Source organism: Microcaecilia unicolor, chromosome 4 (genome assembly GCF_901765095.1).
Source record: "Microcaecilia unicolor chromosome 4, aMicUni1.1, whole genome shotgun sequence".
NCBI classification, from domain to species: Eukaryota; Metazoa; Chordata; class Amphibia; order Gymnophiona; family Siphonopidae; genus Microcaecilia; species Microcaecilia unicolor.
The window spans coordinates 140294145-140366233 of record NC_044034.1 but is presented as its reverse complement, the minus strand read 5'-3'; the positions used below and the strand labels follow the sequence as shown (position 1 = coordinate 140366233).

Genomic DNA, 72089 nt, shown 5'->3' with positions numbered 1-72089 from the left:
ACTTCAATACCAGCTAGACAAAGAAAATGGAAATTCAAACAAAACTACCATTTTTTTAACTGGGCAAAAATTGAAACTGCGCCTTTCAAAGTGGCACATACAGAGCCATAACAACACAATATTGGGCCCTCGTCACACAAATATTTGTGGGCTTCTGCCATGGACCCACACTCCCTCTTTTTTCTCTTCTCCTTCAGAACCACTTTCTCTTTCCCTGTCCCTCTTGATAGGATCTCCATTTATGCATTTTCTTCTGAGGCTGTGTTCCCTCCCACTTCCCTTCTCTCCTGCCCCCACATGCCTAGTTTGTCTCTGTATTAATCCTGCCCTGGACACGTTTGAGGAATGTATTATAAGGAATGTCTCTAATGTCTGACTAAATTGCTGTTTTCTATTGATGATTGATTTTACTGTTTTAGCTTTCTGATTATATTATGTCTACATTTTTTTATTTTATGCTTTTGTTTCTCTGTTGTAATTATTTGAGTTACTCTTGTTATGCATAATTGCTTATTCCTATTTTTAATTATTGTACTCATATTGAGCAGTTAACCACCTTGAAAGATAGATAATAATGAAATTATATACATTAAAATCAGTTGAGTTTACAAGGAGAAAAGGAACACTGTAATAGCGAAGCACAATGAAGGAAGGAAAAAGAGCTAGATCATCTACATAGCTCATGTCACTGTCCAATACCAGCCCGTGCAAAAATAGCTAAAAAGATGTAACAGTCCAAAGGCTTCTCTTCAGCACCAGGCCTCTTATTATCAGAGGGTTGCCTTGAGGTTACACTTCCGAATGCAGTTTGGAAGGTTCCATATTACTCATTCCACTATCCAGGGTTATAATCTCTGCCTTCAAAAGTAATAGCTGCTGTGCCAAACATTAAGGAAGTCTGATTCTCATCTACATTCTTTTTATAGATTCTCTAACACGTTATCACTAGAATCTTCCTTCACTGAAACATAAGTGAAAGTTTTATCTTACTTAGGAATATCACAAAAATAATTTATTACAGGAGAAACAAAACCTTTCCTCTCCAAAGTATATTTCTTTAGGACAGCTGTGGCTTTTCACAGAAAACAGGAAAGTTGTGATAGTCTGGATGGCAATCAACCATTTAATAGGAATTTTTACAGACTTTTAATAAGATCTCCAAACATAATTTATTAGGCAGTTTTTGAAGTAAAAAGACATTGTTTGGTAAAGTGGCCTTCCTCTAATCCCAGGACATTTAGATTAAAAAGTATTTTATTCCTATAAACTTTTATTTCTCCTCAAAAGGGTTAAGAACACCTGCTAAAGCAGCTCAATAACATTTTTGTGTTATAAAAATTTAGAAAAAGAAAAAAAACTGGCTTAGGGCCCTGTTTACAAAGACGCACTAGCATTCTTTAGAGTACGCTGTGTAGGTGCCCACAATATTCCTATGGGCACCTACACAGCTAGTGTTTGCTAATTTTTAGTGCACACTAAAGAACGCTAGTGCACCTTTGTAAACAGGGCCCTTAGTTTTAAAACATTATTAATTTTATGATTAAATGAAATAGTGTTGCAGGCTTGTATGTCAAAAACAATGAGATTTTCACTTACAGCATGATTTACTAAAGGCTAATTTCCACTTTGCATCCAATGCATAGGCTCCTTTGCATGCACGTAATTAATTAAAATTATTTAGGGGTCCTTTTACTAAGATGCACTAACAGATAAGATGCCCATAGGAATGTAATGGGCGCCTTATCCTTTAGCACAAGCAAATCTGTAGCATGCGCTAAATCCACTAACGCACCTTAGTAAAAGGACCCCTTAATAAATAGGCTTTTTTGTATGTACAAGATTGTGCTTTTAAAGTTTAGGAGTTAGGATCATTGTATACATGGGATTACATTCTTAAATGTTTAGTAGATAAATTCTTTGTATGCATGGGATTATGTGTTGCAGTGTTTATTAGAGAGGTTCCTTTGATGCATGAGAGTATGTTTTAAATGTTTAGTAGATAATCTCATGCATCAAAGGAGCCTATATTTCAAATGCTTAGCTGACAGACTTGTTTGTGTACACAGGATTAGATTTTTAAATGTTTAGTAGCTAGTAGATAAATTAATGCATAGGATTACAATTTTAAACGTTTACTAGAGAAATTCTTTGTATGCACGGAATTACATTTGTAAATGCTTACTAGATAAATCCTTTGTATGCACAGGATTCCATTTTTAAATCTTTCGTAGATAAATTCTTTATATGCCTAGGATTATGTGTTAAAATGTTTATTAGATAATCTCATGCATCAAAGGAGCCTATGGGCCCAGTTTACTAAGCAGCGTTATAGGTGGGTTAATGTTTTTAATGCGCATTAACCATGTATGTGCCTACAATATCTCTATAGGTACCTACATATTTAGTGCACACACTAAGAGGGGCATTTTCAAAAGAAACATCCAAGTCAGAATTTGGTCGTTTTACAAAGACGTCCAAATTCCGAGGCGGGGAGAAGGTCATTTTTTAAAAAGATGGTTGTCCATCTTTTGTGTTCGAAATTACCATGGATGTTTTGCGATTTGGATGTCTTTGATTTTCAGCCATTTTCGAAACAAAGATGTCCAAGTCTAAAACGTCCAAAGTCAAGCCATTTGGACGTGGGAGGAGCCAGCGTTTTTAGTAGACTGGTCCCCCTGGCATGCCAGGACAGCAATCGGGCACCCTAGGGGCACTGCATTGAACTTCATAAAATGCTCCCAGGTACACAGCTCCCTTACCTTGTGTGCTGAGCCCACCAACCCTCCCCCCCAGAATCCCCTACCCCCAACTGTACACCACTATCATTGCCCTTATGGGTGAAGGGGGCAGCTATATGTGTGTACATTGGGTTTCCGGTGGGTTGCGGAGGGCTCACAGTTTCCTGCACAAGTGTAACAGGTAGTGGGGGATGGGCATGGGTCACCTGTCTGAAGTGCACTAAACTACTCCAGGGACCTGCATACTGTTGTCATGGACCTGAATATGACATCTGAGGCTGGCATAGAGGCTGGCAAGTAATGTTCTTCACCACACATTCTGGGGGTGGGAGGGGGTTAGTGACCAATGGGGGAGTAATGGGAAGTCATCCCTGATTCCCTCCAGTGGTCATCTGGTCATTAGGGGCACCTTTTTGTGCCTTATTTGTAACAAAAACAGGTCCAGCTCAAAACGTCCAAGTTTTAGTGCTGGACGTTTTTGCTTTGTTCCATTATGGCTCAAAGACGTCCAAGTCTTAGGAACGCCCAAGTCCCGCCTTGAACACACCTCCAATACACCCCCTTGATATTTGGATGTCCTTCCGACGGACTTCCAAGAAAGACGTCCAAAATGTGGTTTTGATTATACTGATTTGGACGTTTCTGTGAGATGGATGTCCAAGTGCTGATTTATGTCACTTTTTGGATGTCCATCTCTTTTGAAAATGAGCCTGTAAGTGTAGGCACGCTAAAAACACTAATGCACCTTAGTAAACAGGGCCCTATGTTTTAAATGTTTAGTAGACAGGCTTGTTTGTTTGCATAGGATTCCATTTTTAAACGTTTACAGGATAAATTCTTTGTATGCACGGGATTCCATTTTTAAACGTTTACAGGATAAATTCTTTGTATGCACGGGATTAAGTTTGTAAACATTTACTAGATAAATCCTTGATATGTATGGGATTATGTTTGTAAACATTTAGTAGATAAATCCTTGGTATGCACAGAATTACGTTTGCAAATGTTTACAAAACAAATCCTTCGTATGCATGGGATTATATTTGTAAACATTTAATAGATAAATCCTTTGTATGCACAGGATTACGTTTGTAAACGTTTAGTAGATAAATCCTTTGTATGCACAATATTACATTTTATATGCTATAGTTTTACATTTTTCATTTAAAGAACACAAGGTACAATATACCATATATGTCATCACTTTGCAGACCAAAAGCAGATGTAAACATTCAAGAGATGTTCACCCTTTGATGAGGCACCTACACATTATGTTAGGCTGAACTATGAGGTGCTCAGCTGAGGCTTCGGACAAGTATCCAGATCATTCCACAAAGCAATGCTCAGCTTTTGGACTATCGCTTTATATGAAGTTAAGCTTTCCATTCACAGGTTTATTTTTCTAAAGTAGAGCAACAAAGGACCCAGTCACTATTTTTAATTAGGGTTGCATTTTGATTACAATTTTAATTAATCGCACAATTAAAGGTATTTTATATTTTTTATGTATGTATGTATTTCCAACTTCAGCTCCTTATGACTCTGGGCAAGTCACTTAACTCTCCATTGCCTCAAGTACAAAATAAGTACCTGCATATAATGTGTAAACCACTTTGTTTGTAACCACAGAAAGGTGGTATATCAAGTCCCATCCCCCTTCCCTATAGGACTGATAATCTCCCTCCCACCTCCAGATGCAACATCTCTCCCTTTGTTTCCCTTTTCTCTCTCTCTCTCTCTCTCTCTCTCTCTCTCTCTCTCTCTCTCTCTCTCTCTCTCTCTTTTCTCCCTTCCTCCCACCCTCCCATTGTTCAGCACCTCTCCCTCCCTCCCTTCTACCCTCATGGGCAGTGACACAAACTTGCTAGCCAGCAGCACCAAGTTCTTTTCATGATTGCTAGAGTTCACCACCTCAGCCATAGCTTCTACTGGTGGCCCCTCCAGTTCTGCTTGTGGATCTGCAGCTCACTCTCCTCTCCTACCTGGGGTTCATTACCTGCACCCCCCTCTCAATCCTTCTTCTTGGAAGGAATGTTGAATTAACAGAGGTCCACTAAGGACAGATTGATTAGCATTCTCATGTGGCAAGTGATGCAGGGATAGTCTCTCAGTGAGCAAGGAGCTGCTATCTTGGGTCTATTGAATTGCTTTCCAGGGGCTGTGAATGTTGTCTATGGTGTATGCCCAGAACCTGCCAGTCTAGGGAGCAGAATTGGTCACTATGGAACTGGGGATATTCCAAAGGACAGTATACAGCACTGCCGCTAAGCTGGTTCCACTGATAACAAATTTAACAAAATCTTTAATGTCATCTTTTAAAAGCCAATACCTAAATGTACTGCTCCAAATGCCAAGTGTGCTTGAGGGGTAGTTAAGTTATTCAGAATTAGCAAAATGTAATTGTAATGACACTGATTTTTTGAACAAAAGAAAAGGAAAGTTTTCAGTTAAAAACATGATGGAGGCCTAAGTTATCAAGGAATATGTCTAATGAGGATTCATAGATGTTTTCTTAAAAGGAAATTTCCAGAATTAGGAAATGCATCCAACTCTTTTATATGCAGTAACTATCTTCTGCTCTTTCATATCTGCATCCATATATCTCAGTATAAATTGGAACACCCAAATATCTAACAATGCATTTACAAGGTTAACACAGCAAAAAGGTAGCTCCAAAACTAAGGACTCTGCCACATTTATTTATGCATTCTTGTATCCCACTATTATCCAAAAACAAGTTTTGGTTCAAAGTGGCTTACAATATACATTTTGGTGGAGTTACAATAGTGTTGTGCGATTTTGAGAGGACATCTATAGCTTATGTGGTTATTCATAGAGTTTTTGAAGAGATAGATTTGAAGTGGAAACGGTAGTGGTAGCTTTTGTGTTCAATTATAGAGTTTTGGTGATATTTATTCATATAGTTTTTGAAGAGGTAGATTTGAAAGGAAGGCGACAATATCTTTATGATTAGCTGTAGAATTTTTGAAGAGGTAGGCTTTTATTTCTTTTCTGAATTGGAGGAGATTTATGATGCTTCTTATGGTTTTTGGTATCGAGTTCCACCATTTGGAACCCAGGTAGCTAAATCCTGCTGTGTAGTGAAGAGTTATGCTAGCCCTTGCTCTCAGTAAAATACAGGCCAATAGCTCATAATAAGGGCTAGGCTTCTTAAAATCAAAAACATCTCTGATACAAAAGAGAGCTAGCTTTGACATAGTTACATTTCACTGTAGCAAGTGCTGAGCTGGCAAGGGAGGGGGGCTTTGCTCCCTGAGACTGGCACCTACAAGACGTCATGAGCAAGATTGCCATGGTTATGTAGAGATAGTACTGGGTCAGCTGCACCCTGGGTGAGAACATCCAAAGGAGGGGGCTAAGGAAAGTTTGGGGAAAATGCAAAGTCATCTAATAAGATGCGCTCTGAGCATATCTTGTTTATACTTAGAGCTTGATAGTATGTGAAGTCATTTTGATCAACTGATAAGGTCCAAGAACCCTGGTGACAAAGCTAGGGTCCATTGAAATGAATAGGGTGAGAATAGTATAAAAATGGGAGTCAGAAGGGTATTAGATCAGAAGAAGAAGAGAGCAGAAGACTCCAGAAGGTCAGACAGAGATAGGCCATGTCGTGGACTGCTGTTCAAATCATATGACTGCCTGATTTGCTATTGGTAAGATTGAAATAAACTATCTCCTTATATCCCAGCGAGTCCTTCTGATTATGGAGTCCGTTAATTCCTGGACTGTGTAAGAGCAGTCTGGGGGAGGATGAGGTAAGAATAGGTGGGGGAACACGCAAATTATTAACAGTAGATAGTTTTGTAGATGGTATTTTTGCAGTTGGGAAGATGTAGGAGTAGGTAGTTTCTGTTTTCTGGGCTGGCATTTCTTGAGGATAGTTCAATCATGTTAAGCATGTATTCGAGTGCCATTCCGAAAAGTATCTTGAAAATTAGGGTGCTCGCTTTGAAATATATTCTTGCATTGACTGGTAGCCAATGTAGTGTTTCAAGCAGTGGGGTTGCTCTTTCATATTTTTATTTCTTGAAATTCAGTCTTGCTGCTGTGTTTTGGACTGTTTTCAGCAATTTTAGTGTGTTTTCTTTGCACCCTAAGTATGCTGCACTGCAGTAATCTAGTTGCAATAGTATCGTTGATTGGACCAGTATTCGCAAAGATTGTCTGGGGAAATAGTCTCTTATTCTTCTCAGTTTCCATAATGTTATGAAGCATTTTGATGTTACTGCTGCTATTTGATTGTCCAGTGTTTGTCAAGAATGATTCCTAGTATTTTAAGTTGTGTTTCGATGTGGTATGTTTGTTGGTTGATTGTGAATGTTTGGTAGGATGTGGGGTTGTGTGGGCTGGATAGTACTATGAATTTGGTTTTGTTTCTGTTCAGTTTGAGTTTGAAAGTTGTTGCCATTCTTCCATGAGGTCCAATCCTTTTTTTTTATTTTGTCCTGTTTGTGATATTGTTTTGCAAAGGTATGAAGATGGTGACATCATCTGCATATATAAATGGGTTGAAACCCATTAATTCCAGTTTTTTTTCCAAGTGGCACCATAATTACATTGAACAGTATTAGTGATAATGGTAATCCTTGTGGTACCCCACACTCAGAGATCCATGAGTCTGATGTTTGGTGGGACATGTTTACAATGTAGGATCTGGTCTCCATTCAACTATGTTGCCACTGCACTGCTGATTCCTATGTTGTCAAGCAGTGTCATTAGTGTGGTGTGGTCTACTAGGTCGAACGCACTTGAAAAAATGACCTTTTGTTTCTCTTGTGTTGCACATACCACATCAGGAAAAATCCATATTTTTTGTCCATAAAACTGAGATTGCAAACTGCAGAAACATAAGTGCATAACCATATTCAAAACCTATTCAAACAAAGAATTAAACAACAGTATAATCCAGTCTGAGACTTGTTCCAAAGAAGTCTCAAGAATAGCAGAGACATCCAAGGCCACTAAATTATTTTCCCATACAGCATTTTTTGGCAAATAGTACAGTCTATTCACAGGGGGAATAGAATCTTGAGGTATATGCAAAACATCAGTCAAATATTTCTTTAAAGCATCCAAATTCTGTAATCCAAGAATTTTAGGAAAATTAAAATAGATGGAGATTCAAATGTCTAATCTGATTTTCAAACTGCTGTAATTTACAGTGACTTACTAATTATCTTTAACTAACGAATGCACCACCTCTGAATTATCATTTAAGGTTTTCTCTATTGTCTCATGTTTTGTTGGAAGGTTCATCTCCAAAGTCTCAAACTTCTGAGTCAACACTCCATAGATTGTTTTAAGCATAGCTGTATCAATCAAGCAACTTACAATTTAATAAGAAACCCTCAAATAGTACCCAGGGTAACCTCACCAGTTAACTGATCTGCTACTTCTGAAGCTGTTACTACAACATGAATCTCCACAGATGTTGTCTCTGGATCTCAGGACAGTGGGGTTGAAGGCACAATTCGCTCTCCATGGAAACTTCCCTGTTTGTAGAAACCTACAAACCTCAAGAACATTGTCCCCTCTTTAACTATACCTATAAGACATGGGAAAGAACAGTGAGTGCAGTAGGATCTACTGCACCCTTCTACCCAAAATGGCATGCAAAGGAGGAAGACAAAGTCTGATCTAGATAAAGAGAAATGTTCAAAGTGGTTACAATCTGTGGCTGGCAGCTGGGATATGTCCTTACCAGTGTGGACACAAGAATTGGGATTTTTGCATTCATATATTATGTTACTGTGAATCAGGCTCTCTGTTGTATTGCTGATACAAACTCTTTGCACTAAGAGCCAAACCCTTCCAAGTTCTTTTTGGCCTCCAGAAAATCATTTTAACCCTTTAAAAAAATCAACAAAAATTTATAACAGGTTGAAGAAAATATTGGCTGCAAATTAACATTTTCAATTCTGTCCAATGCCCCTCCATCCACTATTGATTAGCAGTCACTGTAGAAAAAGACACCCAAGGCATGACTTGCACTTGCTTCCCTGCATACTTACATAAGTACATAAGTAGTGCCATACTGGGAAAGACCAAAGGTCCATCTAGCCCAGCATCCTGTCACCGACAGTGGCCAATCCAGATCAAGGGCACCTGGCACGCTCCCCAAACGTAAAAACATTCCAGACAAGTTATACCTAAAAATGCGGAATTTTTCCAAGTCCATTTAATAGCGGTCTATGGACTTGTCCTTTAGGAATCTATCTAACCCCTTTTTAAACTCCGTCAAGCTAACCGCCCGTACCACGTTCTCCGGCAACGAATTCCAGAGTCTAATTACACGTTGGGTGAAGAAAAATTTTCTCCGATTCGTTTTAAATTTACCACACTGTAGCTTCAACTCATGCCCTCTAGTCCTAGTATTTTTGGATAGCGTGAACAGTCGCTTCACATCCACCCGATCCATTCCACTCATTATTTTATACACTTCTATCATATCTCCCCTCAGCCGTCTCTTCTCCAAGCTGAAAAGCCCTAGCCTTCTCAGCCTCTCTTCATAGGAAAGTCGTCCCATCCCCACTATCATTTTCGTCGCCCTTCGCTGTACCTTTTCCAATTCTACTATATCTTTTTTGAGATACTTGCAGGCTCAGATCTAATGCCAATAGTATATGCCCAGTTTGGGATATACTCTCCATCTGTACCACACCTGAAGCTAGAGGCTGACAACTTTGGTTTCAGTTTCAGGGCCAAAACCATCTCAACATCTGTGTTTGGCTTTATTTCCCCACTCCACCTCCCCTTACCAAAAAGACCCATCCACTTTGTGGCAGCCCCTCTCCCGAACCCACACACCTCCCCCTGGATCTGCCTTGTTGTTGGTGTCTCGAGAGACTACCATTGGAAGTCCAGGAAGCCATATTGACCTGGACCAGCTGTACGCAGGAGCAAGTGGAGACACTCCTGAGCCTTCTACCCACCAATGACAAAGTTAGCCCAGGAGGGGGCTGCCATTGGGAGGACTTCAGGAGGGGGCTGCCACCAACAAATGGGTCCAGGAGCGGGCTCTTTTTGGTCGGATGGGGGCTGCTGGGGAAGCAGTTTCAATTTTGGTTTCTTCTGAAATCAAGCAGCCAATTTCTGCTGCAGATTTCCTGTTTTTGGTCAGGTTCTACCTGACACCCCCAACTCCCCATTTATTTATCTGCCTGTTTTACAGTACTTGGAGCTTTGATAAGTGCAGTTAAAATTTAATGTGAAGATGTACAGAGTTTAGTTGCAGAAATCCAAAGGAAATTGGAGGCAAAAGACTGATAAGCACAGCTCAGGGGTGATAGTGTCTGAGGATCTCAAGGTGGTGGAACAATGTTACAAGGCACTGGCCATGGCCAGAAGGATGCTGGGTGGCACAGAGAGAAGTATAATCATCAGATGAAAGGAAGAGTTGATGCCTCTGTACAAATCGTTGGTGAGGCCCCACTTGGAGTATTCTGTTCAGTTTTGAAGGCCATATCTCACTATGGACACAAACCCCCAGATTCTATATAGTGTGACTTGAGTTGCGCGTGCAAATCAGGTCATACAGAGTGGAGGAGTGGCCTAGTGGTTAGTGTGGTGGACTTTGGTCCTGGGGAACTGGGTTCAATTCCCACTGCAGGCACAGGCAGCTCCTTGTGACTCTGGGTAAGTCACTTAACCCTCCATTGCCCCAGGTACAAATAAGTACCTGTATATAAAGTTCTGTAAGTGCCTCCACCTCTCTGATCCCCTATTTTGGTCCCGAGCCCCCCTCTGATTTCATCTCCCAGTCCCAATTCCCCCTTCCAGTCCTGATCCTCCCACCCACAAGACAAAAATATCTTGCCACCATCTACTATGTAATTATGTTGCTAACCCCATAAATCTTCTTTGTTTCTATCCAGAAACCATCTTTTTTTCCCACTTGTTCCAATGCTTTACTGTGTACCTACTAATGCTTCTCCAACACACACTACTTAACCAGTCTTTCTCCTACTCCTTAGAGCCACAGTATGCCCGGTTCTTGGAATATTTTTCCCAGTGTTGTGAATCTCATGTGAAAGATTATTTAATGTTTCATAGCACAAAGTGAATCCAGCCAATGTATGTGTCATGCAGAACTCCTTTTGTAAGCTGCACAGGCTATCAGATTACAGTACCAGCCTTAGTCTTCAGCTGTCCTCTTGCTATTGCACAATTTCAGAACTATCTTCAGGTATCTTTGGTTTGAATTTTTCCATTTGTTACAGCTTCACACAGGTTGCAGTCACTCCTACATAATAGCCATTTCCCTAACAAGAAAGCTCCTAATCCAGCAGACCCACTTTGAAATTCAGAATCTAAGTGAGCGTGTTCAATGCCGGTGTCCATATTTGGCCTTCTGTTGAATATCCAGGTCTAACTTAGCTGGTGACTGTAAGTTTAAAAAATGCTCACCTCCACCAGCTGAATATTGCCCAGTAAATGTATTTTTAAAATAAATCTTAGTTACAAAGCACTTGATCATGTCTCAAGTTCTTTTGGAGCCTTTCTGAGTAAAACAGTATAAAACACCCCATAGAAAATGATAAAAAATGGAAATGGGACTTGATAGCCCCCTTTCATCTAGCCAGTGCAGGAAGCAATGCTGATTCAGCAAGCACACACGAGTCACTCACCTAGTGAAACCTGACCCCTGCTTATGTCCTGAAGAAGGAAGCAGAGATTAGGTCGGCACCCATGTGGGCCAGCACACACTAGAAGGGATCGATTAGGTCTGGCATACCGAACTTCCTCATAATTTTCGTCGTTGGGAGACGGTAAGGCTTACTCGGGCCCTGCTACTCCTACTCCTGCCTGTTCCAGCTTGTTCCAGTCCATCCGTTCCAGCCCATCTGCCTGAGCCTGTTCCAGTCCATCCGCTCCAACTTGATCCAGGCCATCCGTTCCAGCTTGCTTAGTCCGTCTGTTCCGACTTGCTACAGTCCACCTGCACCTGCCTGTCCAAGTCCGGCTGTTCCTACTTGCCCCAGTACATCTGCACCTGCTTGTCCTAGCGTGTTCCAGTCCTGCGGTGCCGCTGTCTTCTGCTCCAACTTGATCCAGCTTATACCAGCCCATCTGGCCTAGCCTGTTCCAGCTTGTTCCAGCCCGTGTGCCAGCTCGTTCCTGCTCTAATGCTCCAGCTTGTTCCAGCCCATTCCAACCTGATCCAGCCCACTCCAGCTTGTTCCAGTCAATCCCTGCTTGCTCCAGTCAATCCGCCCCAACGTGTTCAAGCTTGTTCCAGTCCTCCTGATCCCAGTTTGTTCCAGTTCGCCTGACCCAGCTTCCCCCGCTTGTTCCACTCCATCGGCTCCAGCGTGTTCCAGCCCGCTTGTTCCAGTCCATTGGCTCCAGCGTATTCCAGCCCGCCTGATCCAGCCAGCGTGTTCCAGCTCGTTCCAGTTCTCCTGAGCCCAGCTTGTTCCAGCCCGCCTGATCCTTCCAGTCTATCGGCTCCAGTGTGTTCCAGTCCGCCTGAGTCAGCTTCTTCCGGCTTGCCCCTGTCCACCGGATCCAGCGTGTCCAGCTAGTTTCAGCTGCCGATCCAGCCTTCCCCTTGCTGTCCATCGGCTCCAGTGTGTTTCAGCCTGCCTGACCCAGCCTCTCCTTGCTTACTCCAATTCTTCTGCTCCAGCGTGTTCCACCTCGTTCCAGTCTTCCTGATCCCAGCTCGTTCCAGTCTTCCTGATCCCAGCTTGTCCGTCTGCTCATCCTGACACAGTTCATCTGTTCCTGCTTGTTCCAGCTTGTCCATCTGTACCTGCCTGTTCCGGCTTGTTCCTGCTTGCTTCAGCTTGTTCCGGCTTGCTCCAATCCATCTGACTGTTAACACATCGAGTAACCTGCCTGCCTGCTTGCGAGCCTCTCAGCCATTGACTTACCTACCTGCCTGCTAGCTTATCAGCCATTGACTTATCTAATCGCCAACCCAAAACCTAGCTTCAAGCCCTATCTATCTGCTTAACACCTCAGTCATTACATAGTCACCCATTAACACCTGTTAACTGCTTAACACCTCAGTCACTATATTGTCACCTGTTACACCTCAATCACCACCTATGGCCCCTGTCCATGTTCTCTTCCTTGCCCTGTCCCTTCCTAATCTCCTTTCCCCCCCACTCCCACTGTCTACCATTAGAACTACTCGCTGCCCTCCCACCCTGCCCGCCACCGCAATACCCTATTCACCTCCATCCCTCACCTTACCATCCCTCTTGTCCCCCTCCTTCCTGGCTCTCAACCTTCGGCACTTCCTTCCTGCCATTAACCCATCCCCTTTCCTCCTCAGTACACCCCGTCTTCGTCGCCTTCGTCGCCCAACCTCCCCCACCCTCCTCCGCACTCTCTTGCTCCTCCTCCTGCTATCCGCGTGAGACATTAACCCTAATCCAGGTCCCCCTCACCTGTCCCCGTCCTATCCTTGCGAACGATCCCGGGATGTCTCCAATCTCGTCTCTATTCCCCTCCTTCCCCCCTCCTCCCTCCCCTTCTCATGCGCCTTGTGGAATGCCCACTCAGTCTGCAACAAACTGCCTCTCACCCACGATCTCTTTATCTCTCGCTCCCTTCAACTGCTCACCCTAACCGAAACCTGGCTCTCCCCGGAAGACTCTGCCTCCGTTGCAGCCCTCTGCCATGGAGGCTATCTCTTCTCCCACACGCCCCGCCCAATTGGCCGCGGCGGAGGCGTTGGGCTACTACTCTCACCCTCCTGTAGTTTCCAACCCCTCCACCTACCGCAGTCTCACTGCTTCTTATCCTTTGAAGCCCATTCCATCCGGCTATTCTACCCGCTACCACTCAGAGTGGCAGTCATTTACCGCCCCCCTGATAAATCCTTCCCTTCCTTCCTTACCGACTTTGATGCTTGGCTCTCTGTCTTTCTTGACCCCTCATCTCCGTCCCTCATTCTCGGAGACTTTAACGTACATGCTGATGACCTATCCGACCCCCATGCTTCTAAGTTCCTCACCCTAACATCCTCCTTCAACCTCCAGCTGTGCTCCACCACCCCTACTCATCGTGACGGCCATTGTCTTGACCTCGTCCTCTCCTCCTCCAGCTCACCCTCCAATTTCCACGTCTCAGCTCTTCCTCTCTCCGACCATCACCTGATCACATTCACACTTCTTCACCCCCCCCCCTCCACCCCGTCCAACTTTAACCACCACCTCCAGGAACCTCCAGGCTATTGACCCCTCCACCTTATCATCTACTATCTCTAATCTCCTCCCCTCCATCATGTCCTCCGAAACTGTCGACAAAGCGGTCTCCGCCTACAATACCGCTCTCTCCTCTGCTTTGAACACCCTTGCGCCATCCATCTCCCGTCCCACAAAGCGCACCAATCCCCAGCCCTGGCTGACTCCTTGCATCCGTTACCTTCGCTCCTGCACCCGATCCGCTGAGCGCCTCTGGAGGAAATCTCGTACCCTTCCAGACTTCCTCCACTACAAATTCATGCTATCCTCCCTCCACTCCTCCCTATTCCGTGCAAAACAGGACTATTACACCCAATTGACCAATTCTCTCAGCTCCAACCCTCGTCGTCTCTTCACCACCCTTAACTCCCTCCTAAAAGTGCCCCCCGCTCCTACTCCCCCTTCTCTCTCTCCTCAATCACTGGCCGACTATTTCCGCGACAAAGTGCAAAAGATCAACCTTGAGTTCACGACCAAGCCACCACCTCCTCTTCACCCTTTAACCCTCTCCATCAACCAACCTACCCAGGTCTCTTTCTCCTCTTTTCCTGAGATCACCGAGGATGAAACTTCCCGCCTTCTTTCCTCCTCGAAATGCACCACCTGTTCCTCTGATCCCATCCCCACCAACCTACTCAACACCATCTCCCATACTGTCACCCCCGCCATCTGTCGCATCCTCAACCTCTCTTTCTCCACTGCAACTGTCCCTGACACCTTCAAGCACGCCGTTGTCACACCTCTCCTCAAAAAACCTTCACTTGACCCTACCTGCCCCTCCAACTACCGCCCCATCTCTCTTTTACCCTTCCTTTCCAAAATACTTGAGCGCGCTGTTCACAGCCGCTGCCTTGACTTTCTCTCCTCTCATGCCATCCTCGATCCACTTCAATCCGGCTTTCGCCCTCTGCACTCGACAGAAACAGCACTCTCTAAAGTTTGCAACGACCTGCTCCTGGCCAAATCCAGAGGTCACTACTCCATCCTCATCCTCCTCGATCTTTCCGCCGCGTTTGACACTGTCAACCATGATTTACTTCTTGCCATGCTGTCCTCTTTTGGGTTCCAAGGCCCTGTCCTCTCCTGGTTCTCCTCTTATCTCTCCCACCGCACCTTCAGGGTACACTCCCATGGATCTTCCTCCACTCCCATCCCACTATCTGTTGGAGTTCCCCAGGGATCTGTCCTTGGACCCCTTCTCTTCTCAATCTACACCTCTTCCCTGGGCTCGCTGATCTCGTCTCATGGTTTTCAGTATCATCTTTATGCTGATGACACCCAGCTATACCTCTCCACACCTGACATCACCGTGGAGACCCAGGCCAAGGTATCGGCCTGTTTATCCGACATTGCGGCATGGATGTCCAACCGCCACCTGAAGCTGAACATGTCCAAGACCGAGCTCCTCGTCTTTCCTCCTAAACCCACTTCTCCTCTTCCTCCACTCTCTATCTCTGTTGATAACACCCCTATCCTCCCTGTCCCATCTGCCCGCAACCTCGGAGTCATTTTCGACTCCTCCCTCTCCTTCTCTGCGCATATCCAACAGACTGCCAAGACCTGTCGCTTCTTCCTCTTCAACATCAGCAAAATTCGCCCTTTCCTCTCTGAGCACACCACCAGAACTCTCGTCCACGCTCTCATTACCTCTCGCCTTGATTACTGCAACTTACTCCTCACCGGCCTCCCACTCAGCCATCTATCCCCCCTTCATTCAGTTCAGAACGCTGCTGCACGTCTTATATTCCGCCAAAACCGATATACTCATATCACCCCTCTCCTCAAATCACTTCACTGGCTTCCGATCAGTTATCGCATACAATTCAAGCTCCTCCTCCTTACCTACAAATGCACTCAGTCCGCGGCTCCTCACTACCTCTCCACCCTCATCTCCCCCTATGTTCCCGCCCGTAACCTCCGCTCACAGGACAAAGCCCTTCTCTCAGTACCCTTCTCCACCACTGCCAACTCCAGACTCCGCCCATTCTGCCTTGCCTCACCCCATGCCTGGAACAATCTTCCTTCACCCATACGCCATGCCCCTTCCCTACCCATCTTCAAATCTCTGCTTAAAGCTCACCTCTTCAATGCTGCCTTCGGCGCCTAACCACTCGAGATATATAAAATACCCCAATCTATCCACCCTATCAGACTAACTGTTCACTCGTCCTCTAGATTGTTCACTTGTCTTTAGATTGTTTTCTTGTCTTTTAGATTGTAAGCTCTTTGAGCAGGGACTGTCCTTCTATGTTTAAATTGTACAGCGCTGCGTAACCCTAGTAGCGCTTTAGAAATGCTAGTTAGTAGTAGTAGTAGTAGTAGATATACAGCCTTTCTGAGGTTTTTGCAACTACACGTATTTTGTACCAGGGGCAATGGAGGGTTAAGTGACTTGCCCAGAGTCACAAGGGGCTGCAGTGGGAATTGAACTCAATTCCCCAGGATCAAAGTCCACTGCACTAACCACTAGGCTACTCCTCCACAAAAGGAATGTATAGAGCTACTTCTCATAGCTCCAGATATTTAATGAGGAGAAACAGCAAAAAATCTGAGAATAACTGGCATGAGGAAAAGTTTCTCATTGGGTAATTCAGTCATAAGCACATGCAGCTAGAGATAAGAGAAAATGCTGCCATGCCAGTTCCCATAGAAAATGTATTTGAGGGCAGATAAGTTCCAGCAGTCTCTGCCCTAGTTACTTTCTGTGCAAATGTTTAGATTCCCGGCAAAGTCCATTCTACCCCGATTTTTAGAGCTGGCAATTATCCAGATATCGTTACTGAACATCTGTTATAACTTGACTGTGGTGGCCAACATTTCAAACAAACATCAACTGCCACAGCTGATTATTAGGCTGACAGAATTTTTGTAGCCTCAGAGAACCCCTAATTAGCTGCAAAATAAACGCCTACACTGAAAATTTATAAACACCTAAGATTAAACGCTCTAGGTATAAAACATAAGCCATAAGGAAAAAGGAGAGAGTAATTAACAGCTTTAATTGTTGCTTTCACATACCTGATATAGAGTGGAAAGACCATGAAATGCTGACTATATGTCATTAGTTAGCAGGCATAAATCCTGTATAGAGGTTTTCTCTCGATTTATTTCATCATCATCATCGTATCTCCAGGAAACTGAAAGAGCCCCTTAATTCTGACAGAACGCCTTCCAGTCTGTTGCTGAATTTAAAGAGCACATTAAATTGTCCTTTTCTAACTTCTTGACTTATTGTTTCCGCAGAAGCTTCTTCTGATTTACTGTTGCTGCACTTAAAAGCAGGTTCTTCCTTTTAACTCTGACAAGATCCTGTCTAGAGTAACAGCCTGGTCATATCCTTTAAACTTGTCATTTTGCTTTTTACTGTTTAATTCTCTATAACAAATACTGCAGAACAGGCTGTACATATCAAATCAACTAAAGTACTTTCCACTGCCCCTTTCATTGAAAAATGTACATCAAAAGCTAAAAGTCTCACTGCTGCATTTTAAATACTCCAGCAGCTGTACAGTAAATACTACTGCAGTTAAAAGTCAGTTCTGCCAGTTTTACAATGCAATAATGCTGACACTTTTTCTTTCTTGATTTCAATGATGGTCTCAAAAAGTAATCCACAGTCGGTGATGAGATCAAACTGTGAAACCTACAAATGTGGTTCCTTAGACAAGTCATACAGAGGGTAATTTCTTAACAGGTTGTCTAGGTTACGAAAGCAACAAAGTATCTATTTGTAGTCTTATTTTATGTGGAGGAGCATTTTTGATAGAACGTCTAAATCAGAATTTGGACGTTTTACAAAGATGTCCAAATTTGGAGGCGAAGAGAAAGTCATTTTTGAAAAAAGATGGACGTCCATCTTTCGTTTTGAAAATACGAAGGACGTCCTGTGATTTGGACATCTTTGTGATTTGGACGTCCTTGTTTTTGGTCCATTTTCAAACAAAAAAAAACATTCAAATGCAAAATATCCAAAACACAGGAGGAGTGGCTTAATGGTTAGTGCAGCAGGCTTTGATCCTGGCAACATGGGTTCAATTCCCACTGCTGCTCCTTGAGAATTTGAGCAAGTCAAATACAGAAAGGGCATTTTTGGATATGACATCTAAGTCTGAATTTGGATGTTTTTTGTAAAACACCCAAAATCAGAACAGGAGAGGTCATTTGCTACAAAAAAAAAAGTCTATCTTTCCCTTTTGAAAATACTGTTTGGAAAAATGTTTTGTGATTTGAGGGAGTAAGGAGAGGTGATCCTCGAGTCCCTCCACTGGTCACCTGGTCATTTGGGGCACCTCTTGTGTGGAGTAGAGGAGTAGCCTAGTGGTTAGTGCAGCAGACTTTGATCCTGGGGAAGTGGGTTCAATTCCCACTGTAGCTATTTTTTATAAAAACAGGTCTAGCTCAAAACGTCCAAGTTTTAGTCTTGGGCATCTTTGTTTTGTTCCATTATTGCTGAAAGACGTCCATGTCTTAGGAACGGCCAAGTCCCACCTTGAACACGTCCCCTTGAGATTTGGGCATCCTTCTGACGGACTGCAGTTGGAGACGTCCAAAATCGGGTTTCGATTATACCGATTTGGACGTCCCTGGGAGATGGATGTCCATGTTCCGATTTATGTCGAAAGATGGATGTCCATCTCTTTTGAAAATGAGCCTGATAGTCACACAGGGGCCCTTTTACTAAACTGTGGTAAAATTTGTAATTACCATGATTTATCGTGAGACTAGACCATGCGGTAGCTGCACATTGTACACGGTCCTACATTAAACGGGCAATTAGCATGTGGTACCGGGCCACAGTTAACATGGGAGCACTTACCTCCTCTTATTTAAGAGGCACTAGGTGTTCCTTCATTATATTTATTAAAACTGTATCCAACAGTCATGGTGGTTTACAACCAAAACATATACCATAAAAACACAATATCACAAAACTTACACAGAGAAAACAGTTAATACAATATTATTACAGAGTGTCAATATACATCCATCTGATCACATATTTCCCCTTAAGAACTGGGATAAGCAAGTGAAAAGTCTCAATTCCATTCCTAAATTCACTGTGTTGTAATCAATCGCTAGGAAAGCGAATAGAATGTTGGGTGTTATTAGGAAGGGTATGGAGTCCAGGTGTGCGGATGTTATAATGCCGTTGTATCGCTCCATGGTGCGACCGCACCTGGAGTATTGTGTTCAGTACTGGTCTCCGTATCTCAAAAAAGATATAGTAGAATTAGAAAAGGTACAGCAAAGGGCGACGAAAATGATAGTGGGGATGGGACGACTTTCCTACGAAGAGAGGCTGAGAAGGCTAGGGCTTTTCAGCTTGGAGAAGAGACGGCTGAGGGGAGATATGATAGAAGTGTATAAAATAATGAGTGGAATGGATCGGGTGGATGTGAAGCGACTGTTCACGCTATCCAAAAATACTAGGACTAGAGGGCATGAGTTGAAGCTACAGTGTGGTAAATTTAAAACGAATCAGAGAAAATTTTTCTTCACCCAACGTGTAATTAGACTCTGGAATTCGTTGCCGGAGAACGTGGTACGGGCGGTTAGCTTGACGGAGTTTAAAAAGGGGTTAGATAGATTCCTAAAGGACAAGTCCATAGACCGCTATTAAATGGACTTGGAAAAATTCCGCATTTTTAGGTATAACTTGTCTGGAATGTTTTTACGTTTGGGGAGCGTGCCAGGTGCCCTTGACCTGGATTGGCCACTGTCGGTGACAGGATGCTGGGCTAGATGGACCTTTGGTCTTTCCCAGTATGGCACTACTTATGTACTTATGTACTTATGTAAGTTCAGAGGTAATGCATTCCAGAGCACTGGACCAGCAACTGAAAAAAATCTGTTCATGAGTCTTACAAAGTCCAACCGGTTTCTGACTTGGAATATCTAACAGACATTGATCCATTGATCCCAAAGTCCAAGATGGTTTATATAAACATAATGATGATGCTATCACATCAGGGACTTCAATATAAAGTGCTTTGTGTACCAGAAATAAGATCTTGAATCTTATCCGGTACACAATAGGAAGCCAATTCAATGCTTGTAACAATGGCAATACAAATTCAAAATGGATTCCTCCCTTCAATACCCTAGCTGCTACATTTTTAGCTGTCTGTAGAGGTTTTAACACAAATCATATATACAGAGCATTACAAAAATCAATATGAGAGACTACTAAAGCGTGAAAAACTGTACATAAATTTTTGACATTCAAATAAGGTTTCAAACGACACACTGTCAAAAGTTTATCAAATATTTTCTTTACAGTTGCAGCAATTTGATTCTTCAAAGACAGACATGGGTCAAACATGACACCAAAGTTTCTCAGTGATTTGGCAACAGTTGTGCAATGACCTTTTATAATAACTTCATCTGGTCATGAAAAGTCAGTAAAACCTGGCAAAGAAACATCTTTTCAGTTTTATCCATGTTCCAGCATAGCCTATTTGCCAACATGTACTTTTCAATGGTGTGAAGATACAATCTTAGCAAATCCAAGGCCTGATCCATAGATGCTTCAATTGGAACAATAAATTGGATATCAACAGCATAGATTTTACAAGACAGTCCTAACCAGCCAATACTCAACATTATAGGTTGAATACAGATAGATATAAAATAGCAGTGCAGACAAAGACGATCCTTGAGGAATTAAAATGTTCTATTACGTATTGTGTTGACATTGTAAGTAGTATACTATTATGGAACTTTGTAAGTCTAAGTGCTTTGAAAATTTGCCCCTATGTCATACTTTGTTTTGTTATTTGAATACTTTTACTAATGTAATTGTCTATTGCTTATGTTTGATTTATTCTTACTGTGCACTTCCTTGAGTTAATTCTTTCAAAAAAGCGGTAAATCAGTCCAAATACATAAATAAAAACTCCTGTAGATGTATCATAATTCACAAAAACACATTGATAACAATCTCTCAGAAAAGATCTAAAGCAACTCAATACAGAACATCCCATCTCTAATGTCATTAATTCTTGAATCAATATGTTATGATCAATCATATCAAATGCTGCTGAGAAGTCATGCATAACAAGCACATACACGCCCAAAGCCATGAAGTATTTCATCATCACAAGCAAGAAAACTGTCTCAATATTACAGTGTGGTTGAAATCCAAACTGAAATTTGTCCAATACGTTTTCATTAGTCGCAGTAATATTAGCAGCCAGTTCGCACACATTAACACACTAATTCTATATATGGTGCTCAAAATTACATGCACAATTGACAAACGAGCCAATTAGCAGTGATAATTTGGTGCTAATAATTATTGGCAGTAATTGGCATTAATTTAAATTTACACACGCATCTTTAGGTGATAGGATTTATGTGTAAAAATCAAAAAGGGGGGAATGACCAGGGGAGGGGCATGTGCGGATCAGGAGCATTCCTGGAATTTGCGTGCAGTGATACAGAATAAGGGAGATTGGCGCCTAATTTAGGCACAAGTACACCAGATTTCAGTCAGTGTAAATCCTCATACCTGAATTTGGTACAGATCCCGGCACCAAACACTATTCTATAAACGGTGCCCTACTCTGAGCGCTGTTTATAGAATAATTCATAGTACTCATTTTTTTATTGGAGCCCAAATTTGGGAGCCATTTATAGAATTTAGCCCCAAGTGTAACATGCTAGCAGACTGCCCTCCCTCTCTCCTATCAGTGAGTCTATGCTCCCTCTCTTTTCATCAGTGAGTCTGATCTCCCTCTCTCTTCTTAGTGAAACTGTTCTCCCTCTCTCCTGTCTCTCTTTCTCTCAGTGAGGCTATTCTCCCTCTCTTTCTCTCAGTGAGGCTATTCTCCCTCTCATCCCTTTCTCTGAATGAGTCAGTTCTCCTTCTCTCCTCTCTATCAGTGAGTCTGTTCTCCCTCTCTCTTTTTCTATCAGTCTCTTTCTCTCAGTGAGTCTGTTCTCTCTCTCTCATCCCTCTTTCTCTGAATGAGTCCGTTCTCCTCTCCTTTCCATTAGTGAGTCTGTTCTCCCTCTAAGTCTGTCCTCTCTCTCTCTTCTCTATGAGTCTGTTCTCTCTCAGTGAATCTGTTCTTCCTCTCTCTTCTTTCTCTAAGACTATTCTCCCTCTCTCCTCTCCTTCTTTCAGTGAGTCCAGCCTCTCACCTCTCTTTCTCTGAGTCTATTCTCCCTCTCATTTGTCTTTCTCTCAATGAGTCTGTTCTCCCTCTCTCACCTCTCTTTCTCTATCAGTGAGTCTGTTCTCCATCTCTCTCTCTCTTTCAGTGAGTATATTCTCCCTCTCTTCTCTCTCAGTGAATCTGTTCTCCCTCTTTCCTCTCTTTCTCTCATCCCTCTTTTTCTCTGTAAGTCTGTTCTCCCTCTCCCCTTTCTCTATCAGTGAGTCTATTCTCCCTCTCTTCTCTTTCTCAGTCTGTTCTCCTTCTTTTCTCTTTCAATGAGTGCTCTTCCTCTCTCCTCTACTGAGTTGTTCTCCTTCTTTCCTCTCTTTCTCTATCAGTGAGTACACTCTCACTCTCTCCTCTCTTTCTCTGCAAGTCTGTTTTCCCTCTCTCCTATGAGTCTGCTTACCCTCCCCTCTTCTCTCACTTCTCCCTCCTTTCCTTTCCCCTCTCTCTTTTTTCATCCCCTCTGAGGAGTCGGTGGAAGCCAAGGAGGTTTTATTTATTTGTTACATCTGTATCCCACATTTTCCCACCTATTTGTAGGCTCAATGTGGCTTACATAGTACCGGAGAGGCCTATACAGGCTCCGGTGAGAACAAATACAAAGTGACGTCATGATAACATAGTAACATAGTAACATAGTAGATGACGGCAGAAAAAGACCTGCATGGTCCATCCAGTCTGCCCAAGACAAACTCATATGTGTATACCTTACCTTGAATTTGTACCTGTCCTTTTCAGGGCACAGACCATATAAGTCTGCCCAGCAGTATTTCCCGCCTCCCATCACCGGCTCTGGTACAGACCGTATAAGTCTGCCCTCCCCTATCCTCGCCTCCCAACCACCACCCCCTCTTCCCCCCACCTGCTCCGCCACCCAATTTCATCTAAGCTTCTGAGGATCCATTCCTTCTGCACAGGATTCCTCTATGCATATCCCACGCATGTTTGAACTCCGTTACCGTTTTCATCTCCACCACCTCCCGCGGGAGGGCATTCCAAGCGTCCACCACCCTCTCCGTGAAAAAATACTTCCTGACATCTTTCCTGAGTCTGCCCCCCTTCAATCTCATTTCATGTCCTCTCGTTCTACCGCCTTCCCATCTCCGGAAAAGATTCGTTTGCGGATTAATACCTTTCAAATATTTGAACGTCTGTATCATATCACCCCTGTTCCTCCTTTCCTCCAGGGTGTACATGTTCAGGTCAGCAAGCCTCTCTTCATACGTCTTGGAACGTAAATCCCATACCATCCTCGTAGCTTTTCTTTGCACCACTTCCATTTTTTTTAACATCCCCTCGCAAGATACGGCCTCCAAAACTGAACACAATACTCCAGGTGGGGCCTCACCAATGTCTTATACAGGGGCATTAAAACCTCCTTTCTTCTGTTGGTCACTCCTCTCTCTATACAGCCTAGCAATCTTCTAGCTATGGCCACCGCCTTGTCGCACTGTTTCGTCGCCTTCAGGTCCTCAGACGAAACAGTGCGACAAGGCGGTGGCCGTAGCTAGAAGATTGCTAGGCTGTATAGAGAGAGGAGTGACCAGCAGAAGAAAGGAGGTTCATGTGGTATGGCCACATTAGGGAATCGTAGAGTGGAAGAGTTGTGTTATGTCCATTACCTGCTTTGGTTTGGTCGTGTTGCTGAGATAAGGCATTTAGGTTGGATCAGTAGGGTATGCCTTCTTAAACAGGTTGGTTTTTAATGATTTCTGGAAGTTTAGGTGGTCGTGCGTAATTTTCAAGGCTTTAGGTAATGTGTTCCACAGTTGTATGCTTATATAGGAAAAACCAGATGCATAAGTTGATTTGTATTTAAGTCCTTTGAAGCTTGGATAGTGCAGATTTAGATAGGTTCGTGTAGATTTGGATGTATTTCTGATTGGTAAGTCAATCAAGTTTGTCATGTAACTCGAGGCTTCTCTGTAGATGATTTTGTGAACTATGGTGCAGATTTTGAAGGTGATGCATTCTTTAATTGGGAGCCAGTGTAGTTTTTCACAGAGAGGTTTTGCGCTTTCAAATCATGTTCTACCAAATATAAGCCTAGCTGCCGTATTTTGAGCGGTCTGAAGTTTCTTTAGAATTTGTTCTTTACATCCCGCATAAATTCCATTGCCGTAGTCTAAGTGGCTCAGTATCATTGATTGTATCAGGTTGCGAAATGTTTCCCTCGGGAAGAATTGCTTCACTCGTTTGAGTTTCCACATTGAGTGGAACATTTTCTTTGTTGTGGATGCTACTTGGCTCTCTAGTGTTAGGTTACAATCCAATGTAACCCCGAGGATTTTCAGGCTGAGATAGGAAGGGTGTGATCTAGGGTGTTGATACTTGTGAGGATGTCCATGCTGTGTTGGGATGAGAGGATCAGACAATGTGTTTTTTCTTTATTGGATGAGAGGATGAGACAATGTGTTTTTTGTTTATTGATGTCAAAAAGTTGAACCGTCCTCCCCCCCATCTCCCCAGAACAAAACAATTGCTATTGCAATTGAAAATAATAGCAAACTTGGGAGGTTTTATTAAACCTCCTAGCTTTTGCATTCTCTCTATTAGAAGGGGATTGAGGAGGATGTAAAGGGGGTTGGGGAGTTTTTGATGGGTCTGTGAAGGGGGGAGGATTATATTTAAAATGTATTTGTCATTGCTCCAGAGCATGCTTTTTTATTTGCAATGCTGTATTGTGGATTTCAGTATTGCGCTATAAGCCTCTACTTTTTCTTTTTATACAGAAATATGTTTGTCATAATAAGAAAAAATAAAAGCATATAGTGCAGCACTAAAATCCACAATACAGCACTGCACATTAAAAAAAAAAAGCAAGCTCTGAAGCACTGACCAAATACATTTTGAATCTAACTCTCCCCCCCCCACCCCCTTCACAGACCCCACGAAAACTCCCAACCCCCCCCCCCCCTAGGGTTACCATATGGCTCCAGAAAAAGGAGGGCACATTGATCCAGTCCGGGTTTTGCTTCCATTGAGAACAATGGAAGTAAAACCCAGACTGGCTCAATCTGTCCTCCTTTTTCTGGAGCCATATGGTAACCGGGCCCCCCCCCCCCCCCCCCCCTTACATCCCCCACGATCCCCTTCCTAACAGAGAGAATGAAAAACCTAGAATGTTTAAATAAAACCTTACAAGTTTGCTATTTTCGATAGCGATTGAAACTGATTTTTGGTGGCAGAATTCAAAAGTATGATTCAAAAAGTATTAAAAAAACATATAATATGCTCTCCACTAGAACAGTTGCATTCAGAGCAACAGACCTAAAGTGCCTAATATTTACTTAAAAATTCTATTTGTAAGCACAGACTCCTTCATATTCTCCATCCTTTCATTTTGATCTTATAATGCTCAATTTGTTATCTTGTCTCTGAAGCGACTGCCACATTTGTTCACTTGTTATTCTTGTTCATATTGTTTATAAACAATAAAATATAATGGGAGGATTAAAAAAAAAAAAAAACCTCCTTGATCCCAGCCCTGGACGCCGATTCCTTGCTGGTCACACCCACTGACCTGACGTTTCCGGCTTGGTGCTGAGTAACCCGGAAGTGGTGGCCGTGGCCTTTCTCGTCCGGTGTGCGTGTGGCTGTGCTCTGCGGCTCCAGGCAGCATGAGCGTCCCGGCTTTTATTGACGTGACGGAGGAGGATCAGGTGAGGCCTGGGCCGTGGATCTTGGGGACGTTACCGGGTTCAGGGTTGAGGTTGGCGTGAGTCCCGGGCACGGGAAGAGAGCGTCGCGCGCCGCAGACACCCGAGCCCCGCGTGCGCTGCTTGCTGGTTTTTAATTTTTGCCTGTTTTCCCTTTTATCCTTAGTTTTTATTGCTCAAGTTTAAAAAAAAAACCCTTTAGAACTTTTTCTCCCCGTTTCTTCTTGCTGAATTGTAAGCCTCGGGTGACCCGGCTTCTGTAATGTTTCAGGTCCGGTGCAGAGCGGCACTTGAATTAGTTTATTAAATTATATAAAACGGACATTAGGAACGCCATATTTAGATATAATGTAAAAGATAAAATCTTTCCTATCACAAAAATTTCTTCCAAACATATTAAAAAAGAGAACGCGCCCCTCCTAGAAAGCCTGAGACACTTCATAAGTGCAAAAGCGCAGAAATCACATGTGGCCACCTACAAGTCCTTTACTTGGGAAACTACCTGGCTGAAAATTGTTCTTGCCTGCATGTGCATGATTATAGCCAGATCGAAAGGAGGTGCTCTGGGAATGTACTGTACTTCACCGGGGACCAGAAACTAACGTCAGTACATTATATAATTTCTATTAAAACATAATACATAAACATTTGAAAATACATTTCAGGACTATTAAGTACAAAGTTATTTGAGTATTTTGAAAATGTGACAGTTTTCAAAGGGAAATTAAGGGGCCATTTTACAAAACTATGGTAAAAAATTGAAGTAACCATGTGTTATCTGCAAAAATGAATACATGGGAACTGCAGCATATCAGCAGTAACTGTTGGAGGCATTCTCAGTATCTTTTTGTACAGCTATTACAGAGAAAAAGAACTTACCACGTTTCATGTACGACAAATAACGTGGATGCATTTAACAGTGCCTTTTGAGAGGTGGTATACCTGCTGCCCAAACTGTTGATGAATGATATATTGCCATGCATTAAACCTAAATCAGGAACAGTAGAACAGGAAAAACCTGTACGACGAATCCACACGGTACAAAGAAAATAGAGGCTGACCACAGACTAGACCAACTCGGGAGATGATGATGGAAAATTTTATTGATAATTCAAGGGATCCAACACGGTCCGTGTTTCGACGCACACATTCATCTGCCTCAGGGGTCACACATATCAAAAATCTGAATCACTTCAGATCTACAGCGTCAGCCCACAGCATACACTAACTCACTGTTGAATGACTTTTGCACTTTGTGTAGCTCTTTATCTAGTTGTCTTCCTGTATTCAATTTGTTTTCTGTAAAAGGCTGCAGAACTTCGGGCTTACCTTAAATCTAAAGGAGCTGAAATTTCAGAAGAGAACTCTGAAGGGGGACTCCATATCGACCTGGCTCAGATCATTGAGGCCTGCGATGTCTGCCTAAAGGACGATGATAAAGGTTTGCTATGTTAAAATTGTCTGTATTTAGAGTGTTTAAAAAATGTGCAAATGTTGTTCATTCCAGCTAGGTTGTCTGTTGGTCTGTCCATTGTAGGAGCTGTCCAGACTATAGTGCTGAACAGCTGCATAAAGCAGAAGGAACAGTGGGAAGTGGACAATGGCTCTTCAAGAACAAACCAAGAGGACACCAAAGGTTCAAAGAAGCTATTTTTAATCATGGTTGGAGGCTCAACACAGCACTTTGTTTCAGCAGAGATGCCTGATTCAAGAGTCTTGCTATTAACTCCTTTATATAATCTGCCACTACTTTGAGCATACTACTGAGATTTTCTCCAACAGTGGAATATATAAAGGGCTTTTTAAAGACCAACCTACTTCAACAACATTTGGCACTTTGACCTTTTGGATGGTTTTATTCTCCAGACTTAATAAGCAAGACTCCTAAAGCAGGCTTCTCTGCCGAAACACAGTGCTGTGTCGAGTCTCCAACTATCAATAAAGATTGCTGCTTTCAACCTTTGGCATTCTCTTGGTTTGTCCTTGACGAGCCATTGTCCACTTCCTACTGTTTCTTCTGTTTTGTGATTTCCTGTGGGTTCCCACTGTTCCTCCACTTTGGTGAACCATCTCTGTGAACAGCTGCATAAGGCATCTGTTTAAAGGGAGCAATTCCATAAAGAGCGCTAAAATGCAGGGTGCTGAGTGCAAATTCTGTCATGGCATCTGGGCTCAATTGAGGCTTTTGCTCACAAAATCAAATCTAGTGAAGATAGTGCATGCTCTAATACCTAGCTGATCAGGTACTGACAAAGAATTGTTTGAAAAGTCTGCAGTTGATTCCGAACACAGCAGCTACATTGGTAATGGGGGGGGGGGGGGCCTTATATAATCAGATTTCTATCTTAGCCAAACTACATTGGGTACCAATTGCAACGTGCATTTTTTTCAAACTGTTGTGTTATGTTTATAAGCTTTTTATTGTTACCTTCCTTGTAATCTATAAGGTTAACATGTATTAGAAACAGGGCCTTTTGTAGATGACAGGGAGGATGCAGCTCTCAATGTTGAAAATGCTGAGGAAAGCAGGTGGGTGGAAATAGTGGATCAGTTTTATTGTATCTGCATTGCTATCTAATCCACTTTTTCTGTACTATGTATTCCTACTCACTGGTGAGAGCTACTGAACCTTAGAGCGTTTCCTATTAAACTTTGTTGATTCAGCTGACATAGATTTCTTTCTAAATCTGTTTTGTATAGATGTTGAGAGTGTGATGAACAGCGTGGTTTCTCTGCTGCTGATCTTGGAACCTGATAAACAAGAAGCTTTGATAGAAAGTCTGTGTGAGAAATTAGTCAAATTTCGGGATGGGGAGCGTCCATCTCTCCGATTACAGCTGTAAGTATGTGACATGAAGTGAGATTTTGAATCTCTATTTTTTGATGTGGTTTATTTAAGCTGGAATATTAGCTTACTTTTTTTCTCTACCATGTGTTTTGGTTCAAAGCTGCAGGGAAATTCTTTTAATCTGTTGTGTGGATGGTTCCCCCCCATGTACATTTTCACAGCATTTATACCCTTACGTTTCAAAATGTATGCTACTTTTTTTGTTTGCCCTTGGGATAGATGCTTGTCAGTTTCCTAAATGATACCACAAAGTAATGCTCCTTTCTAAGAGTAATCCTAAAATAGTAGTGAAAAGAAGATACAAAATGCTTTGTTAGATAAAGTTACAAAGTTAACAAATTCTGTTCTGTTTCAGGCTAAGCAATCTGTTCCATGGAATGGACAAAAACACCCCCGTGAGGTATACAGTTTATTGTGGCCTTATAAAAGTTGCATCCACGTGCAGTGCTATCCAGTATATTCCAACGGATCTCGATCAGGTGAGCTGTTAGGACTGCCTTCCTTTACATAGTGAGGTATTTACTAACAGTTAATGCATGTTTTCTGCAGTGAAGCACATATGAATAAAAGGGAATTGTGGCTAACTTTTAGTGACCCGCATGACGTCAGGTGTTACATAAAATGTAAACCTTTCAGTATTTTCCTGGCATGGCTGACCTTAGAGTGACCTTAGGCCACTCACTTTTCTTGCAAGATCTTCATAGAACAACTGAAAGTAAGGGCAGTGTTCAAAACAATATCTATAAGCTTGCAAACTCAGAATAAGGGATGCACTTGGATGCTGTCAGAACTTAATTTCTTGTTCTGTGCTAATTGAGAGCCCTCTGCCTGTGTGACAAAAACCGACCCGCCACTCAGTTATCATAGGCTATCTTACACTAACTGGTTTCAACAGTTTATGTGCACTTGTAATAATGCTTTCAGACACCTGAGGAGTTCTAGCAAATCGGAGAAGAAGCAGTAGGCAAAATCTAGGCACTTTCTATATAGTCATAGCATGGCAAAATGCTTGAGTTTTTAATGAATATAAAGAAAAAGGGGATATCTTTTTATTGAGCTAAATTAATGCAATTTTTGACTATTCCTGGAGGAAAAGTCCATAACCCATTATTAAGGCGGACCTAGGGAAGGTCACTTATTCCTGGGGCTACCAAGTACTTCTGAGCTGGACTGGCCACTGTTGGAAATAGGATACTGGGCTAGATGAACCCTTGTCTGACCCAGTAGGGCAACTCTTATGCTGACTAGTTTTGGGGGACTTACACAGGGATTAAATTACTTTATCCACCATGGCAAAAGACTCCTGAAGGAAATTGCTCTTATCAGAAGTAATTATCTATACACCTGTGACTGCCCAAAAATAGTTATGGCAGGTATAGCTGCCCTGGGATTAGCATGGGTATGAAAGTGACTGGGCATCTTCCTGCAGGGATAGAGGAGGAATAGACCACTTGTAGGCCATAAATCACCTTTATACCCGACAAAGTTTTCAGATATAAATTTGGGAATACTTCTGAATGGGAGCTGAAATGTGCCGAGTAGTAGAATATAATTTTGATGGCTGGACACAAGACCACCATTACTGATGGAAAATCCTGCCAAGTACACCTGATTTGCAGTTTACTGTATAGGTCTTGACAGAGGTAAAATGCTAGTTGTAAAGCAAGATTTTAATGTAAAGCAGTATGCTCTGCATGGAATGTAATAAAAATAATTTGAAATAGTTTTCCTTGCATTCTTTTCCTGAACAGAAGTGTCCTGTAGTTTCCCCAATTGTTGCTCACTTTGTACTATCATGCCTGTACTTAGCACAGTAGATGAGGTCAGAAAAAGACCTAGATCCATCCAGTCTTCCAAGTTATTCTGTCCACAGTGCTAAAGAGACATGCACCTAGAGTTGAGTTCTAAAAAAGGTCTTGCTTTGTGTTTACAAGGTTTTTATTATTATTTGTTTATTGATTTTTTTTCCCTTTACTTTTGTCTTGTAATTCTTTATTACTGGTCAGAGGGACTCATTTTCAAAGCATTTAGACTTACAAATTTCCATAGGTTGCCTCATTTTCAAAAGAGAAAAACGTCCAAAAAGTGGCATAAATCTACATTTGGACGTTTTTCTCACAAAAACGTCCAAATTGGTATTTTCAAAACCAATTTTTAGATGTTTTTCTCTGAAGTCCATCAGAAGTGTGTTCAAATCACAAGGGGGCATGTCAGGGGCGTGTTAAGGGTGGGATCTGGGCATTCCTAACATTTGGATATTTTTGAGCCATAATGGAACAAAACAAAACCGTCCAGGACTAAAACTAAGACATTTTGAGCTAGACCTGTTTTTATAACGAATAAGACACAAAAAGGTGCCCTAAATGACCAGATGACCACTGGAGGGAATGAAGGCTGACCTCTCCTTGCTTTCTCAGTGGTCAGTAACCCCCTCCCACCCCCCCCAAAAAATGTGATTTAGAACATTATTATTATTATTGCATTTGTATCCCACATTATCCCACCTATTTGCAGGCTCAATGTGGCTTGCCAGCCTCAGATATTGTACTCGGGTCCATTAGATTAGCATGCAGGTCCTTGGGATAGTCTAGTGGTGGGTGCAGTGCACTGTAGACAGGTGGACCCAGGCCCATACCTATCCCCTACCTGTTACACTTGTGGCGGACACTGTGAGTCCTCCAAAACTCACCAGAAACCCACTGTACCCACATGTAGGTACCCCTTCACCCGTAAGGGCTTTGGTAGTGGTATACATATAGTAACATATAGTAGATGATGGCAGAAAAAGATCTGCATGGTCCATCCAGTCTGCCCAACAAGATAACTCATATGTGCTACTTTTTGTGTATACCCTACTTTGATTTGTACCTGTGCTCTTCAGGGCACAGTCCGTATAAGTCTGCCCAGCACTATCCCCGCCTCCCAACCACCAGCCCCGCCACCGGCTCTGGCACAGACCGTATAAGTCTGCCCACCACTATCCCCGCCTCCCAACCACCAGTCCCGTCTCCCACCACCGGCCCTGGCACAGACCGTATAAGTCTGCTCAGCACTATCCCTGCCTCCCAACCACCAGCTCTGCCACCCGATACAGTTGAGGGTAGTGAGGTTTGGGGGGGGGGGGGGGGCTCAACAGACAAGATAAGGGAGCAGTGGTGAGATGTGTACCTAGGAGAATTTTATGAAATCCACTGCAGTGCACCCTAGGGGGCCCTATTGCTTTCCTGGGATGTCTGTGGGACCAGTCTACAAAAATGCTGGCTCCTTCTACATCCCAATGGTTTGATTTTGTGCATTTTGTACTTTTTTTTTTTTTTTTTTTTTCAAAAATGGACCAAAAAACATGTCCAAATCACAAAACCTAACTATTTTCGTGGGGAAAAAAATAAGACGTTTTTCTTTTTTGAAAATGACCTTCTTTCCTATTCAGATTTTGGACGTTTTTTGCAAAAGGTTCAAAGTCAGACTTAGACATCATATCAAAAATGCCCCTCCACGTAACTTTGTTAAGTCTAAGTGCTTTGAAAATACGCCTCATAGTATCTTACTTCTTCAGTGGTCATATTCAATGCTAAATTTAAAAAAAGAAGGAGAGAGAGAAAGAGTTGAGGGTGAATCTCCTTCCAACAGGGAGCATTGATTGAATTTCCTTACATACAGTGGTCCCAACTTTGCCATTTTCAAGGAAGTAGTAGCTTAAAATTGTGTAGGCTATTTTCATCCTTTTGCGAACAGGGTTATCTTATCATTGCTGCTTTTTAGGTTCGAAAATGGATTTCTGATTGGAAGTTGAGCACAGACAAAAAGCACACACTTTTGAGATTACTTTACGAAGCACTCGTAGACAGCAAAAAAAGGTGAAACTTTATCAGTACAGTATATTTTGTAAAGTAAATTATCTAAACAAGAACTTTTGCTATCATTATTCAATGCTTGTTACATATTAGAAAATGTCTTTGTTTTAGTATGTGATGACAGTATGACTTCTTTGCTGAGTGTAGTGAAATGATTGATATTTTAGTCTGTGCAAAGTCTCTTCAGATTTTGAACTTGAGAACTTTGTTTAATTCTAAAGTAACCAATTCCCAGGCAAGTTGGTGGTAAGATATTTTTTAAATCATTTTTCTTTATTTGCAGCATCCAAGAAAACAAATTTACAAATAGAAAATATCATTGCAAGCAGTGACATTAGTTCCAAATTAACTACAAAGCAACTGAATTCAGTTACCAGTAGATGTCAAATGAATCAAACATTTTGAAAATTCATCCTACCCCTATCCCTCATCTTAACTTACTCTCCAATCAAGTATAACAAAACAAAACTACTCCTGGATTCACTGGGGTTCCTTAGGTCAAATCCTTCTTTCCTATTCCCCAGTCCACAGGATTTTAACTTATATTGAATTATTAGGGTAAAGATAATTATGTTTTTTTTTAACTTTCCATGTTTATTGTAAAAATGTGTTTTGTACTCAAACAAGCAAATTACAACCAACATGTACTAAACAGTGTAAAGTGCTCACTCTGGCATGACGGACCATATAGGCTCCCACACTTTTTGGTAAGTTAATAGGGGATTGTTCTCAATTTGTACATTTTTAGCTGAGAAAGCTCCGACATTGGGAGTGCTAGAAACACTGATCCTTAGGCTGTGTAGGATAATGCTATCTGACCTAAAGGAGTCTCTTAATCACATCACAGAGAGGCTGGTATAAACCAAGCTTTGTACTGCATATGGCAGGTAGTATTCTGCCAGAATATATACTGAAGGTTTCGCAGATATTTCTCAGCCAAATCTATAGGTGAATAGGATGTGGTCTGCTCTGTTTATATTTCTATATTTGGTTCACTATATTGGAAAATGAAGACAGATGATTCATCAAACTGTGTAACAAGAGGCTTGAATTCCACCAGCACTGCTGCCATATTTATCTGACCACAGACCTTGGAATTTGAACTTGGGAAACTAGAAGTATCTGCCTGGCTCGGCATGTCTGTTCATTTCCCTTCCATGTTACTTTACCCCATTAGTAAATCTGCCCCAAGTTTCAGACCTTTACCCCCAGATTCTATATATGGCAACTACATTTGCAAATGCAAATTGATTAATGAGCTAATTAGCACCATTCATTGTCTGCTTACAACCAATTATTGGCATTAATTGGAATTTATGCATGCATCGTTTTCTATAATGATGCAATGCATAAATCCGTGTAAACTCAAGGGAGTGTTTCGGGGGCATTCCCAGAATATACACGCATTGTTACAGAATAGACCTGATCTGCGCCTAACTTAGCCACTGGCATTTACACCTGCTTTGAGCAGGCATAATTACCGGCTGTTTATGTGCTTAGTTACTTTTCTAGAAAGGGCAGAGATCTTTTATAGAATAGCGATCAGCGTTTAAATATTTTGCCAATTTCTCAGCACCATTTATAAAATCTAGTCCCTTGGGGCAGTTCAGTACTGAGTGCTATTCTCTTAACATACCTGGGCACCTAGGTTATGTTATAAATACTTATGTAGCGTGGCATCGAATGTACCTAACATTTAAATGTCCACAATTACATCAGCCTTAGACCTGGCATAACTGTGGCAGGGATGCATGTAACGTAAAGTATTATGTAATTTACACTCATCTGGGAGCCCCATTCATGCTGTGCCCATGTATTTACCCCTCTTGCATGTATGCAATGTGTTACTTACACGTGCCATTAGAAAATAGTGCTTATGTGCCCTGATGTCACTTTTGTGGGTCTGTGTGCAAGATGTGTAAATGCAGATTATGGAATTGCCCTTTTAGGCCTCATGTCATGTGTGTTGCTGGGTGCAGGGTGTTTTCTTATTTTCTGCTATCCCTTTAAGTCTCCAGAATGGATTGGGTTCTTAGCCTAGTACTCCATAGAGTGGGCACTTCTGCCAGTGTGTGATCAAGATAAGGAATACTTAATGGTCCACAGCAGGACTTCTCTTTTGCCTTTGGGAGGTATTTTGGTGTTTCTGGTGTTTGACTGTTCCAGTATGTACAGTATAAATTATATGTGATACTGGTGGGGGTCTTCAGAGTTCTTACAGCCAGCTCATACAACCAATAGTCCCATTATCTAAAGCAGAACATGGAAGAATACACAGAAAACGGTCCACACATACCCCATCAAACAAAGTTTTGTTGGAAGTAGAACCATTGAAGGGTATAACAATAGGACAAGACTTGTTTGACTGTGTTAGCAACTGTTTGGAAAGAGAGAATTATACGGTAACAGACTATTCTGGTAATAGTTTATGTTCATTTAGTCATCAAATTGAGTTTTGTTGGGAGTGAATTATATGGCGCATTTGTTAACTTTGTGTAACCCACTAGGGATAGTACTGACCTTCATGCAGGCCTCTGTGTATAAAGGTTGCCCACCCCTGATCAAAAGGGATTGAGTAAAAGTAGATCATAATAACCAGTTTGGGTTCGGAAATAATTTATGGATCTGAATATGTAACTTGGATTTGGAGAAAAGGCGGCTGAGGGGAGATATGATAGAGGTCTATAAAATAATGAGTGGAGTTGATCGGGTAGATGTGAAGCGTCTGTTCACGCTTTCCAAAAATACTAGGACTAGGGGGCATGCGATGAAGCTACAATGTAGTAAATTTAAAATGAATCGGAGAAAATTTTTCTTCACTCAAAGTGTAATTAAACTCTGGAATTTGTTGCCAGAGAATGTGGTAAAGGCGGTTAGCGGAGTTTTAAAAAGGTTTGGACAGCTTCCTAAAGGAAATGTTCATAGACCGTTATTAAATGGACTTAGGGAAAATCCACTATTTCTGGGATAAGCAGTATAATATGTTTTGTACTTTTTTGGGATCTTGCCAGGTATTTGTGATCTGGATTGGCCACTGTTGGAAACAGGATGCTGGGCTTGATGGACCTTTGGTCTTTCCAGTATGGCAATACTTATGTACTTATGTAAATCCAAATAATGACTATAATTCCAAATTATGGCTATAATTTTTCAACTTTTGTTTCATTTCAGGTGTAACAAATCTAGTTCTTGCAGTTTCCATAAGATAGTATTTAATTAGAAGGAGAAAAGATACTTTTTGTAAATTTATTCAAATACTCTGCCAGTTTGCCATTTATAGAATGTTCTCTAGAAACACTGCTCCTTTTTTAAAAATTGAAATTTAAACAAATCTGTCCCAATATGGCCATACTCATGTGCTTATGCCATTTTTTTTTCTTTAGGAACTAGTTAGAGCTAACCTATGGCCTATGTTTATTTATTTATTTATTACATTTGTACCCCGCGCTTTCCCACACAATGCAGGCTCAATGCGGCTTACATAGTAATTCGAAATACAAAGTCTTATTGCATTGTCTGTACTGCTTACACTCAGCTGATTCACAAGATTAGCTCCTCCAACTCAGCCAGGGGTTCTGCTCACACTACTATTTAAGCTTACCATAAAAACTGCACTCTGCCTATAGTGAAGCATTGATGGTAAAGAATTCAATTTTTCTTTTTTCTTTTTTATTTTATTTTATTAACATTTTATAATATATCACAAAACAATGTGAATATGCAATCGGCATTCATTTTACAGGAAATAACTAAAATGAATTAAGGAAAAAAAAATACGGCCTTCCGTCCACAAATCTAAGAAAATATTGATTCCAAGATTACAAAAATCTAATAGAAATGAGGCAAAGTATACTACATACAGTTGCTACCTCTGTTTACAGACCCTAGCCTGCTATTTAGGGAAGGCGTACAACATTCGCATCTAGAAATTCTTTAAGCTGTTTAGGTTCCACAAACTGAAATTGCTTAGCCTCAAGCATTACATTACAAATACATGGAAAACGTAATACAAAATTTGCTCCCAATGCCACAACTCTGGGTCGCAGTTCTAAAAATGCCCTGCGGCGCACCTGTGTCTGCTTTGAGAGATCAGGGAATATTCGGACTTTTGAGCCCATGAACAGATTTTCTAAATGTCTTAAGGAAAGTCTTAATACAGCATTCCGATCTGGCTCCAGCATGAAAGTGACCAGCATCGTTGACCTCTGAGTAATGATCTCCAGTGAGCTTTCAAGGAAAGAAGTAAGGTTCATTCCTTCCCTCATCACAGGGGGATTCCCGTCCGTCCCCTTAAGATTCCAGATATAATAGGCTCGTGTGATGGGAGGTAATGTATTTTTGTCCATTCCTAGAATTTCAACCATATACTTTTTCACCATTTCTAAAGGGGAAATTAGTGGTGACTTGGGAAAATTAAGAAACCTAAGGTTAAGTCTTCTAGCTTGGTTCTCCAGGTATTCCAAGCGTTTGTGTAGGAAATTATTATCCTTAACCAAAGCTGTTTCTAAAGTCCCCATTTCTTGAATCTTAATATCCACATTGTCCATTTTTGAGGCCTGCTGTGCAGTCACTTGTGCTTGAATCAGAGCAGCCTCAGAAAGAGTTTTAATATCACAGGTATTTTCTTTCAATGTATTTTGCATAGAGGATTGGATATTGTAAACTATATCCCACAGTGACTCAAGCGTCACAATAGCTGGTCTAACCACACCACTTGCTGGTAAAGAGGAGTGAGATTGGACCTCACCACGAGAAAGTTTAGTAACAATATCTTGCGGTAATACCTTTAAAGCTGATTGTATTTGCTTTTCTCGAACCTGGGATCCATTCTCCGCTGCTACAGTCCTCCCCTGGAACAGGTCAGTTTGCACCCCTTCGGTGTCCGTCTCTGTTCGGGCTGCAACAAGCAACTCACTCCCAGGCTGCGGCGGAGCTATGCGTTCCACGGGGCTCAAGGAAGCCCCGTTACCACTCTCTATCGACGCAGACGCGCCGACAGTGGCAGAAGGGGTCGAAGTGCCCAGAGGACCCGGTTGTTTCCCAAGAATTCAATTTTTCACCTTCTTCCAGGCACTTGCACTGCTAGTCTCTGCCGCACACAGATGGACAAACTGATTAGATGAATGCACTAAAAAGATTGAAGCACAAAAACTATTCAGTGCGCCTCATTTGTATAACGCTGGATACATGAACTTCCAAATGTTTCAGTTTCAAATAACTGCTGCTTGTGTTTGCTGATAAGATGTATATAAGAATTGCCTTGCTGTTCTCAGTACTAAGAGATCATTGTTTTCTTTTAGACACTGTTCTGTAAGGAGTTTAAAAATAACTTGTGAATCCTAGTCTTTACCTAGTAGACTCAGCAATGGCAGTGACTATAAAAAGATATACAGAGCTAAGTTTTCAATTTTCACTGTTTCTGTATTTCAGAGAAGATCCCCTTTAGGGGAAAGAAAACAACTACAGTGGATTCAAGTCTTTTTTTCCTCCTCTCTTCACCTTTTACACTGGCTGTAGTAACTCTGTAGTTAAAGGTGGACAAAAAATACTAAACACATAGAGAATCAGTGACAACCCAGGAGAAGAGGAAAAAGACTTGAGTCCAACTTAGTTCTAAAAGTGTAGGGGGGAGTTCTATACATGGTGCCTAAAAAATAAATCTGTGTGGGAAACATTTCCGCCTCAGCGTATTCTGTAAGCAGTGCCTAGATTAGGTGCAGTATATGGAATACAGTTAGTTGATATTCTAGTGCCTAAAACTGTGTGTCCGTTTACGCCAGTGAAAATATGGCATAAATCCCAGTGCGTAGATTTAGGCTCACTGGGCCATATTCTATAACTATGTGCATAAATTTCAGAACGCCCATGAAACTCCCATTTCCCCCCTCTAATGCCTCTTTTTGCCTGCAGGTGTTAGAAGTTAGGCGCAGTGCGTTACAGAATATGCTTAGCGAGTTGTGCGCATACATTATAATTCCATATCATCAAGCTGATCAATCCATAGACTGGTGGGTTGTGTCCATCTACCAGCAGGTGGAGATAGAGAGCAAACTTTTGCCTCCCTATATGTGGTCATGTGCTGCCGGAAACTCCTCAGTATGTTCTCTATCTCAGCAGGTGGTGGTCACACACAGCAGCAGCTCTGGCTAGGCCTCCAAGCCTAATTTTTAGGTTTTGTTGAGTGCCTGGGGTTGAGGGCTCTTTTGAGCAAGTGCAAACCTGGTGGTGCCAGGTCCCTCCTTTTCTCCCCCCTCCCGCTGGCTCCGTTAAAAAAAAAAAAATTTTGAACGTCCTTAAAGGCGTTTATTTCGACGTTTATTTAAACGTTTATTGCAGCTACTCACTGGGACACCAGGTCGTTACAGCTCGGAGCGGACAGCAGGTAATTTTTACCTTTTTATAGCGGGCAGGGGGTTCCCCGATTTATCTCCACGTGGCATATGGCGTCGGAGGGCGAGGGCGTAAAGAGTCGCTTCCCGGATCGCTTGTGCGCTTCTAGAGGGGATGCGGGGGTCTTAAAGCCTGATTCGCCCTTGTTGGGTGACAGTTTCGTGGCCGATGAATGTCCCGGTCCTTCCTCCGGCGTGGCGATTTTTCCCGCCATAAACGCCCATCCCCCGCTCCTCACCTCCGCCATCTTGGCCGGCCACGCGGCTCGGACGGCTTCTTCTTGGGCCGCCCTTGAGGTTGGAGACATTAATGCCATAAACGCCCTTAATTTGGGCGACGGCACAAAAGCGGCTAAAGTTAAGCGCCGTTCTTCCCGCGCGGCTCCTTCGCGGAGTGTCGCGCCGGACGCCATTTTGGATGCGCAGCATGTCTCTCCCCCGCTCTCGCGAGCGCCGGTTGAGGGTGCGTGTAGGGCTGTTGCCCAGGCTGCGGAAGTACACAGTCGGGGGGGTTTCTCCCCCGAGTTTGTTTTGCTGCTGCATCAGGCCTTCCTTATGCAAAACGCTGCCCCTGCTCCCTCGTCTGGTAAAGAGGTTGAGGTTCCCAGAGGTAAACACCCTCGGGTTGATTCACAGGCCTTGGAGGACTTTGTCTCCTCCGATGTAGATGAGGGCAGCGTATCTGAGGTCTCCCAACGGTCCTTTGCGGATTCCTTGGAGGAGACGGATCCCCGCTCGGATGGAGCGGATGACCCCTCTGCAGCACGGCTTTTTAGCTCAGAGGATTTGTCCAACCTGTTGGTACAGGCCATGGACACTTTGAAGATTTCCTCTCCGGAGGACGTCTCTCCCTCAGCCCCTGTTGGCTCTGCCATTATGCTGGGGACGAAGCGCCCGCCTAGAACCTTCCACGTGCATGATGCCATGCACACCTTAATTGCGGCTCAATGGGATGTCCCGGAAGCGAGCCTTAAAGTGGCTAGGGCTATGTCCCGCCTCTATCCTTTGACTGAAAGTGAACGTGAGGCCTATCTGTGGCCTACCGTGGATTCTTTAATCACTGCGGTGACTAAGAAAACGGCGTTGCCGGTGGAAGGTGGCACGGCCCTAAAGGACGCCCAAGACAGAAGATTGGAGGCGGCCTTAAGGTCGTCCTTTGAGGCAGCTGCTTTAAGTTTGCAGGCCTCAATTTGCGGCTCCTATGTGGCCAGGGCGTGCCTGACTATGGTGCAGCGGGCTTTCCCCTCGGATCTTTCCTTGAGGACTGATTGGCCGGCCCTGGAATCGGGCTTAGCCTATTTGGCAGACTTGCTGTATGATGTCTTGAGGGCCTCAGCGAAAGGCATGGCTCAGACAATCTCTGCGCGGCGGTGGCTTTGGCTGAAACATTGGTCTGCTGACCACGCCTCTAAATCCCGCCTGGCTAGATTGCCTTTTAAAGGCAAGCTGCTCTTTGGGGTCGAGCTGGACAAAATCGTGACCAATCTCGGCACGTCTAAGGGCAAGAAGTTACCAGAGGTCAGGGCTCGGGCTAGTACTCGCCCTGGTACCTCCAGAGGACGGATTCAGGAAACCCGTCGGTACCGCCCGGGCAGGTCGGGCTCCTCTGCCCCCTCTTCCTTCAAGAGGAACTTCTCCCCCAAGCAGCATTCCTTTCGCAGAGACCGCCATCCCGGAGGTGCTCCCTCCGGTCCTCCCCCAGGGTCTCGTACCCAATGACGGGGCCTTGGTCCACGCCCCAGTGCAGATTGGAGGACGGCTGTCCTCGTTTATGGGCGAGTGGACCACAATAACTTCAGACGCTTGGGCGCTGGAAGTCATCAGAGACGGCTGCAAGCTAGAGTTCTGCCGACCCTTAAAAGACGGGTTTGTACTCTCTCCCTGCAAGTCTCCGGTCAAAGCTGTGGTAGTGCAGCAGACCTTGAACAATCTGATCCGCCTGGGGGCGGTCGTTCCGGTGCCAGAAAATCGGCTTGGCAAGGGATGTTACTCCTTTTTCTTTGTGATTCCAAAGAAAGGAGGTTCTGTACGGCCTATCCTCGACCTTAAAGGGGTCAATTGGGCCTTGAAAGTTCGGCACTTTCGCATGGAGACCCTCCGCTCTGTTATAGCGGCAGTGAAGGCAGGAGAGTTCCTGGCATCCTTGGTCATCAAGGAAGCGTACTTGCATATTCCCATCTGGTCTCCTCATCAACGCTTTCTGCGTTTTGCAGTAATGGGCCGACACTTCCAGTTCAGAGCCCTCCCGTTCGGGTTGGCTACTGCTCCGCGGACCTTCTCCAAAGTAATGGTGGTCTTCGCGGCCTTCCTGAGGAAGGAAGGAGTTCAAGTCCATCCTTATCTGGACGACTGGTTGATCCAAGCCCCCTCTTATGCAGAGTGCGGCAAAGCTGTGAACCGGGTGGTTGCTCTTTTGAGCTCCCTGGGGTGGATCATCAACTGGGAGTAAAGCCAGCTGCGCCCGACTCAGTCCCTGGAGTATCTGGGAGTTCGATTCGACACCCAAGTGGGCAGAGTGTTCCTGCCAGACAATCGGATTGTCAAGTTTCAGGCTCAGGTGGACTAGTTCCTAGTAGCCTCTCCTATTCGGGCTTGGGACTACGGCAGCTGTTGGGCTCTATGACGGCCACGATGGAAGTAGTGCCCTGGGCAGGGCTCATATGAGACCACTACAACAATCTCTGCTGCTGCGCTGGACTCCGATGTCGGAGGATTATGCTGTGCGCCTTCCCTTGGACCCAGCAGTGCGCAAGGCGCGGAGCTGGTGGACGCAGACAGACAAGTTGTCTGCAGGAATGCCTCTGGTGACCCCGGAGTGGATTGTCGTCACGACAGACGCCTCTTTGATGGGCTGGGGAGCCCACTGCTTGGGAAGGACAGCGCAGGGGCTCTGGTCTCCTGCAGAGGCAAGTGGTCTATCAACCTCCTGGAACTCAGAGCCATTCGGTTGGTGTTGTTGGAGTTCATCCCGGTACTGGTGTTGAAGCCTGTACGGGTCCTGTCGGACAATGCCACAGCTGTGGCCTATGTCAACCGCCAGGGAGGTACCAAGAGCGCCCCTCTAGCCAAGGAGGCCATGAATCTATGCCAGTGGGCGGAAGCGAACCTGGAACAGCTGTCAGCGGCCCACATTGCCGGAGTCATGAATGTCAAGGCGGACTTTCTCAGTCGCCATACCTTGGAGCCCGGAGAGTGGCAGCTATCTGCTCAGGCGTTCTTGGGCATCACGAAGCGCTGGGGCCAGCCGAGCCTAGATCTGATGGCGTCATCGGCCGATTGCCAAGTGCCGCGCTTTTTCAGCAGAGGACGGGACCCTCGATCCCTGGGAGTAGATGCTCTTCTCCAACGGTGGCCGACACAAGAGCTTCTCTATGTGTTCCCGCCCTGGCCCATGTTGGGCAGGGTGCTAGACCGGGTGGCAAAGCATCCCGGCAGGTTAATCCTGGTGGGTCCGGATTGGCCCAGACGTCCCTGGTATGCGGACTTGATCAGGCTCTCGGTCGACGATCCTCTGCGGCTGCCAGTGGAGCAGGGCCTGTTACATCAGGGTCCCGTGGTGATGGAGGATCCCTCCCCCTTTGGTCTTACGGCCTGGCTATTGAGCGGCAGCGTCTGAGAAAGAAGGGCTTCTCAGACAAGGTCATCGCCACTATGCTGAGAGCGAGGAAGCGCTCTACTTCTACTGCTTACGCCAGGGTTTGGCGTATCTTTGCAGCGTGGTGTGAAGCAGGCTCACTTTCTCCCTTCACTGCTCCAATTTCTTCAGTGTTGGCGTTCCTGCAAGAAGGTCTGGAGAAAGGCCTGTCGCTCAGTTCCCTGAAAGTTCAGGTAGCGGCTCAGGCTTGCTTCAGGGGCCAATATAATCCAACCGGACAGAAAGCAGTGTGTTAGAGGCCGCCTGAAGGGTGCTTCCCTGGCTTCGCAGCCAGATGTGGTGCGCTTTCTCAAGGGAGTTAATCACCTGCACCCTCCTCTGCCCTCAGTGGTGCCTGCGTGGAATCTCAACCTGGTGCTAAGAGCATTGCAGAAGCCGCCTTTTGAACCCTTGTCGAGGGCATCTCTGAAAGACCTGACGGTGAAACCAGTCTTTTTGGTGGCTACCTCTTCAGCCAGAAGAGTTTCCGAGCTCCAGGCACTCTCATGTCGAGAGCTTTTTCTGCAGTTCACTGAGGCAGGAGTGACTATTTGCACAGTGCCTTCCTTCCTGCCCAAGATTGTTTTTCGCTTCCATGTGATTCAGCAGCTCTGTCTCCCTTCCTTTCGTAGGGAGGTTTACCCAGAGGAATACTCTGCTCTCAATTTCTGGATGTGAGACGAGTCATCATCAGATACTTGGAAGTGACCAATGATTTCCGGAAATCGGATCATCTGTTTGTCCTGTTTACAGGTCCTCGTAAGGGTCTGCAGGATTCTAAACCTACAGTGGCAAGATGGGCAAGGAAGCCATTGCAGCGGCTTAGGTGGCCGCGGGGAAGGCCCATACCTTTGCCAGGCATTACCGCTTGACTGTGGCTGCTCGGGCGGAGGCCCGGTTTGGAGCTTCAGTGTTGCGGTCAGGGATTTCTATGTCCCGCCCTGGGTGAGTACTGCTTCGGTACATCCCACCAGTCTATGGATTGATCAGCTTGATGATATGGAAGGTAAAATTATGTATCATACCTGATAATTTTCTTTCCATTAATCATAGCTGATCAATCCATAGCCCCTCCCAGATATCTGTACTGTTTATATTCTGGTTGAATTTTAGGTTCAAGTTTAGCCTTCAGTTACTTCAGGAGGACTTCGTGTTCAAGTTCTTCTTTCACTTGGATTCTTCAAGAGTTGAGACGAGTTTGTGTTACAGTGAGCTGCTGCATTCCTCTCCCCTCCGTTTTACGGGGCTGGATTGAGATTTAAATTCTGCCGGCACTCCCTCCCGCTTCGTGCGGCTGTAGGGCAGCTTTGTACCCCTCCCGCTTCGGCGGTGTTAGGGTCAGTCAGCTCCTCCCGCGGTTGCGGTTGCAGGATAAGCCAGATCCCCCCGCATCGGCGGGTGTGGTGTCCCTCCCCCGCTCCGCGGGGATGAGCTGGACGGATTCCCCTCCCCCACTTGTGTGGGGATGAGCTGGGTTAATTCCCCTCCCCCGTTTCGGCAGTGGTGAGCTGGGCAGAGTGTCCCTTCGTGGGTGTAATTCTCTAAGTGCTGAGTCCTGCGGATGGAGCTTTGATATCGACATACTGAGGAGTTTCCGGCAGCACATGACCACATATAGGGAGGCAAAAGTTTGCTCTCTATCTCCACCTGCTGGTAGATGGACACAACCCACCAGTCTATGGATTGATCAGCTATGATTAATGGAAAGAAAATTATCAGGTATGATACATAATTTTACCTTATTGCCAATTAGTGCTCATTATGGCTTGTGTTAAGATCCTCTCTTGGGTTACCACCACTTCTGTGTTTAATACATTTTGCCCACCTTTGGTCTGAACAGCTGCACCCACCACTTTTCTGTGTCTCGTATTATTCTGCTGAGACTCTGTGTGTTTTTGAAAATCTGAGATTTTATCCCCAAATCCTGAAACTTGTGTGATAGTGGGGAAAAAGAAAAACAGTACGGCCATTCATGGACATGCATGGAGGCAGGGAAGCCACAGCCTGAAAGACTACAACAAATGTGCAAGAGATGTAGGCAGGTGATCAAGGTGTCTTTGTCAGAAGAGACAGCAGTAACCCAGCCAGCCTAGTCCAGGAGAAAGGAAGATATAGATTAGGAGAAGGAATACAGTGGGATGGGGATAGAAGCGGTCCACTTCCGCTCCCACCCCATCTGTCTCCAGGTTCAAAATGGTGGCACTGACCCTTAGAAGTAGTCTTGCAGTACTGCAGCTAGTGGTCAGCCTTTCATATATAGGCAATTGGAAGACTGACTCCTAGCAGTAATATCACAAGACTATTGCTAAGGGTCAGTGCTGCAATTTTTTGAATAGAGAGATAGCCAAGGCGGGAGCGGAAGGGGACCACTAGTAGTGCAATAGACTTTGATCCTGGGGAACTGAGTTCGATTCCCACTGCAGCTCCTTGTGGCTCTGGGCAAGTCACTTAACCCTCCATTGCCCCTGGTACAAAATAAGTACCTGAATATATGTAAACCGCTTTGAATGTAGTTGCAAAAACCTCAGAAAGGCGGTATATCAAGTCCTTTTCCCATCCCACTAGACTACTTGGGATCACCTCCAAGTATAGCTAGGGGTCAGTTGGAGGGGGGGGGGTATCCAGATCCAGCAAGGTTTGGGGAGGAGGGGGATCGGAAAGGAGGGATGTGGGGGGGGGGGGGGGAGTTTGGATCTGGAGTGTAGTTTAAGAGTTCAGAGTTGGGGAATCGGAGAAGGATTGGATCAATGACCAGCCTGGAAGAGAAACAAACAAATCTCTGTAAACCTGGAAGATGTAATGAGGCAATTTGACAAATTAAAGAATAGCAAATCGCCTGGACCAGATGGTGTACATCTCAGAGTACTGATAGAATTGAAAAATGAACTTGCAGAGCGATTGTTAGTAATATGTCATTTATCTTTAAACTCAAGCATTGTACTAGAAGATTGGAGGGTGGCCAATGTAATGCCAATTTTTAAAAAGGGTTCCAGAAGTGAACTGGGAAATTATAGACCGGTGAGCCTGGCATCAATGCCAGGCAAAATGGTAGAGATTATTATAAAGAACAAAATTACAGAGCATATACATAAGCATGGATTAATGAGACAAAGCTAACAAGAATTTATCAGTCAAGGGAAACCTTGCCTCACCATTCTACTACATTTCTTTGAAGGGGTGAACAAACATGTGAATAAAGGTGAGCAGGTCGATATTGTGTATCTGAATTTTCAAAAGGCATTTGACAGAGTACCTCATGAAAGACTCCTGAGGAAATTAGAAAGTCATGGGATAGGAGATAATGTCCTACTGTGGATTAAAAATTGGTTAAACGTAGAAAACGGAGATTACAATTAAATGGTCAGTATTCTCAGTGGAGAAAGGTAGATAGTTGGGCTTTCCCAGGGGTCTGTGCTGGGACCGCTGCTTTTTAACACATTTATAAATCACCTAGAGGTGGGAATAACTAGTGAGATAATTTTGAAACCCTCTGCTCAGTGTGCAGCAGCAGCAGCTAAGATAGCAAATAGAATGTTAGGAATTATTAGGAAAGGAATGGAAAACAAAACTGAGAATGTTATAATGCCTTTGTATCACTCCGTGGTGCGACCACACCTCGAATACTGTGTGCAGTTCAGGTCACTGCATCTCAAAAATGATATAATGGAATTAGAAATGGTACAGCTAAGGACAACAAAAGTGATAAAAGGGACGACTTCCCTGTGAGGAAAGGCTAATGCAGCAAGGGCTCTTCAGCTTGGAGAATGGTTGGCTGAGGGGAGATATGATAGAGGTGTATAAAATACTGAGTGGAGTGTAACGGGTAGACGTGAATCACTTGTTTACTCTTTCCCAAAAGTCTAGGACTAGGGGGCATGCAATGAAGTTACAAAGTAGTAAATTTAAAACAAATTGGAGAAAATATTTTGTCGCTCAATGTGTAATTAAACTCTAGAATTTGTTGTCAGAGAATGTGGTAAAAGCAGTTAGTTTAGCAGGGTTTAAAAAAGGTTTGGATAGCTAGTGGTTAATGCAGCATACTTTGATCCTGGTGAACTGGGTTCAATTCGCACTGCAGCTCCTTGTGACTCTGGGCAAGTCATTTAACCCTTTGCCTCAGGTACAAATAAGTACCTGTATATAATATGTAAACTACTTTGAATGTAGATGTAAAAAATCACAGAAAGGCGGTATATCAAGTCCCAGTCCCTTTCCCTTTGCTAAAAGAAAAGTCCATAAGTCATTATTAAGATGGACTTGGGAAGATCCACTGCTTATTGCTAAGATAAGCAACATAAAATCTGTTTTATGTTATGAGATTTTGCCTAGTACTTGTGACCTGGATTGGCCACTGTTGGAAGCAGGATACTACTGGGCTTGATGGACCTTAGGTCTGTCCCAGTATGACAACTCTTATGTTCTAAGTTATATGAGTGTCAGCTGATTATTCAGTGCCAGCTCCCACATAGCTAAGTGGCCAAAGATAGGACCTCACAAAAAGGCTATCCTATGTGGCCACTTACCTTTGGGGACATGGTATGGGACTGCCCTGGATCGCCCCTGCACCACCTGGTTTTGGAATGTCCTTAGAAGGTTAGATTATGTTACAACTTCTGGGGTCCCTGAACATGAACAATGTGGTAATAGTCAGTGGTGCAATAGTATGATTTCAGGTTCTAGTTGGATTTTGAAGAATTATAGAATTTTGACATCTCATACATGTGGTTCGAGTAGAGTAGTATATGTGATTATTTGCACTTGTGATCTTATCTATGTAGGAAGATGTAGTAGACCTATCAAGTTGCGTCTTAATGAACACAAATCCCGTCTTAATTGTAAGGTCATGAATGTGCCATTGGTTAATCATTGGTATTCTAAGGAACATAAGTTGTCAGATATTAGATGGCAGATTATTGATAAAATTGAATTGGAGAGGGAGGGAGGTGATTCTGAGAAATTGTTAAATTTGAAGGAACAGCTTTGGATTTATTCTTTAGATACAAAATGTCCCGCAGGCTTCAATTTGGAAACTGATTGGTGATCATTGGTTTAAGGCTAGATGGGGATTGGTCAGACATGGATACTGTTGATGGTGTGGCTTTTTAGAGTTAGTGTCTGTGGCTCTTCAGTCGCCATTTTGAGAATCCATAGTTAGATTGAAGCTGAGGCACAGCGAGGTAAACGTTTTTTTTTTTTATCCACAGGGATTTGTGATATGAAGTATCTTATATTGATTTATATGCTGAACTTTATTTTGTGATATTTATAGGACCTATGCCCTGATGCAGGTTTCCGAAACATGGACCATGTTGGTGATGGTTCCTTAAAAGTGCTTTGAAAATGAGCCCCTTTGTGTTAGACATCCATGTCTTTATAAAATGTTATGCATATCCATAAACTAGGTTAAAATTAAGTGCCTAAGCGAGCTGCACACATAGATGACCTGCTGTAAAGTTACCCTCAGATGTAAAATTTTCAAAAAAGGCCATTTCTGTTTATACATACCCTGTCGGATGCACAAAAATGCCTTTTAAAATTGCCCCATGTAAAACTGAATTGTATATGAATGGAAAATATCAAACCAATTAACTCCTTTCACTTAACTATTACAATCCAAGGTACAGTTTAATTTGAGCATAAAATGAGCTGTACTTCTCTTGCTTCCAGTGATGCTGCTGCAAAGGTCATGGTGGAGCTGCTGGGTAGTTACACGGAAGACAATGCATCGCAGGCCAGAGAGGACGCTCATAGGTAATGAATCCAGCAGATCACACTTGCATTTTTACATAGTAACTGATGGCAGAAAAGACCAGTTCACTGGCCCTGCCTATATTGCAAGGAAATATTCCAGCTGTCAGCCATGGAAATATGACTACTTGTAGCATATTGCTTCTCATTAATTCAGTTTTTGTTTTCTTCTTTATCTTTGCTATATATGGAAGGATGAGCCCTAACCTCCTAGCACTTATCTTCCACTTCTTACTGCCACTAGTGGTCAGGGGCACCATTTTGGATGACACCACTGACCTCGGGTGACAGCAAGGGGGATTGATGCCACTTAGGACCACATTGACACCAGTGCTGACCCTCGGGTAAATCCTAGGGGAAGGTAGGGTTGTGACATGAGGTGAGGTTGTAAAGTGTAAATGGAGGGATTTGTGGAAGGGAATGGCCTAGTTGTGCTGGCACCCCATTTGATCGAGGGTTGGGGGAGTCGGGATGATGAGGAGGCATTGTGTACTTGTTGGGTGGGGGGGGGGGTGATGTCAGGGAAGCATTATTTACTTCATGGGTTGGGGGGGGGGAGGGCTATGATATGATAGTGCTGTCCCAGCTAGCTTTCATTGTAACAGAGCTCTGGGCTTCATTGTTATTAAAAGAACCTTTTAGTTTGTTTTATATTTTAGTTTGCTAACTATTTCAATTTAAAAAGATTTTTTTCTTTGTTAATCTATTGATCATTTGAATCAAATATTAAAAAAAAAAAACAGGCAGCTGACAACCAGGTTTTGGACCCAGGGGAGTAGACGAGGGCATATTTCCTGGTGGCATTTCAGTGTGCAGCTTATGGGGTTATAAGTGTGGAGTGGAGGAGTGGCCTAGTGGTTAGAGTGGTGGACTTTGGTCCTGGGGAACTGGATTCGATTCCCACTGCAGGCACAGGCAGCTCCTTGTGACTCTGGGCAAGTCACTTAACCCTCCATTGCCCCAGGTACAAATAAGTACCTAAGCCACATTGAGCCTGCCATGAGTGAGTGGGAAAACGCGGGGTACAAATAAAAAATAATAATAAGAGTGGAGGAATAGCCATGTGGTTAATGTAGCGGACTTTGATCCTGGGGAACTGGGTTTGATTCCCACTGCAGCTCCTTGTGACTCCAAGCAAGTCACTTAACCCTCCATTGCCCCAGTTACAAATAACTACACTATGTAAACCGCTTTGAATGTAGTTGCAAAACACAGGCTGTATATCAAGTCCCATTCTCTTTCCCTTTTTAAACTCTCCTACCAAGGTCTGGTGAAATGTTTAGCAGATAACTACCTGCAAAGTGTGGTGTGGTTTAGAGTAAACATTTTAGCTATAGGGAGGTAAAAGGTTTTCATTGGGCCTCATAGATCTTGGTGCAGATTCAGCTGTTAACAACAAAATATTGTTATGACTCGAACTGTTCTCTGATCAGTTTTCATCTACTCTGGAAGTATCAGAAGGTAATATCATTTGGTATTTTATAAACGATGGCTCATAATCTATGCATTAAAAACGTGTTCTTATTAAAAAATAAGCTTTCCAATTAGGTTGAATGATATTTGGGTTTAACATTTTAAGAAATTTGTTACTCATCCTGTTTTCAAGAAAGTATCTTTCCCCATGTGTACTGTTAATTACTGTCTACAGGGTAACTATTGTGCAATTGCCTTCCCCTCCCCTTTGCTTCATCTGTTTGTGTATATTTAAATGTAAGTGCGGTTTGTATATTTTGTTCTATGTTCGGTTATAACCAAAGTATTGTAAACTGTTTTGATATGATCTTTTTGTAAGGCAATATAGTAAATAAAATAAATTGTGTATTAAGATAAATGTTTACAAATCAGAATATGGTCCTGTTAGGCTTTTTAACACACATATTACTTGTTTTATTTGTAGATGTATTGTACGCGCATTGAAGGACCCAAAGACTTTTCTCATTGACCATCTTCTTGCCTTGAAGCCAGTCAAATTCTTAGAAGGAGAACTTATTCATGATGTAAATATCATTTCTGGATTTTAGAGTCGACTCTTTTCATGGTGATAAATCTTCTAATTTTACCAGTTTTCTTTATGCAGTGTCATGGTGAGGATAAGTCTGAAGTGCAATGATTTCTTACCGCTTAGAGCAGTGGGCTGAGAATAAGGGAAGTCGGGTTCAAATTCCATTGACACTCCTTGTAACCTTGGGCAAGTCATGTAAACCAACTATTTCTTCAGGTACAGACTTAGATTGTAAGCCTTCTGTGGAGAGGAGAATACCTGCTATACCTGAATGTAACTACTGAGAAAGGCACAAGCAAAAGTCAAATCCATTTAGTCTTTACCTCGTGGTATATCTGCCTCCAGTTCAATAACTTTTCTACTCCAGTATTTTGTTGTTACGGATTCGAGGGTGAGCCATTGGGTCCGCCAGAGAGTCCCCAACTCGAAGACCAGGAAGCTCAGGCCAACAGCAGACGAGTCACTGGAGAGGCTGATGAGCTGAAGGTTGACACACAACCAGGAGAATGGGTGGAACTGGGACAGAAGCAGCAGACCCCAGTACAGGCCTGTGGCAAACTTGGCTGGAACTGAGACTGGAACCAAGGTGGACTTGGATGGAACTGGAACAGAAACAGCTTTTTTAGCAGTCCCTGACCATCTTTGTTCCAGCCGCAGGAAGATGGACAGGGGCTGCTAAAAAAGCAAATAGAATATTGGGGATTGTTTGAAAAGAGATGGAAAACAAAACTGAGCATATCATTGTCTTTGCATGGTCCATGCTGCAACTGTATCTTGAATATTGGATGCTGTTATGGTTGCCCCATTTTACAACGGATTTTGCATTTGGATTTAGCTCACACCTTTTCCTTAGTAGCTCGAGACAAGCTACATTCAGGTATGGTTGGTATTTCCCTGTCCTTAGAGGACCTACAATCTATGTTTATATTCACAATGAAGGGTTAAGTGTCCAAGATCACAAGGAAGCCACAGCTAGACATTATCCATGCCTCCCTTGTTCTCAGCCTGCTGCTCTATTAGTCTACTCCTCCTCTCCAGAAAGGATAAGGCAGAACTGGGAAAAGTTGAGAGAATGGCAGCAAAAATGATAAAGGGGTTAGAGCTCTTCAGCTTGGAAAAGACAACCGAGAGAGGGGGATATATGATATACGTTTCCTAAAATCATGAGAGGTGGAATGGATAAATAGAAAAAACAAACAGTATTAAAGTGGTTGAAATGCAGGGGACCTGGGGAAAGGAGGAAGCAAAATGAATCATCTTGGAAAGAGAAGATGAAATCTCTATCCACAGACCTCCAACACAAAAGGAGAAGCTGGACAAAGATCTGTCACAGATATCCAAAAGTTAGGAGTGAAAGGTGCTATTGCTGGGAGATTTCAACCATGCCTGAGCAAATTGCAGTGTCCTGTCTGTGGAATCGGAAATAGACTATGGATAGACCCGACCCTGAATCCTAGATTTCAGACATGCTGGCTTTAGTAAAATAAGTGAGTATCTGACGAAAGAGCTGACAGAATGAGAGGATATAAGAATAAGGACAGTGGTCCAAGCTGTACAAATCATAAAAGCTTTTATGTAAGGAAAGTAATTAAAAGCAAGAGGAAAAAGAAACCACTGTGGTTCTTCAAACAAGTGGCTGAAAAAATAAAAGCAAAAAAGGTAGGATTCATGATATACAGAAGAACGGAAGAAGAGAAACAAAAGAATACTGAATAAAACTCAAAGAAAGAAGATAGAAATATGGCTTTGAAAAGCACAGGGGAAAAAATGATTAGAGATGTAATTATAGGTCCCCTTATCGTCCCTCCAGACTGATTGAGACTGATGGGGTAGGCACACCTAACAGCAAATGGAGACTGAGAGCTTCTGACTTCTAAGTGATGCTGTAAATAGCCTGTGCAGATCCCAGTACTTCTCAGTCTCCAGGAGATAGTGGTTGTGGGAGGACACTACAGAAGTAGTACTTCATTAGGTGAATTCTCTGGTGGAAGGAATTTGTAGGGTCTCCTTGTCTTTTCTTAGAAATCTGGATATTAGGGACATTATACAGGTTCATTTGGGATGCACCTGATGCACTGTTTAGGCTGACTCATTCCATGGTAAGACTTTACCCCATCCTAGATCAAGATAAAGAGGTCTTGTGGCCTCCTATGGTGGATGCGGTGGTCTTCCTAATTACAAAGAAAACTACTGTTCCAGTGGGTGGGAGAACAGTGCTAATGGACCCCCAAGACTGTAGGATGGAAACTCTGCTTAAACAAAGTTTTGATGTGTCAGCTCTGGTGATCCACATGGCTGTTTGTGGAGATTTGGTAGCAGGACTTACTTTCGGCAAGCTGAGAAGGTCCTGGACAGGCCAGCAGATAGTTGTTTCTATGGATCAGGAGTAGTAAAGATTGAGGTAGGCTCCTCCTTCCTGGTGGATGTGCAGTATGATTTGCTCTGTGCATTGGTCAAGTCTGTAACCTTGGTGGTGGCAACACAGAGACCCTTTTAACTGCATCTAAATTGAAGTTGATTAGGTTTCCCTCCAAGGGTAAACTTCTATTTGGTGAATTGTTGGATAAGTTTGTCAAGAGCCTTGGCGAAACTAAGGTGCCCAGGTTTCCAGAGTTTAAGTTGAGGCTAGGGAGCAGAGGTTTTTCACTCCGAGGTAGATTTGGGATGCCTGTCGTCATCAGCCTGGTAGAGTGAGTGGAGCTCAGCATAGCAGATATTTTTTTCAGTGGTCACAGTCCTTTCGCAGTGGCTGTCAGGTCCAGCTTCTTCCAGTGCAGCTCAGGGAGCCCAATGAAAGTGTCAAGGCCCAGCTTGTGATGGTGGGTCAGTGCTTGATTATGTCATTTTTATCGGAGGTGGGCCCAGATTACCACAGATTAGTGGGTGCTAGAGGTCATCCACAAAGGTTATGCCTTGGAGTTTGTGCAGCTGTTGCCAGAGGCCTTTCTCGAGTCTCCTTATCAGTCCGGTTGGAAAGCAGGAGCTCTTCTGGATACTTTGTAAAGGCTACTGCAGCTTTAGGCAGTGATTCTGGTTCTAGAGGAAGAAGGGGTGTGGGAAGATAATTTATTTTGTGGTCCCAAAGAAGGAAGATCTATTTTAGATCTCAAGAGTTCCCAGTTTTCGCATAGAAATGCTTTGATCGGTCATCATGGCCGTCTGCAAAGGAGAATTTCTGATTTTTCTGAGGTCCAATCTTCATGTTCACATTCAGCAGGTATATCAGAGATTACTTTGATTTGCAATTTGGGGCAGCACTATTGGTTCTGTGTGCTCCCTCCCTTTTGGTCTGGGGCAACTGCTCCTCACACATGGAGAAGTTGTAGCGGCAGTGCTCAGAAAAAAAGAGATTCTAGTTCATCCGTATCTGGATGATTGGTTGACCTGAGTAAAGTCCTTTAAGGAGAGCGAAGTCAGTTTGAGTGGTGCAGGAGCAACTTGAATCCTTCTCAGCTGCTAGATTATTTGAGAATTTGGTTTGACACACATTGGGGCCAAATCTTTCTGCTAGAAGCCAGGGTGCAGAAATTGCAGTCTCGGGCCTCACCTTCTTGCTACAAGGAGTCCAAGGGCCTGGGAGTACCTGAAGTGTTGGGGTCAATGGCAGCGATGCTGGAAGTGGTACATTAGACCAGAACCCATATGCATTCATTGCAGGAGGCACTGTTGTCTCATTGGTCTTTTCAGCAACAGGATAGAGAGGTCAGATTACCACTTTGGAATAGTGTGTGGGCCAATTTGCAGTGGTGATTTCACGATCCCAGCTTTCTTAAAGAGATGAGCCTGGAGCCCCCGGAGTGAACAGTTCCGACCACAGATATGAGCCTCAAAGGCTGGGTTGCCCATTGCCTGGTACAGGTAGCACAAGGCATCTGGGGTTGGGAAGAATTCCAGTGGCAGAAAAACAGAGTGGGGTTCACACTCTCCACAGCAATCGAACACAACAGAAAAAAGGGGGTGGAGAGGGCCCAATGTCAAGAGATCAGTCACCACACTCAAGGGTAAGATGCTCCAGAAAAGCCTTTATTGGGACCCAACACGGTCTGTGTTTCGGCTGTATCAGCCTTCTTCAGGGGTCAATCAATGGATGTTCTATAATATATTGATTGATGGAGCATTTACTGATCAGTTAATAAAAGTCACATGAAGCTTAGCTCTGTGGTTTGGTCCCGGTCCGGTTTGTCAGAAGAAAGATTTTCATTCTTTCTTCTGTTTACTGGAACTAGTGCCATAGAAGCTGTAAGGGTAGTTCCACTGTCTGTTGCCAAATGGAGTGGTCCATCAACAGACTGGAGACCAGGGTGATCTACCTGGCATTGGTTTTCTTTCATCCCCTGATAGAGGGAAAGGCAATGAGAGTGCTCTCCGACAGTTCAACAGTGGTGGCGTATGTAAACCGTCAGGGTAGCAGATGAAGTGGCCCAACTCACGTCATGGACAGAACTCAACGAATTTTTTAAAATTCTATTAGTTACACCGCTTGGATGGTTTGCCCTTGTGCACTATATCAAATAAATTGAAACTTGAAGCTGTCCGCAGCTCTTGTAGCCAGGGTGGAAATTGTACAGGCAGATTTTCACAGCAAAAATGTCCTGAGTTTTTTTTTTTCTAGGTTTATATGTTTTTTTTTTTTTGTTGGTTGTTACTTGCCTTGAACCTGGCAGGCTATAAGCACTGTAGCATAGCATAGATCTGGGTGTATGGAATCTGGATCAGGAAGTTTTCTGTCTCATAGTGTGGACCTGTGGTCAGCCTGTGATGGATCTGATGGTGTCAGCAAAGAATGTGAAGGTAGCCAGGTTTTTCAGTTGTCACAGGGCATCAATGCCTTAGTTCAGCTGTGGCCGGTTGATGTCCTGTTTTATGTGTTCCTTCCATGGCTCTTGCTGGGGCGAGTCATTCATAGGATAGAGCGCCACAGGGGTCTAGTCATGTTGGTAGCCCCAGATTGGCTGAAAAGACCTTGGTAAGGAGATTTGTTCTTCTGGTGGAGGGAAATTTATTGGTGTAGGGACCAGTGAAGATGCCATGCCAGACCCATTTCCATTTGTCTTACGGCTTGACTCTTGAGAGGTTACAGCTGAGCAAGAAGGGTTATTTGGGTAGAGTCATTTCTACCATGTAAGTCATATTGGCAGTCAACGTCCTTGGCCTATATTAGAATGTGATGTATTTTCGAGGATTGGTGTGATCAGTTCTGATTGGTTCCTTTGACAGTCTTGGTATCAGACATCTTGGATGTTTTGCAGGATGGTTTTGATAAGAGTCTGGTCTTAGCATTCCTCAAGGATCAGATGGTGGATTTAGCATGTTATAGAGGGCTGGTGCACAGAAAGACATTATCTTTGCTGCTGGATGTGGTACGATTCCTCAGAAGTGTTAAGCTCCTTCGCTTGCCTTGGCAGTGTCATCCTGGGACTTAAATGTCATTCTGTTGGCACTGGCAATGGCCCCTTTTGAGCCACTGACTACTAGTACCATTCAGGATCTCGCCCTCGACAGTTTTTCTTGTAGCTATTTCATCAGGCAGGAGGATTTTGGAGATGAAGGCTTCATTGTGTAGGGAACCTTTTTCTGGTGTTTATTAAGGAAAAGGTATTGCTCCATTCCGGCCCCTTCTCCTCCTCAAAGTGGTGTTGTCTTTTTATGCTACTAACCAGTCTTTAGCTTTGCTTGTGTTTGGGAATGCCAGAGCAGATGTTACACAGTGGTAATTGTTTAGTTTAGATGTCAGAATGACGTTGAAGGAGTATATTTGCAGGACAAGACTTTTGGTGGTTGGACTATTTTGTGTTGTTAGGGCCAAAGGCGAAGCGGTGTCCAAAGCAACAATGGCCCAGTGGATAAAAGAGGCAATTGCATCACCGTATTTGCTCAAAGGAAGGGCAGTGCCTCAGTCTGAGAGCTCATTCCACCAGAGGCCATGCAGCTTTGTGGGTGGAGAGCACTTTAGTTCCGCCTCAGTAGATTTGTAAAGCTGTAGTGTTCTCATTGCATTCCTTTGTGAGACATTATTGGGGTAGATTTTCAGGCACAATAGAATGTGGACTTTGGGGCATGGGTCTTGAAATATCAGGGTCTCACCCTTGATGGTCACTGCTCTGGTACTTTCATCAGTCTGGATGGATGACAAGGAAAGAGAAATTAGATCTTACCTACTAATTTACTTTCCTTTAGTCCCTCCACTGGTCCAGACCCCACCTGTTCTGTGAGTATTTTTTCAGTCAGTAATAGAATGTAAGGCATAACACTATACCATGGTTCAACGATGAACTGAAAACATTAAAAACACAATCCAGGAAACTCGAACGAGCATGGAAAAAGATAAAAGATGAACACACATTCAATGCATGGAAACAGATACAAAGAAAATACAAATACGCAATAAGACAAACCAAAAGGACATACTATAAACTCAAAATAGGGCCTGATCACAAAGACATGAAGAAACTATACCAACTCATCAACAAACTAGTAGACACTATGGCGGTCACCACAACCAATACTGACATTCTATCTGCAGACAAACTTGCTAAATACCTCCTGCGGGAGGTGGTGGAAATGAAAACGGTAAAGGAATTCAAACATGCGTGGGATAAACATAAAGGAATCCTGTTCAGAAGGAATGGATCCTCAGGAGCTTAGCCGAGATTGGGTGGCAAGAGCCAGTATTGGGAGGCGGGGATAGTGCTGGGCAGACTTCTACGGTCTGTGCCAGAGCCGGTGGTGGGAGGCGGGACTGGTGGTTGGGGGGTGGGGATAGTGCTGGGCAGACTTATATGGTCTGTGCCAGAGCCGGTGGTGGGAGGTGGGGCTGGTGGTTGGGGGGCAGGGATAGTGCTGGGCAGACTTATACGGTCTGTGCCCTGAAAAAGACAGGTACAAATCAAGGTAAGGTATACACAAAATGTGGCACATACGAGTTATCTTGTTGGGCAGACTGGATGGACCGTGCAGGTCTTTTTCTGCTGTCACCTACTATGTTATATGTTACTATGTAAGTGATTTTCAGTAGGTGGTTGTCAAGTTGGTTATGGGAGTCTGTTGATTTGCACTGCATGGTACTTACTTGGCATTTTTGCTGGATGTTCAACACACTTGTGAGCCAAGGGCCAATCGACGACTGATTCTACGGAAGGGATAAAGTTGAGGAAAACCAGATGAAATAAATTTGTGAGCTTTCTATGCAGATTACTGCAGCTTTCCATCTGGAGTAGATTCTTCATTGATGGACATTCTCACTTTATTATGTGCAATAACCATTGTTGGGAAGTTCAATAGTAGGGGATATGGACATGTTTTGTTTTTGTAACTTTTGATATTAAAGGAATCATATGTTGCATCTTTGCTTTACCCTTCGTTATCACCTATAATGTTCTATTACATATTGTGTTGACATTGTAAATAGTATACCATGCCATACTTTGCATTGTTTTTGAATATTTTTACTGCTGTAATTGTCTACTGCTCATGTTTGATCTATTCTTACTGTACACCGCCTTGAGTGAATTCCTTCAAAAAGGTGGTAAATAAATCCAAATAAATAAATAAATATGTGCGTGTTGCACTTGCCATGTTCCAGGAGACCTTTGTAGAGCTAGTTAAGGGTGAGAGTGGTGTTTTTCACTTGATTTCTTTATGAGAGTAGTAAGGAGACTTGAAATATATGAACCAGAAGTACAGAGACTTGAGCTGATGCCAGCTTACCTGGTATAGCTCCCTCACCACTTTCCCCTAGCTCTGCTTTTCTTTTATAGATTGTTTTTAGTGCAGAAGTCTGACTTCCTGCTGCTTTATCCAGTTAATTTGCTTGTCACCTATCTGAAGATCAGTTGTTTGGCTGCCTTAACTCAGCCTGTTTGCTTCTTGAAGAGATTGTCAGTTATGTACCGTGTAAAGTGCTATGTACACTTGGTAGTGCTATACAAATGATTACATATTTTGTTGTCTCAAAACTACTGGAGTAACATAATTGCATTTTGTCTTTTCAGCTTTTGACCATCTTTGTGAGTGGTAAATTATCATCCTATGTCAGGTTTTACCAACACAACAAAGACTTCATTGACTCTCTCGGTAAGCAGTGTTATGCAGTGAGTACTCCTATTGGTGACAGATGTTTGATCTGTTGTCATTTAATGTCACTTTCTGTGCAGGTTAGAAATGTTTTCCAAATATCAGTACTGTTTTCATGTACTGCATCTCTGAATCACAGACATTAAACTTGGACTAAATGTGAGGAGTAAAGTAGCTGGATATGGTGTATTTTACTTCCTACCCAGTGGATGCATTGAACTACACACACCAATGTGCCAGACAATTTGTCTCATGGCATGAAAGCTCTGTGATGGAATGTTAATGTCAGCAGCCTTTTTATTTATACACTGTGAAGGAAAGGAGCACTAATTAACTCTTTGCCACTCCCCCATTGATGTGTAATTGAGTGTTACAAAAAAGAGCACTAGTTCATTCGCTAGTGTAGGCATTAAAATTCCCTTTTCTATATGGCAGCTTTTTAGGACAGGGGTCAGTGACAATGCTGGAGTTGTTCAATGATGCAGACTTTATTTTTTTATGAGTGCATTAAGATTTTGACATAGTAGTAATGAATAAATGTTTCCATAAAATATAAGATGTATTTTATATCTTGGAACTGAGATATCACAGTTCACTACAGCCTGACTTTCTCTGGAAAAACAAGCCCCATTTTGTGACTCATAACTCTCATTAGAGTAACGTTTAATATGTGCATCATTGAATTAATGGATTGGTATTAGAATTGTGAGAATAATTATACTTTGTTGAGGGCTGTTAATACACTGCATATATTAAATGTGAAAGCAGTCACAGCTAAGAATATTATCTGAGTTATGTTTGGCAGGACTTGTATACTTCATGATGTGAAATAAGTTGATTATGTTTGGTCTTCATATTGTGAGCTTCTGGAAGCATGGAGTCTCTTAATGTACATCTTTAAAGTGCTGCATATTTTTTTAATTTATTGAGATTTATTAACCTCCTTTATGAAGAGATTCACCCAAGGCAGCGTGTGACTGAACTGGTAAGTTTGTACTGCAACTGCTGATATTCAGCCCCTCGTGGGTCCCTCAGTGGCCAGCGGTTTTAAATCCAGGCTTAATCTAATCTGGATATTCAATGCCAGGCCATGAACAAGCACTGACTCCAAATATTCTGGTCAGCCATAGACCCAGAGGTTATGCAGACACAGCACCCGGCTAATTGGCAAAACTAGGACTGCATTTTACACCATCTTACCTGGTTAGCCATGTGGATACCAGTATGAATACCACTGGTGCCCATATAACTGCTGGCTCCTCCAGCTGCACCCAAGAAGAGAAGTGGGAGGATATCTGGGAGCCCTTCACTAAAATTCCAGTTGCCTCCATTGTAATGGAGACCTCGTGTAAACCTTTCTTCAGGGTTTCTTGTACCCCAGTGAGATTACATATGTTGAAGAAGGGGACTTTTCTCCCATGTAGTGAAGCTTTTCTGTGACTTACAAATATTGGAAAAAGCTGTAGTTGAACTATATTGAAACAAAGATTCATTTGAGTATTGAATTTTTTCAACTGATTTTTCTGTCAGTCCTAAAAGACATGTCACCTGTATCTTATTTATTTATTGGGATTTATTAACCGCCTTTATGAAGAGATTCACATAAGGTGTTGTATAGCAGGTATAGTTTAACATAAAACTTACAATTTTGTTAACAGCATAACAATAGTAAAATAACCAAGAACAAACATAAATACAATAAATGAAGTAAACTTGAAAACAGTACATTGAAACCACCTAAGAAGAATGCATTAGAACATTCAACTAACATAGATATGATGCTAAAGATTTTTTACAATACGGCGTACCATATATCTGAGGGACCAAGAGCAGATATATGATGGGAACAACATATGTGGTATAGAGTCAGTTGGGATAATTTGATAGCTAAAATCAAGACAAGTTCTTTGTATAGTTAAGCAAAATATAAGAAATGTATCTGAGTTACAGTATGTGTAGCAAGCTAGCCCATGAGCAGAATGCGTGTATAGTCAGTCACCCTACATATTAAAGGCTTGGGAGAAGAGCCAGGCTTTCACCTGCTTCCTGAAGTAGAAGTAGTCTCGAGTTATACGTTGCCCCTCTGGGACTAAATTCCAGAGCATGGGGGTTACTCCTTAGAAGGCTCGCTGGTGGGTATCACATCGTACAATTTCTTTTGATGAGGGTACAGATAGTGATGATCATTGAGAGGACCTTAGAGGTCTCAAAGGTGTGTAAAGGGCTAACTTTCTTTACTCTGGCCCATTTTGTCTGAGGACATTGAAAATCATAAAGTTTCAAATTTAGCCCTGTAAGGTACTGGTAGCCAGTGTAGCTTTTACAGGAAGGGTGTGATGTGATCAGTTGTGCTGCAGCATTCTGAATTAGTTGGAGCTGGTACAAGCTCTTTTTGGTTTGGCCAGTATACAGGACATTACAGTAGTCTAGTCGTGATGTTATGGCATAGACTACTGTGGTCAGACTCATCTTTTCAATATATTTCGTGGATGCCGTAGGTAATAGAGATAATTATTGAAGGTTGTTTGAATGCGTGGGATCAGAGTGAGTGATGAGTCTATCTGTATCCCAAGATTCCTGACCTGTGATTTTAGGGGACATTCATACTTCCGAAAAGGTATTTTGAGATTGGGTTATTTGTCCACTTGTGTTTGGTTCAAAGAATCTTTGTTTTATATGGGTTAAGGCAAAGTTTGTTTTTGTTCACCCGCTCCAGAGTTGCAGTTAGGCATGCAGTCAGATTGCTCAGAGCTGTGAGTAGATCTGGTTCAATAGGTATGAGTAGTTGCACATCATCAGCATAGATATAGAATTTTGGTCCATTGACTGTAGCAGCTCAGCCAGAAGCTTGAGATAGATATCCCTGTGACACTCCACAGTTCAGTGTGCTGTTTCTGAACAGAACTGATTGTTATCTATCTGACAAATAGGATTTGAACCAAGTAAATACTGTGCCACTGATATCTGCTTCTGCCAGTCTTGTAAGCATGATATTATGATCCACGGTGTCGAAGGCTGCCGAGAAATCAAGCAACACTAGTATTGAGGCAGAACCCCTGTCACAGTTTTTGTGCAGATCATCAAGAAGGGGCACAAGAACTGAGGGTGTGAAAACCTCCACTAAGTTAAAATATGAGATGCTGGATTTCAGCTCCAAGAATTATCTTGTTAAACACATGTAGCGGGGTGGTCACATTCACCGCACCCAGCAGGAGGAGGGTGTCATGGCTGTTGCTTGGGGCTCACAACTAGTGGCCAAGTTTAGGGTTTGCATGGCCCTCAATTAAGGGCTGCCAGTTCAGTGACCAGATTAGGAATGTTGGGATTGAGGGGTAAGAAAGTAGAATATGTAATAGAGAGGAAAATATCAGATCATTGTGAGTAAGACTTCCTTGTCTCTTGTTCTATTCAATCTTTAGCTTGCTCCTTTGGCAAGTGCTGAGCATTATGGAGTGAAGCTTGTTTATATTTGCCACTGATATTCAAAAATTATTCAGATTAAACTATCCCACCATCTGTGTTTGTCTGATTAGAGAACTGAGGAGCTACTTGGACCCTCTGACTTGATTTTTGTGTTTATTTTTTTGTTCGTTTAATTTGTATTCTTTCTTTCCTATTTTATGATGGCATTCCTTGTTTTGTTGAATGTTCTTTTATTGTAAACCGCTTTGATCCTCTTGTGAATTGTTTGTTTCACAGAACTGCCGTTGGAACTTCTTCACCAGTCTTTAAAAAACTCCAACCTCAGTCGAACGTTACGCATGAAAAGTGAATCCTAATATAAATTACACAGAAGAAAACTACAGTTGGAGGTTTTTAAAGACCGGTGAAGAAGTTCCAACGGCAGTTCTGTGAAACAAACAATTCACAAGAAGGAGCCGAACACCTAAGGTCTTTTCCTCCTTAATAACCTACATTAGTTACACTTGCTACTCAGTATATGTATTTAGAATAATATATCTAGCAAGATATCTGCCACAGACTTTGCCACTTCATGGTATAGAAATGATTCTCTGTTGCATTCATCTTAAAAACATTTTTAAAAATTGACAAGAGAAATAGCAGTTATATAGTAATCATATTTTTGAAGACAGTTCAAATAGTAATCGGTTGAGATTTTTAAATGTTTTTAAACAGTCACTAATAGACTCCAGCAGATGGCATAATTTTATATTGTAGCAATTCATCATTTTATTAAGCCTGACAACATAGGCCAAGAGCAGCATTATGTGGTGTCGTCTGTCGCCCTAACATGTCTACATTTTAATCTGGCATTACCAGCAACCTTTTTGCTTCAGAAACTTAATCAGCAATCTCATATTCATTTGTTAATTAAGGTTAATGTGCACTAATTGATTTTTTTGAAGCTTGTAGAGTTCCATTAAGTCCAGTTAGGTATTGTTGCTGGTGTATCTCATTCATTTGAGTTATGATCATTAGTTGTTGAATCTCTGCCAGATAATTACTGTTAATTAACACAACATGCTATTTTATAGTGATGCCTAATCATCACTGAATGTTTGAATGTTGTAAATTTTCAGCCTAAGTATTTGTTTACCAATCTTAAATGGAGACTAGGAGTTCATTATTTAGTAATACCCCAATCAAGACAGACTTTGGCATGCCAGGCGCCCAAAAACGTTATCTTATCTGTTAGGTTTGTGCATATGGAGTTTCTCCTATGACTTACAGTTTATACAGAAACTAGCTTAAAATATATCCTACATTGAGAAAAAGGCCCTTTTCACTTAGGGAGTCATTTGCTAACAACTATTTAATGCACATTTACCGCAGAACCCATTGCGCAAAATGCACCCTTTCTTAAATAACTTTTATATTGACTGTCTTCATATTTCTATGAATGTTCTAACCCAGAATGTACTAGTATGAACAATTTTTCTAATTAATTTGATTGCCAAGTTTTACCAAAAGATCCTGTGAAGAAGGAAATAAGAACAGAAAAGCAAATGCTGAGTGTGTGTTTCCTTCGGTGTGTGTTTCACATAGTAAAGAAATAATCATGAAGGTAATGCAGGGTGTAAATGCTTCTGTATTGCATGCTCATAACTGTCCATTTTTAGATTGAATCTAGGCAGAATAGGAAGCTCATTTATTTTGGTAAAAATGCTTTATCCTTTTTTTAATTTTACAGGCCTGTCACACGAACATAATATGGCAAAAATGCGACTACTTACCTTCATGGGTATGGCAGTGGAAAATAAAGAGATTTCATTTGATACCATTCAGCAAGAGCTTCAGATTGGGGCTGATGATGTGGAAGCATTTGTTATTGATGGTAATCATGACATTCCTTTACTTTTTAACTGTATATATTCTCAAATCTTATTTTCATCAGCATTTTAGGTTTCTATATGATAAAGTATGTTAGAAAAAAAAAACTATGCTTTTCATAGAATGAATAACTTATATTGTTTTGCACACTGTATTCCTACAGATATTCTACTTCTCAATTTTCAAATTATTCACATTAGGATAAAATCTGTTGGTCCTTTTTACCCTGAAGCTTTGCACTAGTTTTCCAAACAAAAGTGTGCATGGTAATTTTCACCTGCTTTTTCTGTGTTTTAATGCTGGTAGAGTGCACAAAGATTTGAATGTACCATTTAATTGTGCTCTTTTCCTCCCCTGACCTGAACGTGCCCATGGAAATGCCTCCCTCACTCTAATACACATACTTCTAATTATATTCGAGGCCAACCATATTGCAGTTATGGCACCAAATCCGGTCCAAAATCCTTTTTCTGCCCAGTTTTGGTTTCAACCAAAAATGATCATGTGTTTTGGGTGAAAGCCAAAAATTTGTGCTTTTTCCAATTTGTCTTCCTCCCCCTTCCCCCAAACAGGAGTTGCCCCAGTGGGCCTACCTTACAAACTCTGGTGGTCTAGGGATGTAGTTGGGGCAGGAGTGGTCCTCAGTTATTCTTGCCCTTTCCGGCTGTGCTCTCAAAATGGCTGCCACAAAGGGGGCATCACTCCTGCCCTGACTACACTGCTAGACCCCCAGAGATTGTAAGGTAATCTTAGGGGGGGAGGGTAGGGGATTCTCATTTTTGAACAGCGATTACAAGTAATGCAGTTCTGATCTTGCATAATAGTTTAAATAGAGTGTTCCAAATAAATTCTTTTGATTCAAAAGTTTTGCAGGAATTTAAGTCTGCAAAATTTGGGATGATAAGCACCTTAAAAATTGGCCTCTCTTTGGAGTTATGACATCAGCTATCACTCCAAGGGGTATGTTTACTAAGGCACGTTAGCGTTTTTAACGCGCCTTAAGGCATGTTAAACACTAATACACCAATACATTCCTATAGGCGCGTTTGTGTTTAATGCATGTCAACCAGTAACGCGTGTTAAAAATGCTAACGTGCCTATGGCACATCTTTGTAAACATAGGTCCAAGTGTGGTGCAAAGTCAGCCACTGTAAAAGCACCATAGTTTTTAGTTGTTCATTAGCTGCGGTCCATGTGTGCGGAGGCTATTTTGCTTTGAAGTAAAATACGGTCTTCTGATTGGGATACTGTGGGTTTAGCAGAGGGATTCAGACTGCAAGCTCGGACAGTCCACAGCAGCCCTTACTGGTTCACATTCACACAACCAAACTTGAGTTTTCAGTTTTGGCTGAAACCAGGTGATGAGTTTCGGCTGCAGTTTTGGCCAAAAGCTTTCAAACAGTTTCGTTAGTGGCTTCGGTTTCAGCCAAAACTGAAAAAAGCAGTATTGGTTGGCCTCTAAATTATATTGTGAGAGGGCAGTTTTTCAGACAGCTGATAGATACACAGGTATTTGTGTTAGCTCTGAAAATTATCCTACTACTACTACTACTCCATATGAACTAACAGCAGTGGAACCTTAAGTGTTCTTAAGGATCTCCAAATATTTCTGCACCAGTGCAGCTTCAACAGTTCAAATATGAATGAAAGATGAAAAGCAGATTTTACATTTGAATTTATTCTTTAAAACAACAATTGGGTGGGGGAATAGTCCCAGAAGAGGTACATGTAGTAATGCAGTTCATGACTCTACTACTACTACTATTTAGCATTTCTATAGCGCTACAAGGCATACGCAGCACTGCACAAGCATAGAAGAAAGACAGTCCCTGCTCAAAGAGCTTACAAGAAATTGGAGCAGGATCAACATTCCTTAACCCATTCCTTAACCCATCCCTTGATGAGTGGTCCAGATATAACACTCATAATTATTATTGGGTTTTCCAAATGATAATGGGATAAATCAATTAAGTATATCTCTCCTTCTTTTGCAATATCAGATGGCTATATTTTGTGATTCTCTACCATTATCTTTGAGAACTTGTCAACATTATTATTTAGGAAGAAACTAAAATCTTTTTTATTTTGTGTTATTGATTCTGTATCCTCTGGTTGTAATTGAAATGAACAGACTTGTTAGTATTATTGGTTGTTTATTGCTTTGTAATGCCTAGATTTCTGATCTAGAATCTCTTGTAATCTGACCTTAAACTGAAGAGGTATAGGCGGAATACAAATCCCAGTGTAGTAATAATAATAAGTAAAATTTCTATTGAGCGTAGTGTAGTTATGGATTTACAGGATAGGTGCTGTAAGATCTGTTTTGGTTTTTTTATGTGATTGTAGTGTGGTTTGTGTCTTATCTGTATTTGTGACTAGAAATGTAAAATGTTATAAATTTTGCTGTGCAGTTATTTGTGATGTATATTGTGAACTACTTAGAATAATGGTAATAGATGGACAGTGTTGAAGTATTCTAAATAAAAAGCACATTTGAAGTTTTAATCTTTAGTTCAAAAACAAGTGTAGTTAGGTTTTGCAGTTACTGTACTGTAATTTGTTATAATTAACATGAAGTAACAGGTTAAATGGTTGGGGGTGTTCCCAGAACTTTTGGTATGTTTGCCATGTGGATAATGCAAAGAAAGAGTTATTGCTCTGTGTTAATGGTTTGACAGATAACATGCAATGTAGTTAAGGTGTCATTTGTGCATTACAGTAATCTCCTCCCATTCCCTGCACTTGTCTGCATTAACTGTTTAATGTGACAGCTGATGCTAATGGTTAACTTGCTGTCTTAACTCAGCATGTGGTAATTCCTTGTTAAACAGAAGCACAGCCTAGTAAACTGTACACTAGTATGGGTGATCCTGATGTACCGGGAAGGCGGTGTATAAATCAGGGCTGTGGAGTCAGTCAGAAGCAATTTTGGGTGGTAAAAATGTACTGGTACCAACTCTGACTCCAGCTTCAAAATAAAAACTTACAACAGTTTATTGCACATTTTCATTTGACAGCATTTTTGTTGTTCAACTGTCAAATAAATATATCTTGGGATCTATTAGTCCTAATTTTGTACATAAAGAAATATCCTATGTTTCTGTAATTTAATCAAATTTCTCTTAGATTTACTATACATAGTAGGAATTAGAGTTGTGGGTTGGACAATAGAAAAACAGAGGCGTTTGAGATGAAGGGTTTGCTGAACTGACTCCACAGCCCTGCTCTAAATGCCTCTTAATCTTTAAAGGGGCAAGTCTATAATAAGGTGTACAAAATAGACCCCCCCCCCCCCCCCCCAAAAAAAAAAAATGTGCATAAATGCTCTTATTTATAGGTTCACAGCCTGCGCAGTGTTATAAGAACATAACATAAGAGTAGCCATACTGGGTCAGACCAATGGTCCATCTAGCCCAGTATCCTGCTTCCAACAGACCAAGCCAGATCACAAGTACGTGGCAGAAACTCCAAACTAGCACAAGTTGGCATCTATATGCTTCCATTTTCCATGTCAATAGCAGGTGTTAATGCGGATGCCCAAATGCAGCACTTTAATGTATAACTTAGTGTTCCAAAAGTTATGGGTGTAAATATTAGACATTCCCATGCCCCTCTCCCTGTCAACGTCCCCATGCATACAGTACAGATACCACTGAGTGTGTTGCTAGCACATAGGTATTTGCTTGTCCTATATAATAATTCTCACCTCCAACATTCTATGCTTGGGACCGTGGCTCCCTGGCTGCAGGTGGACTGCGAGGCAGACACGCACGGACGTCAAAACAGCTACTCCTCCTACTGCCTCGGAATCAGCTGTCACCCCCCGCGCTACGGCCCCCTCGAAACCCACCCCCTTCCTGAACCTGTCGATCCCCCCCCACCGAACGCCAGAAACTGCACCCCCCCCCCCCCCCCCCCGCCACTGTTGTGCACTACCTCTGCTGACAGCCGAAGTGTTGTTCTGCCCTTCGGGTGGGTTCCTCAATCATCTTCTCAGAAAGTTTAACTCCGTGCGTCTGACGTCCCGACAAGATGATTGAAGAACGAACGGGAAGGAAAGAACAACACTTCGGCTGTAAGAACAGGTAGCACAACAACGGCGGCGGGGGGCAGTTTTCGCCGGAACGGGGGGGGGGGGGGGGAACGACAGATTCGCGGAAGGGAGGGTTCAAGGGGGCCGTAGCACGGGGGGGGGGGGGGGGGGGGAATTGCCTGCCTAAGGCCCGTTTCCTTGCCTACAGAAACGGGCCTTTTTTACTAGTATTCTATAACTTACACACACAGCTGGTGTCTAACTTTAGGTGATCTGTTATAGAAAGAGAAGAAAAATATTCACCTGCAAAGAATTAATGTCATTACATGTTAAGTGATGTTTCATTTCAGTGACTAGAAGTTTTGTGTTGCAGATGGTGATAGGATTGCTGACTTGGTTTTAGTTCATATTTGATTTTATATACCACTATCTCAAGTTGTGCTCTGTGTGGAGTACAAAACAAAAGATAGTATTTCACAATGCTTTTCATTCTTCCAGCCACAAAGCTTCACCTCTGTATTGTATTCATAATACATACCCACTCTTGATCATTTTTTTCTAAGAGGAATAATATTTTTTTACAGCTGTAAGAACAAAAATGGTCTATTGCAAAATTGATCAAACGCAGAGAAAAGTGGTCATCAGGTAAGACCCATTTGTATGAACATTTTGTTGAGCAGCTTACTAAGTTCACATTATTTTTGCCTAATATATCTATTTAATATTTTAAGTAGAAGCAAGGTATTATTCTTGTCAGCTGCTTGTGGTTAAATAGTTGCTATTTATCATAATTTTATTAAAGCTAGGACTGAATGTGATTAGCTTATTTAATGAAAGCGTCCTATTTTCCAGCACATTTCATTTAATGGCCTATTCATGGCTGGAATACAAATGGCATTTGAATTTCCTTTAAATACTCAGAGAAGTCTGTGAAGGGGGTATTACCAAGAAGGAAAAGCAGAGATTGCAAACAAGTATTTTCTGTGCTTATGTAAATTTGCATTTGGACCTGTACAGTTTTTAAACTCAAAATATGTGTAGCATGTGCAATTTATAATGAAACTGCAGTGAAACTCTTTCTTTTGTTTTTAGTCACAGCACACATCGAACATTTGGAAAACAGCAGTGGCAACAACTTTATGACATACTTAACTGTTGGAAACAGAATCTAAACAAAGTGAAAAACAGTCTGCATAGTATTTCCGATGCTTAAGTTTTAGATGTAATACCAAAATAAACTTAAAACATTCTGAACTTTCTTTTGAGAAAAACGTAACTTTTATATCCTGACTTAAAAGTTAAATTGAATTTAAAGTCAAACCAAATGCTACTTTAATTTTTAGTTCAACGTTTATTTGTTCAGACACACAAAAGGGACTGAATTAGTAGAAGATTGAAACTTGTGGGCATGTTTAAAGTTTTGATTGGTGATACTGCTCACAAATTTGAAACTTGTGATCATTCCAGCCCCCTTTTGAGTATACAGATTTATTTTTTCGGGTTATTCACCAATCTTACAAAACTTTTTCTCTGTTGAAATAAAATTTGAATGTTAATGGGTTATAATACTTTTGTCCATTTTTTATTTGTTTGACACATATGTAAATGTCCACATTTACAAGTTCTGTTATCTCTCCTAACTTTTTTCTGAGGCTTTAGTTAGATTTTCTTTTTCTTTGTTGCATTGTTTGTGAATCCAAAAGTCTCTTGGCCTCATTGATTAGTTGATGGATTTTGGTGGACTGAGAGTCTCCACCATCCTCACATAATTTCATTAAAGTTGGAGTTTCTGCTTTACCAGCAGTGAAATCAGTGGGAGCCACTTTGTGATGTAATGGGTAGTGACCAGTTATACTTGGAGGTGGAACAGGCTCTGAGAGATCCTTCTGTTTACCTGTAGCCTCAGTGCAGAACTAGCAGAGAGAAAAACATGCAGATAAGACACACAACCACTAAGACTATCATTTGTGTCAATTATCTATTTAATTTTACTCCTGTGTTATGGACAGGACATGGATTACCTAAGAAATGTCTGTAAACTTTATTTTATTACAACCTAATAATTCCCTTTAAAGAGGCCTTATGCTTACAGTGATGTCTTTTACATTTCCTGTCAGGTACAGAAAAGAATATTACACCATCTCAGTAATTAGAAAATGCTGCCACACTAGAAAAATATATCATCATTTCTCTATGTATGATTGTATAACAGGCAGAAAAATTTGTCTGATTCTGTTTAAGGACAGTGCTACAACTGTGACCTGGAAATACATTTTTTGACAAAAAAAAGGCCTGGTGAGTTAAGAGAAAAAATATGTTTGAAGCTAACAAATCTCCAAGCTGCAAAAGTAGTTGGAGAAAATTGGCAAATAAAAACAAGACCAAGCTTGGGTAACCTAAACAACAAAAGGAAGCCTTATAGGTAATCAAAGAACCCACATGCTACTGCCTGAATTCCATTTATGTTGAAAGACTTTTCATCCAATAATCCAACTGCTTGTACTAAATCTGATGTGGAAGATGAAGCTCTATTAGAACATCATCATTTTCTTTATATGTCAACCTTCACCTAATGAGTACTTGGAAACTTGTCACAATTTGCATATATATTAAAATATTTACAGAAAATCTTATTTAAAGAGAATAGATGTGCACCAGTTTATTCACAACTACTACTACTATTTATCACTTCTATAGCGCTACAAGGCATACGCAGCACTGTACACCATACACGAAAAGACAGTCCCTGCTCAAAGAGCTCACAATCTAAATAAGACAGGCAAACAGAACAATTAAGAGGCAAGGGAATTAAAGAGGTGGGGTACAGGGCAAGTGAGTAAAGGTTAGGAGTCAAAAGCAGTGTCAAATAGGTGTGCTTTTAGCCTTGACTTGAAAACGGCCAAAGACGGGGCTAGACGTACAGGCTCGGGAAGTCTATTCCAGGCGTGAGGTGCAGCAAGATAAAAGGAACGGAATCTGGAATTAGCAGTAGAGGAGAAGGGGACAGACAAGAGAAGATTTATCTACAGAGTGGCGTATCCGAGGGGGGGTGTAGGGAAAGACAAGAGTGGCGAGGTACTGGGGAGCGGCAGAGTGAATGCACTTATAGGTCAGTAAGAGAAGTTTGAATTGAATGCGAAACGGATAGGGAGCCAGTGAAATGACTTGAGGAGAGGGCTAATGTGAGCATAGCGACTTTGGCGGAAAATGAGTTGCGCAGCAGAGTTTTGGACTGATTGAAGAGGAGAGAGATGGCTAAGAGGGAGGCCGGTGAGAAGCAGGTTGCAGTAATCTAATCAAGAGGTAATAAGAGTGTGGATGAGGGTTCTGGTAGAGTGCTCATAGATGAAGGGACGGATTTTGCTGATGTTATAGAGAAAGAAACGACAGGTTTTGGCAATCTGCTGAATGTGAGCAGAGAAGGAGAGAGAGGAGTCGAAGATGACCCCAAGGTTACGAGCTGTTGAGACAGGGAGAATGAGAGTGCTATCCATAGAAATAGAGAAAGGGGGGAGAGGAGGGTGGGTTTAGGGGGAAAGATGAGAAGCTCGGTTTTGGCCATATTAAGTTTCAGATGACGTTGAGACATCCATGCAACAATATCAGATAAGCAGGCTGAAACATTGATCTGGATGCTGGTTGAGATTTCGGGGGTGGAGAGGTAGATCTGGGAGTCCCATGGTATTGAAAGCCATTGGATGATATCAGAGAGCCAAGGGAAGAAGTGTAGATGGAGAACAGGAGAGGACCGAGAACAGAACCTTGAGGTACACCGATTGGTAGTGGGATAGAAATGGAAGAGGATCCACCAGAGTGTACACTAAATGTGCGAAGCGAAAGGTAGGAGGAGAACCAGGAAAGAACAGAGCCCTGGAATCCAAGTGAAGACAGCATATCAAGGCTGTGATCAACAGTGTCAAAAGCGGCGGATAGATCGAGAAGGATGAGGATAGAATAGAGACCTTTTTATTTGGCCAGAAACAGGTCGTTAGAAACTTTTGTAAGTGCAGTTTCAGTTGAATGAAGAGGGCAAAGCCAGATTGGAGTGGGTCAAGAACAGCATGAGATGAAAGAAAGTCAAGACAGCGGCGATGAACGGGCGCGTTCAAGTATCTTGGAGAGGAAGGGGAGGAGGGAGATGGGTCGATAGTTGGAAGGACAGGTAGGGTCAAGTGAAGGCTTTTTAAGAAGTGGTGTGACCACAGCATGTTTGAAGGCATCAGGAACGGTTGCAGTGGAAAGTGAAAGATTTGAGGATATGACGGATAAAAGGGGTGAGAGAAGGAGAAGATGGTGTTAAGAAGGTGGGTCGGAATGGGATCAGAAGAACAGGTAGTTCATTTTGAGGAGGAGAGAAGATCAGTTGTTTCTTCATCAGTGACTTTGGGAAAGGAGGAAAAGGACGGGGGGGCTGGGGAGAAAGGGGAACGGACAA

The 72089-nt window shown here is 42.6% G+C and overlaps 1 protein-coding gene across 1 annotated transcript; it reads left to right on the top strand.

The window, feature by feature from the left end:
* Positions 1 to 25672: 25672 nt before the first annotated feature.
* On the top strand, positions 25673 to 69218 carry EIF3M (eukaryotic translation initiation factor 3 subunit M). The gene is made up of 11 exons (XM_030200659.1): positions 25673 to 25784; positions 27090 to 27222; positions 28482 to 28620; positions 28985 to 29108; positions 32392 to 32486; positions 48174 to 48257; positions 50152 to 50251; positions 58248 to 58329; positions 63482 to 63625; positions 68239 to 68299; positions 68747 to 69218. Exons 1-11 carry the CDS (start codon positions 25743 to 25745, stop codon positions 68865 to 68867), a joined length of 1125 nt encoding a protein of 374 aa, XP_030056519.1. The 5' UTR covers positions 25673 to 25742; the 3' UTR covers positions 68868 to 69218.
* The last annotated feature ends 2871 nt before the right edge of the window (positions 69219 to 72089 follow it).

What these genes read in the sequence shown, in the direction of transcription:
- EIF3M (XM_030200659.1), top strand. Translation starts at nt 25,743, where the DNA reads ATGAGCGTCCCGGCTTTTATTGACGTGACGGAGGAGGATCAG. An exon ending in AAGGAGAACTTATTCATGAT is followed by an intron (nt 50,252 to 58,247) that starts GTAAATATCATT and finishes TTGTCTTTTCAG; the next exon opens with CTTTTGACCATCTTTGTGAG. An exon ending in GGAAGCATTTGTTATTGATG is followed by an intron (nt 63,626 to 68,238) that starts GTAATCATGACA and finishes ATTTTTTTACAG; the next exon opens with CTGTAAGAACAAAAATGGTC.